General features: G+C 41.7%; 4 protein-coding genes and 1 long non-coding RNA gene across 8 annotated transcripts in view; 4 read left to right on the top strand and 1 right to left on the bottom strand.

The window, feature by feature from the left end:
• The window catches only part of LOC122558477 (agouti-related protein-like), a 9707-nt gene extending 2363 nt beyond the window's left edge, over positions 1-7344 (top strand). Inside the window, exons 1-4 of one of the 3 annotated variants that reach the window (XM_043707105.1) lie at positions 5163-5258; positions 5477-5655; positions 6444-6529; positions 7029-7344. In XM_043707105.1, the coding sequence (XP_043563040.1) occupies positions 5481-5655; positions 6444-6529; positions 7029-7217 (450 nt within the window). In that variant the 5' untranslated portion in view covers positions 5163-5258; positions 5477-5480 and the 3' untranslated portion in view covers positions 7218-7344. Of the gene's footprint in view, positions 1-5162; positions 5320-5476; positions 5656-6443; positions 6530-7028 lie in introns of those variants that run through there. The other 2 variants (XM_043707104.1, XM_043707103.1) reach the window with 2 other exon arrangements.
• Positions 7345-20996: 13652 nt separating this feature from the next.
• On the bottom strand, positions 20997-46827 carry LOC122558474. 2 transcript variants are annotated; one of them, XR_006314154.1, is made up of 4 exons: positions 46692-46827; positions 25207-25332; positions 24855-24883; positions 20997-22104 (listed from the first exon to the last, which is right to left on the bottom strand). It is a non-coding gene; the product is annotated as an uncharacterized LOC122558474 (long non-coding RNA). The 2 variants fall into 2 exon arrangements; XR_006314153.1 differs by lacking the exon at positions 20997-22104 and adding an exon at positions 24258-24344.
• On the top strand, positions 25052-34211 carry LOC122558473 (chymotrypsinogen A-like). The gene is made up of 7 exons (XM_043707101.1): positions 25052-25103; positions 25218-25321; positions 27109-27188; positions 27470-27551; positions 30681-30861; positions 33829-33962; positions 34050-34211. The coding sequence occupies exons 1-7, from the start codon at positions 25052-25054 to the stop codon at positions 34209-34211; spliced, it is 795 nt and encodes a 264-aa protein (XP_043563036.1).
• Positions 43752-48582, top strand: LOC122558472 (chymotrypsinogen A-like). The gene is made up of 7 exons (XM_043707100.1): positions 43752-43809; positions 43904-44007; positions 44455-44534; positions 44619-44697; positions 45970-46150; positions 48205-48338; positions 48421-48582. The coding sequence occupies exons 1-7, from the start codon at positions 43752-43754 to the stop codon at positions 48580-48582; spliced, it is 798 nt and encodes a 265-aa protein (XP_043563035.1).
• Positions 48583-62391: 13809 nt separating this feature from the next.
• Positions 62392-63537, top strand: part of LOC122558685 (chymotrypsinogen 2-like) — a 9254-nt gene continuing 8108 nt past the window's right edge. The window contains exons 1-2 of the mRNA XM_043707475.1: positions 62392-62449; positions 62537-62640. Coding sequence (XP_043563410.1) covers positions 62392-62449; positions 62537-62640 — 162 coding nt within the window. The remainder of the gene's footprint in view (positions 62450-62536; positions 62641-63537) is intronic.

Here is a 63537-nt window from a genome sequence, read left to right as displayed (position 1 = left end):
TCCACCCCTCCTCTCATTTATCTCTCCACCCTTCAGGATCTCTGCCTGTATTCCTGATGAAGGGCTTTTTCCCGAAACATTGATTTTACTGTTCCTCGGATGCTGCCTGAACTGCTGTGCTTTTCCAGCACCACTCTAATCTAGACTCTGGTTTCCAGCATCTGCAGTCATTGTTTTTACCTTTTTTACTTTTTGTAAATATGTCTTCACTTGTACTGCCTTAATATCTATTGTGATCTTGTTGTCCCAACAGGACTAGAGAAAGTTCTCCAAAGTGGAAGATGTGGAGGATTTTCAACCAGCAAAACCAATGTGTTTAATGCTGATTGCCACACTGTTGAATTCTTTCATAATCAGGAAAATGGTCAACTAAATATCACTCATCCGTCAGGAAAGCACACAGCTATAAATCTCTATGCTCTTTAACTCACTGACATAGTGCTAACTCACTCTGAGCCTGTCTGGAGTCTCACAGCATTCCTACTAAAGCATTGCCTTGCCCTTTGGCCTTTGGTCCCTTAGCCAGATGTACCAGGCTCAAGTTACTGCTGTCGTGCCTTGCTGTTTTATGCATGGAGCCAGGAAGATTGTCATAGTTATCAGCAGTCCTCAATCAAGTAAATGGTTAGCCTTTGCTCTGGATGTCCTGGCTCAGTAAGTCAAGGGTGGCTTCCAGACAAAGTGCTACTCAGGCAGGTCAGAGTCCTCATAAGGGATCACAAACTGAAAGATTGTGAGCCCACCATTTGTCTTGACTCTTTCTGCCCTACTAGAGCTGTTTTCCTCATAGGATGAGGGAGAGGCTCATATTACAGGAGATGAAAGTGGATGGCACAGCTATTACTGTTGGTGCAGGTGGGGATGTGTCCCGAGTGAGTAAGTAGAGAGCGCAGAGTGCATGCAGTAATGTCAGGGATTGGGGTGGGTGAGAATGGTAGAATATTAGCCTTGGTGGGAGGTGTGTGCAGTAGTAAACATAGAGGATGAGGTAATGGAAAGAGGATGGTGGATCTTATGCTGCTGGAATGGAGAAGGTCAGGTGGCTGAGTCTGCTTTAACTTGGGCAGCAACGTCACACTTGGCTGCCATAGTCTAGTGTTTTGGCTTCAACTCTTGGTCCTCAGGAAAGAGGAATTCCAATTTGGTGTCCAGATCTCCAGACCCTGCCGCAAAGTTGGGCACCAACTTTGTCACATCTGGGCCGAGTGTAAGGAGCCGTGCTGACCAACTTAGAGTGAAGTTGCTTGTCTGGGTGCACAATGGGCTTTTAAAGATGGTGCCGGTGCAAGGGCTGCCAGTGAATTCTGGGATATATACTAGATTGGAGATGTGTTCCAGGAACTGTGCATGTAAGATCGGGTGGATGTTGGATGTGGCAAGAGGTTAACGAGGCGAGTTTAATAAGATACCACAAAATCCCTCACTAATGGCAATGCTAGCCATGTAAATGTTTTAAAATCCTGTTTAATATTTGCCCATTTTGAATTCTAAATCAACCATATGACAGTAGTAACCAAAAATTGTACGTTGTAACTGACTGAAATGGTCTGGAAAATAAATGTTATTGCAAGGATGCTGCCATTATTCCTGACACAAAGCACAATGTGTATATGGTGTGTGATAGAGAAATAAATAGAAACAGGCAAGATATACGTTATCATAGGATCAGACCCTCAACATTTTGCTTAATGGCTTTCAAAATGACTTTTTCTAAAAGCAACAAAGTACCTTACAGGAATATTTGTGATAAACAACCATTTAAATATCCATGTTGATTTGTAATAACTACTTCAGTCGCATGCTGGAGAAAACAAATTCCTTTTTCTGTTCTAAATGGATTTTTGATCATTTTCAATTTAGATGGTTTGGTCAAGCTATTTTGTTCAGAAAACAGTGAACTTTTCATTTACCGACTTTTCAAAAACCTATTAGTCTTTGACTTCAATAAGGTACACTTATACTGCCATTAGTTCTCTCTGGTAAAGCAGTACAGGTAATTGCTGTTTTTTTGCAATGTCAACTGTGTAGCAGTAGTGAAGAAGCATTACCCGTATCCATGAGAGTAATATGGAGCAAAAGGGGATTTTGTTTAAACAGCAATCTTGCAGTGGGCATGTAGAACTCTCATTATCTGACCAGAGGGATTCAATTTAAATCTCTGCACAAAACAACAACAAATTGTATTTATATAGCACATTTTATATAATGTAATATCTTGTAACACTTCATAAGTTTGTGCGAAGATTTGTAGCTCGGGTGCTCATTGGTATGGTTCTGATCACCGAGCTGGAAGTTTTTGTTGCAAACGTTTCGTCCCCTGGCTAGGCGACATCATCAGTGCTTGGGAGCCTCCTGCAAAGCGCTTCTTTGATGTTTCCTCCGGTGTTTATAGTGGTCTGTCCCTGCCACTTCCGGTTGTGGCCCTTTTGAATAGTGTCCTGATGCAGCTTCGTTTGTGTGTGTTGGGGTGGTTACTTTCATAGTTTAGGACTTGGTCTGTGTGTGTGGCTTTCCTGTATACCCTTGTAGTGAATTCTCCGTTCGGTGTTCTCTGTACCATCACATCTAGGAATGGGAGTTGGCTATCCTTTTCTTCTTCTCTCGTGAATCGGACACTATTCAAAAGGGCCACAACACACTGCAGTACACCAGAACTGCAAAAGGAAGAAGAGGAACACCTATACAAGGTATTCGCCAAAAACGGATACCCGCGCAACTTCATCAATAGATGCTTAAGAGAAAGACCACGGAACGAGGACATACCACAACCAAAAGGACTAGCCACACTACTATACATCTCTTTCCCTGCCGCTTCCGGTTGTCAGTTTCAGCTGTCCGCTGTAGTGGTTGGTATATTGGGTCCAGGTCGATGTGTTTGTTGATGGAGTTTGTGGATGAATGCCATTCACATGGCATGGCATTCATCCACAAACTCCATCAACAAACACATCGACCTGGACCCAATATACCAACCACTACAGTGGACAGCTGAAACTGACAACCGGAAGCGGCAGGGACAGACCACTATAAACACCGGAGGAAACATCAAAGAAGCGCTTCGCAGGAGGCTCCCAAGCACTAATGATGTCGCCTAGCCAGGGGGTGAAACGTTTGCAACAAAAACTTCCAGCTTGGCGAACAGAACCACAACAACACTTCATAAAGTGTTACAAAACAAAAGTGAACAGCAAGCCATATTCCAACTACCCATTTAGTGTAGCTGGCTAAAAGATTCATCAAAGAGGTGGATTTTATGCAAAAAAAAAGCCAAAGCTTTGGGCCTTGGCAACTGAAGGCATGGCTACTACTAGTGAAGCCATTAGAGTTAGGGATGTGCAAGAGGCCAGAATCAAAAGAGGACACCTTTAGCTGCATCAAAGGGTAAAGGGTATCACAAATAGGGAAGGCCAAGGCCATGGAAGGTCTTGAAATCAAGCATGAGAATTTTAAATTTTAAGTATTGCTAGACTGTGAGCCAGTGTAAGTCAGTTGGTATAGAGATGGTGAGTAAATGAACTTGGCACAATTAGGAACAGATCAACAGATATTTGACTCATGTTTACAGAGAGTAGAATGTGGGAGGCCAGTGTTGGTATTGTTAAGATTAGCAAAGGTATGCGTGATGGTTTCAGCAAGAGATGAGTTGAGGTGGGGGGTAAAGTATAATTATTTTACAGAGATGGCAATTAGTAATTATGCATTATGTGGTTGGGAATTCACTTCAAGAGTCAAGTGACACCAAGCTGCAAACAATTGGTTCAACCTCAGATAGTTGTCATGGAGAAGAATGGACTCAGTTTCTCGGAATGGAGGATTATGGGAAGCCAAAGCCTTTCAGTTAAGCAAATCAACTGATAATAGTACTGAGAAAATTCTCTACCTATTATATGCTGAGATGCCTCAATCTCCTCTTGCCTTATTTTTACTGACGATTTCCAGGAAACCTGGCTAACCTGTCTACACGGAGTCAAATTCCAAAAATCCAGTTAAAATGGCTGCTAATTACATTCTAACACATTTATTTGGCAACCCATCTCACTCAGAGGAGTTACTTGTATGCACCCAAACACACTTAATGTATTGGAGTTGACATTGGTGCATTGCTGCTATTTGCTGATGCTTGTCAATTCCAAGCTTTTTAACCAGCTGCTTGTTCCTAAATCCACATTTTTAAGTCAAAAAGCCTCTTTTACAAATGGATGCACATTAATTAAAGTAGAAAAAGGTCAATTCCAAATCCAGTGTTCATTATTTTATGCCAAAATTATAATTTCTTCAAAACAATATGTATTTCTCAGCAAAAAGTCCCCAAACCATTGTGATAGATCTATCAATTAACTTACTGTTATGGCATCAAAGATAAGATACAATTAATATGAAACAACAGTCACTGAATTGAGTTGGAATAATAAGCCAAATGGATGTCACAAGTTATCCCCGAATAGTTTCAAAATACCTTAGGATGAAGTTGAAAAAGATCCATATGTATTGTATCTGATCAGATACATTTTTGTCCTTTTGGGGAAGTGGTGATAGGATATTCTGGCTGATTATCAACCCCTTGAAACAGGCCATAAACTCTGGCCAACAAGTCTCTATGGAATTTCAACCTGGGGTTTCTGGCCCAAAGGTACATGCTCGTAGTGTGACAAATCTTTCTTCAGAAGCGCTGATAGACCTTTTGGTTGTTTAGTAAAGATTAACAAGGCAAACAAATTGTCAAACTATATATTTCAACAATAAATGATCTATTTTTCCTCCCAAAATGCACAATCTCAGTCTTTTTGAGATTAAAATGAATTACGGTATAAGCTGTTTTAGTTGGTAGAAGGATAAATATTACACCGAATGACAGAGGATGCTTTTCAAATAGTGTCATGCTTGTTAAATAATGCTGCTCTTACAGCTCATCAGGCCACAGCTGGAGATTTGTTTTAATGTCTTATGGGAAAGATGATGCTTCCTATTGTATAGCATTCCCTCAGAAGTGGACTGACTGTCAATCCGGATGTTGTGCTCTCGTCTCTGAAGTGGTGCTTGAATGTGCAGCATTTTGCCTCCAAGACCAGCACTGAGTCAAGGCTGCCATGAATAGTCTATTATTGATTGTTAAAGAAACCTTAAGTGAGGTGGTTATAAATACTTCTCCGCCTTCATTACTGCAAGCGTCATTTGTGACGCTAAAGTACATCAAAGGATATAAAACCTAGGCTTTCTGCACTGTTTTCCAAGCCAGAAGCACTGTACATCAACTAGAGGTTGGACCAAAAGTTTGTTTTCATTTCTGACAGGGTTTTTTGCTAACTAAACATTGTTAATGTGAGTTACTCCCTTAGATCAAATCTTAGTAAGTGCTTATATACTTATGAAAAGACCAATCATCTTTATGAAGAGTGCATTGTTAATAAATGCAAGCAGACGTATGGCCAGAAATTGAATGCTTCTTCCAGTTAACTGTTATGTGTTTACCTCTTAGGATCATGTTTAAAACACTGTTACTGTGCTACTGGATTCTTCAGATGGTTCCGATCGTTCTCGCCTCTGTTCCCAGCAGAATAGTAGAGCATGCACAGGATTCCAGCTCAGTGCAGGATGTGGTCTCCCACACTGACCTCGCTGTTTTGAGCAGGATCAAGACCCTACTGTCTGCCTCAGGTGTGTTTTAATAATATGTCTTAATGCTCCACTGACTCGGGTTGACTTTGAGGTAGATTGTTCAAGTGAGTAAATATCTGGCAGTTAGACCACAACTGAGCTGTCATAGTGGAATTACCTGTAATATAAGGAACCCAGAATAGTGATTGTATTCCTGGCTCCAGTGGGGGACTGGAAGGTGGCCCAAGTATTGACTTTTGGTGATATGAAGCATGGTTTTTAAACAGAAGAAAATGAACATAAAGCCCTATGTGTTTGTAATTTCACAGACCTCCTCATGGCTTGCAGGTGGGGAGACAGTTGCAATATACAATATGCTTGGATCTCTAACTTTACAATCTGTTTTCAACATTAAATCTGTATTACTTTGAACAGTATTAACTTCATAATATGAACTGATAACCAGCCCATAATTTAACAGTTGGTGAATCATCTAGGTTTTTACTCTCAGTTGGATATTTGTCTCTTCCCCTCTCTCTTTTTTTCTGATTTTGTAAAGTATTTTTGATTCTATGATTTTTCTCTGGCTCTCTCTCAGTTTGGGTTTATGCTTTCCCAATTATTCTTCTTAATCGCTCCTCCCAATATTCTGTTGGGAAGATGATGATCCAAAGACTCTTCTGTGATCTAGCTCTTGTTATTTTATTTATACCTGTTCAGCTAAAGAAAAAAAAAGATTTGTAAGAGTCATCATTGTTAGTAAGAGTCTTTCTAATTTAGCAAATCAAAGTTGAATGTTTCAATACCTCGCCTTGTGTTAACAGTTTTACAAATGATTCTATCACCAGGTTCACTGGTCAGACCTGCACTCAACAAAGCAATGGACATGGTTAAGGAGGATGATATATCAAACAAAATCATGCTGGATCCTGAGGTAACTGTAATTTTCATGTATCAAGCAGAATATATGACTTACTACTGTACAGTATGGTAGTTCAAAAATTATTACAGATAAGTTTAGACATTTCATAATTCCAAGAGAGTAAGAGGGAGGTGTCAAGAAATTCTTCTGTTATGCTAACCAACGAATCATAATGATATTGGTTCAATCCCATTTCAGGATTGAGCCTAAAATCAAGGCTTAACACTCCAGTGCAGGAATGAGGGAGTGCTGCATTGTTGGAGGTGCTTTCTTAAACTGAGGATTTTTCTGCCTGTCTTCGTAGATCCTGTCCCAATTCTGAAGAAGAGTCAAACTGGACTAGAAATGTTAACCCTGTTCCTGTCTCCACAGATGCTACCAGACCTGTTGCGTTCTATGGGCTGTATATTGTATGTGTTGAACTGTTAAATGTAATCAGTTGCTTCAGTATTGCAATGTAAAAAATTGGTATGCAGCTGGGCTTTCCTAATCTTTGTATTTAATCTTGCAGGCAATATCCAGTGCTGTGGAGAAGGACAGAGCAGAACGTTCACCCAGGAGATGTGTCCGGCAATTGGAGTCCTGTTTTGGTCATGCACTACCTTGCTGTGATCCATGTGCTATTTGCTACTGCAGGTTTTTCAACGCAATTTGTTACTGCAGAACAATTGGTAACAGCTGTCACCAGGGCAAGATTTAGTTCTGTGCACTAGTGCCGTTTGCTAGAATATGTTTCTGTAAAGTGTATATGCACAAATTTATGTTGTATTCTCTTTAGAGTGTAACTTGTTGTACAGTTAAAATAAACTTACTGGATATATTTCAGAGAGGACCTTGTTTCTCGAGTATCACCTAGAATTTTATTTGGGACCAATAGATGTCACCGATTTGAATAGATACTGTAGGACGTGTAACCCTTTGGGGAGATTTAAAATTCCACCTTTAAATCTGACTAAGAAAAGTCACTCCTCATAGAGTTTATTACAAGTAGGTATTAATCTCAGGATTTATTACACTTCAGGATACTGTGCAAAAATCTTTAAGACATAGAATCAAATTCTTTCCTCTTCTATTTTAATGGAATTTTTTATGCAAATCAGCAAATGGAGGAATTTCACATGAAGGCTTTTAGTATTTCCATGGTAGGATCATAACATCAAGGTGTTAATTTCTTACATTTTTCTAACTTATTTAATTTTCTTACAGCCTCTTTGAAGCTGTTCCCATATTGATAACAGTTATGATTTTTATTTAAGCAGAAAGCACAAGCAAGGTGCAATACATACAGTACTTCAGCAGCAGTTTGCAAGGAACAGTTGCTGTTATGTTATCCTACTGGTCCTTGGTTAGGGTTGGGACATTATGGCAGGCACTTTCCATCCTCTGAACCTCTACTCTTTTAAAATAAATGTCAAACAGGTCAGACAGTCCCTGATCAGGCACCTGATCTGGACCTCCCCACTGAGAGTGGTCCAAGTTTTCACAGTTAGTCCCCAAATCAAAGTGCATCCAAATTACTCCAATCATGTATATTCCATAGATGTAATTATGGGTTCAGTATGCACATATCCAAACACAGGCAATGCCTCATTAATCTCTGAACTGGAGGGAGAACCAATATCTTGGCAGCCAGCTGTGCTAGTGCTACAAGGAAGGGTTTAAACTGGATTGGTGGTGGTGGTGGGATCCTCAACAGCAGGGAGGCAAATGTGAGACTGGAAGGAGACACAGTAATCAGAAATAATGAAGCGAAGAGACAGGTCAGGCTAGAACACGACAGGGAGCAAGGAATGCCTGTTGGATTAAACTACTTATATTTCAATGCAAGATGGCTGACAGGTGAGGCTGATGAACTCTTGGCATGGATAGATATGTGGGACTGGGATATTATAGCCATTACAGAAACATGGCTAATGGAGGGAGAGGACAGGCAACTTAATGTACTAGGGTACAGGTGCTTTAGGTGGGACAGAGGTGGTGGAAAGAAGGGAGGGGGGAGTTGCGTTTTAATTAAGGCAAATATCACAGCAGTAATCAGAGATGAAATAACTGAAGAATATTCCAGTGAGGCTTTGTAGGTGGAGCTAAAAAATAAGAAGGGGATGGTGACATTATTGGGGTTGTATTATAGGCCCCCAAATATCGAGGGGAATTAGTGGAACAAATATACAAGGTTAAAAATCACACAACACCAAGTTATAGTCCAACAGGTTTATTTGGGCGCACCAGCTTTTGGACCCTGCTTCTTCATCAGGTCGTTATGGAGTATTAGATTGTAAGACGCAGATTTTAAACTTTGTACACCCCAATCCAACACCAAATCAAATATACAGGGAGATTGGGGACACTTGCAGGAACAATAGGGTTGTCATAGTGGGGGATTTCAAAGTTCCAACATAGACTGGGACTGCCGTCGTTAAGGTGGAATTTTCTCAGTGCGTTCAGGAAAGTTTCCTCAAACAGTACATAGAGGGTCTAACTCGGGGGAAGGGGCAAACCTCGACTTACTCTTGGGAAATAGGGCAGGACACGTGATGGAGGTGACAGTGGGAGAGCATTTTGGGACCAGTGACCATAGTTATATTCATTTTAAAATAGTTATGGAGAGGGACAAAACTAACCCATGGGTTCAAGTTCTAAATTGAGGCAAGGCGAAATTTGATGGAATTAGGCAGGAGCTTTAAGGGTTGATTGGAGTAGTTTGTTTGCAGGTAAAGGGACCTCTGGCAAGTGGGAGGCCTTTTAAAGTGAGATAGCTAGAGTTCAAGGTCGATATGTTGTGAATGTTTTGCCCTCATTCAAGAAGGGCTGCAAAGATAAACTTGGGACTCACTACAGACCAGTAAGCCCAACATTTGTGGTGGGTAAGTTACTTGAGAAGATTCTGAGGGATAAGATATACATGCATTTGGAAAGACAGGGTTTGATTAGGAATAGTCAGCTTTGTGCATGGGAGATCATACCTCACAAATTTGTTAGAATTCTTTGATGATGTGACCAGGAAGGTTGACGGGGTGGGTGGGGTGAGGGCAGGGTGGTAGATGTACTCTGTATGTATTTCAGTAAGGCCTTTGATAAGGTTCTACATGGTAGGCTGCTCTGGAAGGTTAGATAGCATGGAATCCAGGGCGAGCTGGCAAATTGGATATACAATTGGCTTGATGGTAGGAAGCAGAGGGTAATAGTGGAAGGATGCTTGTCGGACTAGTGGAGTGCCTCAGGGTCGGTGCTGGGCCCATTGCTGTTTGCTATCTATATCAATGATTTGGATGAGAATATACAAGGCATAATTAGTAAGTTTGCAGATGACACTAAAATAGGTGGTGTCATGGATAGTGGGGAAGGTTATCATAAATTGCAGCAGGACCTTGATCAGCTGGGGAAGTGGGCCAAGAAATGGCAAATGGAGTTTAATATAGTTAAGTATGAGGTCTTTCATTTTGGAAAGTCAAATCAAGGTAGGAGTTTCATGGTGAATGGTAGGGCCTTAAGGAGTGTAGTGGAAGAGAGGGACCTTGGAGTTCAGATGTACGGTTCCCTGAAAGTGGAGTCACAAGTAGACAGGGCAGTGAAGAAGGCTTTTGAAACATTGGCCTTCATCAGCCAGGGCATTGAGGATAGAAGTTGGGAAGTTATGTTGAAGTTGTACAGGACGTTGGTGAGGCTGCACTTGGAGTATTATCTTCAGTTTTGGTCACCTTGTTATAGGAATAATGTTATTAAACTGGAAAGAGTGCAGAAGAAATTTACAAGGATGTTGCCAGATCTCAACAGTCCGAGTTATAGGGAGAGGTTGGACAAGCTAGAACTTGCTTTTTAAGAGGTTAGGAGTCTAAGGGGGCATTGTGTAGAGTGTATAAGATCATTAGAGGCATGGATAAGGTGAATGCACTCAATTTTCTTTCCCAGGGTTGGGGAATCGAGGACCAGAGGGCATCAGTTTAAGGTGAGAGGGGAAAAATAAAAGGGAACCTGAGGGCAACTTTTTTACACAGAGGATAGTATGCATATGGAATGAACTGCCAGTGAAAGTGGTTGAAGCGGATATGTTAACAACATTTAAAAGGCATTTGAACAAAAACATGGATAGGAAAGGTTTAGAAGGATATGGGCCAAGTACAAGGAATTGGGGTTAATATTGATGGGCATTTTGGTCAGCAAGGCCCTGTCTCCATGCTGTAGGATTCTATGACTCTGTAACCCATATCTTTGCTTTTAAACCTTTCTGTAAATCTTCCCTTGTTTTCGTGTTTCATGAAGACCTCAAAACTAATAACCATTCTAACCGTAAATAAATATAAATATATTTCTCTCTACTAATTCTAGTAGAGGAGAAAGAAAAACACAGTTTCTACTACAATACTGAAACCTACCAAACACTGAAAAATAACACAAGAGGATGAAATTTAATTATGTTCAATGAGGAACAGGATTTCCTCAAACCATGTAACTTTAGCTAGATGGAGTAAGATGTAGTGACATAGATAGCTTTATGTCTCAAACCGATCCTCTCTCTGTTAATCTGCAATAAGGAACTACTCGTAAACATCAGACATCCTCCACTTGTAAATGATTGATTTGAAAACCTAAATGTGGTTCCTTTTTGCACAACTGCAATTCCAGACAAAGCATTTGTTATGTAATCCCCTTCAAGCTTATATCTTAATAAATGCCATCAGGTTTTGACATGAATTTCTAAAGGTTGTCTTAAACTTAATTGAAAGCAATGTCTTGATTCTGCACCACGAACATTCATTATGTTTTTATTCAGCGAGAATGTAGCAGTGAGGTCACAGTTTCCCAGATGTACGAAAAGCTCATTTTCAACGGCAGTCTTTTTATCTGCATTAAAGTGCATACAGTGGACTATGCAGTCAGTGGGGCTTCTCCTGGAACTGGAACAGATGGGGAGGCAAGCAGCTTGAGAAGGTATCCCAGCAGTTGAGATGTCTGGGGTGCCATTTCCTAGGGTTGCTGTGTTTTTGTGCCAGCTGCATTTGTGCACAGCAGGTTCAAGCATGGTGTGTAAGGCTTATTGTGTGCCTCAGAGAGGCGAAGGGGTCAGCTTCAGAAGACTATCTTGAGTATTGGCAACATCAACATCATCCCTTCCCATGGCAGCACTTTCACATTCTGCCTGCTCAAGTGCACATCCCTGGCAGGTGAGAACACCCGCTTGAAGAATCCACCCATCCATATGCCAGCACTATAACAAACAAGATTCTGATCTATAATCTGTGCATCCCCTTGGCGAATTGCCATTAGAGTGATCGCTCTTAAAATCTGGAGCTTATTCATGAGTGTATCTGGCACATTGTAATGCTCATACCACGGATGGACCCCTCTGATTTTTGCACAGGGGATGTCACTGTCTCTGATAGAAATCAGTTGCTGCTGCACAAGCCTCCACAATGCAGAGGGTCCCTGAGGTTCTGTCTCTCCAGCTAAATCACTACAGCTGGAGCTGCGTTAAAACCTCCTATGGAGGTGCCACATAGCATTACTCCATTACCTGTTCCTTCATGTGTGCCATGCTCTTCACCTTGTGTCACCTGTACAAACATTACCTGAAGCCCCATGGGTTTTTGTGCTGTTGGAATGGGCAGATGAATCCCGTCAGCATGATTTCTCTGTGAGGTAGCCAGAGCCTCTACACTCAGCTGATGCTAATCCTCTAGCCTCAGCCCTGGGTAAGAGAGAAAACATTAGGTGCTCCCTTCATCAGATGTTTGTCAGCATACCAAGTGGCATCTACTGAAAACAATGTTAAAAGGTTGGAACTGCTTCAAGGAATATTCATGAAGCATTCAATAACCTGGCACTCATCATCTCCAACAGCCTGTGCAGTGGTCTCCCTGCCAAAGTAAAGGACTTCCTCCTCCTCCATAACTGCTAGTATTGTCAGGATGGCCAGTCCTGCTCGCAATGTGATAACTAGCCTGGGAAAATCCAGCCCAAAATGTCTATGGCTCAAAAATGGTTGAGGATCAGAAATTGAAAAAAGGGCAGAGAGACAGAGTGCAAATGCCCAATATTTATAAGTCACTCATAGCGTCATAGAGTCATACAGCATGGAAACAGACCCTTCGGTCTAAACACTGAGGAAGCAAATGTGGCTGTAGTAGCGGGTTTGTTTCAGGACATGGTTGAAGAGCTTCAGGGCAGAGGAAATGACCTGGGAGTTGCAGTGGGAGAGAGACTCCCTGAGATTCTTGTAGAGAGAGGAGGAAAACTTCTTCAAGGCAGGCATCCTTGCAAGAGGATTCGCAGTAGGGTTAAAATCAACAAGGTAAAAACAATGACTGCAGATGCTGGAAACCAGATTCTGGATCAGTGGTGCTGGAAGAGCACAGCAATTCAGGCAGCATCCGAGGACAGGCAAAATCGACGTTTCGGGCAAAAGCCCTTCATCAGGAATCATTGTTACCTTGTTTTTACCTTTTTACCTTAGGTCTAAACAGTCCAATGCCACCATAATCTCAAACTAAACTAGTCCTACTTGCCTGCTCCTGGCCCATATCCCTCCAGATAATTTCTTATTCATGTACTTCCCAAAACGTTTTTTAAATGTTGTAACTGTACCCACATTGACCAATTCCTTTGGAAGTTCATTCCACATACAAACCACTCTCTGTGTAAATATGTTACCCCTCACGTATTTTTTCAATCTTTCCCTCTCAGCTTAAAAATATATTCTTTCATCTTGAAATCCACAAACCTGGGGAAAAGACACATGCCAATCACCTTATATTAGATTCCCTAAAGTATGGAAACAGGCCCTTCGGCCCAACCAGTCCACACCGACCCTCCAAAGAGCAACCCACCCAGACCCATTTCCCTTTGACTAATACACCTAACACTATGGGCAATTTAGCATGGCCAATTCACCTGACCTGCACATCTTTGGACTGTGGGAGGAAACTGGAGCACCCAGAGGAAGCCCAGGAAGAATGCGCAAACTCCACACAGACAGTCACCTGAGGCTGGAATCAAAGCTGGGACCCTGGTCTTGTGAGGCAGCAGTGCTAACCACTGAGCCACCGTGACGTGCCACCTTATCCATACCTCTAATCATTTTATAAACCGCTATAAGGTTGCTCCTCAACCTCTTATGCTCCAATGAAATAAGTCCCAGCCTATCAAGTCTCTGCTTATAACTCAAACCATCCATTCCTGGAAACATGCTGGTAAATCTTTTCAGAGCCTTCTTCAGCTTAATAATATCCTTTCTATAACTGGGCAACCAGAACTGGAGACAATACTGCAGGAGAGGCCTCACCAATGTCCTGTACAACCTCAACATGATGTCCCAATTCCTATCCTTCTTCATTGTCCACTATACCACCAATTTTGGTGTCATACTTAAACTTACTAACCATGCCTTCTATATTCATATATAAATGACAAACAAAAGTGGACTGTACTGATCCCTGTGGAACACTGCTGGTAACAGGCCACCAATCCAAAAAATAAGCTTCCATCACCACTCTCTGTCTCCTGCCATTAAGCCAATATTGTATCCAATTGGCAAGCTCACCCAGAATCCAATCTGATCAAACTTTACTAATTAGACTAACATGCAGAACCTTGTCAAAGGCTTTACTAAAGTCCAAGTTAAAAAATGTCCATTGCTCTGCCCTCATTAATCTTCTTGGTTACTTCCTCAAAAAACTCAATCAAGTTTGTGTGACATGAGTTCCCTCACACACAGCCGTGCTGACTATATCTAATCAATCCTTGCCTCTTCAAATGTACGTAAATTCTATCTTTCAGAATCACTTCTAACAACTTACTCACAGATCTACAGTTCCCAGGCTTCTCCTTACATCCTTTCTTGAATAAAGGCACAACAGCAGCCACTCTACAGTCATCCAGCACCTCACCTGTAGTTATATATGACACAAATATTTCTGCAAGGGGCCTCACAATTTCCTCGGTAGCATCTCACAACGTCCTAGGGCTGAAGCACAAGTCTTCAGCAGTACCATCAAGACCTTGTCAGTGTTCCTAATATTTCCTGCATTTAGTGCCTTCAGCCATTTTTTGATGTCACATGGAGCGGACTGGAATCTCTGATTCAAAATTCCAGGCTCATGTTCTGATGGACTACTGCATTTTAACAGATGCCGTCTTTTGCTAATCTGCGATTCAGTCCACAGTGGATATAAATGATCTCCTGATCAGAATTCATCTCTCAAGCACACCACAAAAACAGATCATTAGATCATGATCACACTGCTGTCTTCAGGAGCTTCTGTGCACAGCTGGCTGCTGTGTTTCCTATGTTTCTAGTTTGATGATGTAGTTTATTAATTATAATATGCCTCATCAGGCAGTAAAAGATACAATATGAGTTTATTTTACTATGAATTTGTGCAAGTTGCCCAAATACATGGTATTTAACCACAGCTGCCACCAGATGGCGCCTTAAAACAATTTAACATAAGTTGTTCAGGTCATCCTTGAGGAGAAAGCAAGGACTGCGTCTGTTGCTCCTGATGGTCACCTCTTCATTGGGGAGACAGGGCACACACTTGCAGAATGTTTTGGAGAACATCTCTGGGACACACGCATTAAACAACCCCACCACCTTGTGACCAAACACTTCAACTCCCCCTCCCACTCCGCCAAGGACAAGCAAATCCTGGGCCTCCACATCGTCAAATCCTAGCCATCCGACGACTGGAGGAAGAATACCTCACCTTCCACCTTGGCAGTCTCCAACCACACAGCATCAATGTTGATTTCACTAGTTTTCCACATCTCCCCTCCCTCCATCTTATCCCAGATCCAACCCTTCAACTCAGCACTGCCTTCTTGAACTGTCCATAAGACCATAAGACAATAAGACATAGGAGTGGAAGTAAGGCCATTCGGCCATCGAGTCCGCTCTGCCATTTAATCATGGCTGATGGGCATTTCAATTTCACTTAACTGCACTCTCTCCATAGCCCTTAATTCCTTGCGAGATGAAGAATTTATCAATCTCTGCCTTGAAGATATTTAACGTCCCAGCCTCCACTGTGCTCTGTGGCAATGAATTCCACCGGCCCACCACTCTCTGGCTGAAGAAATGTCTCCTCATTTCCATTCTAAATTGACCCCCTCTAATTCTAAGGTTGTGCCCACAGGTCCTAGTATCCCTGGCTAATGGAAACAACTTCCCAGCGTCCACCCTTTCTAAGCCATACATTATCTTGTAAACTTCAATTAGATCGCCCCTCACCCTTCTAAACTCTAATGAATACAATCTCAGGATCCTCAGCCGTTCATCATATGTTAGGCCTACTATTCCAGGGATCATCTGTGTGAATCTCCACTGGACACGCTCCAGTGCCAGTATGTCCTTCCTGAAGTGTGAAGCCCAAAACTGGACACAGTATTCTAAATGGGGCCTAATTAGAGCTTTCTAAAGTCTCACAAGCACATCACTGTGGGCGGCACGGTGGCACAGTGGTTAGCACTGCTGCCTCACAGCGCCAGAGACCCGGGTTCAATTCCCGCCTCAGGCGACTGACTGTGTGGAGTTTGCACGTTCTCCCCGTGTCTGCGTGGGTTTCCTCCGGGTGCTCCGGTTTCCTCCCACCATCCAAAGATGTGCAGGGTCAGGTGAATTGGCCATACTAAATTGCCCGTAGTGTTAGGTAAGGGGTAAATGTAGGGGTATGGGTGGGTTTCGCTTCGGCGGGTCGGTGTGGACTTGTTGGGCCGAAGGGCCTGTTTCCACACTGTAATCTAATCTAAATCTAAATCACTGCTTTTATATTCTAACCATCTTGAGATAAATGACAACATTCTTAATCATAAACTCAATCTGCAAGTTAACCTTTAGAGAATCTTGGAGTAGCCCTTCCAGATTCCTTTGTACTTTGGCTTTATGAATTTTCTCAACATTTAGAAAAGAGTCCATGCCTGTATTCTTTTTTCCAAAGTTCATTACAAAAGAGAAAGTGCTAGAAAGCTAGAAGGTCTAAAAATTGATAAATCTCCTGGCCCCAATGGGCTGCATCCTAGAGTTCTGAGGGAGATCACTGATGAAATAGCGGAGGAGTTAGTTGTGATCTTTCAAAAATCACTGGAGTCAGGGAAAGTCCCAGATGATTGGAAAGTCACAAAGGATCAAGACAAAAGATATAAAATTATAGATCGATTAGCCTAACCTCGGTTGTTGGTAAAATTCTAGAATCCTTCGTTAAAGATGAGATTTCTAAATTCTTGGAAGTGCAGAGTCAGATTAGAACAAGTCAGCTTGGATTTAATAAGGGAAGGTCATGCCTGACAAACTTTTTAGAATTCTTTGAAGAGGTAACATGTAAGTTAGACCAGGGAAACCCAGTGGATGTTGTCTATCTAGACTTCAAAAAGGCTTTTGATAAGATGCCTCATAGGAGGCTGCTGAGTAAGGTGAGGGCCCATGATGTTCAAGTTGAGCTACTGGCATGGATTGAGGATTGGCTGTCTGACAGCAGGCAGAGAGTTGGGATAAAAGGTTCTTTTTCAGAATGGCAGCCGGTCACAAGTGGTGTCCCGCAGGGTTCAGTGTTAGGGCCGCAGCTATTCACTCTCTACATTAATGATCTGGATGAAGGGACTGAGGGCATTCAAGTAAAGTTTGCCAATGATACAAAGTTAGGTGGACAGGCAGGTAGTACTGTGGAGATGGGGGGTGCTGCAGAAAGATTCAGACAGTTTAGGAGAGTGGTCCAGGAAATGGCTGATGAAATTCAATGTAACCAAATGTGAGTTCTTCAGCTATTTCCTTATCTCCCAGCACTAGTCTTTCTGCATCAATTTGGAGTGGCCTAATATCTACTTTGCCTCTCGTTTGTTTCTTATGTATTGAAAGAAACTTTTACTATCTGTTCAAAATTACTGGCCAGCCTACCTTCATATTTGATCCTCTCCTTCCTTATTTCTCTCTTTGGTATCCTCTATTTGTTTTTGTAGTCTTCCCAATCTTCTGATTTCCCTGTGCTCTCGGCCACTTTATAGGCTCTCTCTTTTTCTATGATACATTTCCTGACTTCCGTTGTCAGCCATGGCTGTCTAATCCCCCCCGCCCCCCACCCTCGGATATTCTTTCTTTTCTTTGGGATGAACCTCTGTACTGTGTCCTCAATTACAGCCAAAAACTCCTGCCATTTTTGCTCTACTGTCTTCCCCGCAGGCTCTGCTTCAAGCCGATTTTCGTCAGTTCCTCTGTTATGTCCCTGTAATTACCTTTATTGAACAATAACAACATTGCATCTGATTTTGCCTTCTCTCTTTCAAACTGCAGACTGAACTCTACCACATTATGATCGCTGCCTCTGAAGTGTTCCCTTACTTTAAGATCTTTTATAAAGTCTGGATCATCACATAGAACTAAGTTCAGAATAGCCTGCTCCCTTGTGGGCTCCATAAGACCATAAGACATAAGAGTGGAAGTAAGGACATTTGGCCCATCAAGTCCACTTCACTATTCAATTATGGCTGATGGGCATTTCAGTACCACTTACCTGTACTCTCCCCGTAGTCCTTAATTCCTTGTGAGATCAAGAATTTATCAATCTTTGCCTTGAAGACATTTAATGTGCTGGCCTCCACTGCACTCCATGGCAATGAATTCCACAGGTCCACTATTCTCTGGCTGAAGAAATGTCTCCTCATTTCCATTCTAAATTGATCCCCACGGGTCCTAGTATCCCTGCCTAATGGAAACAAATTCCCAGTGTCCACCATTTCTAAGCCATGCATTATCTTGTAAGTTTCTAGATCTCCCCTCAACCTTCTAAACTCTAATGAATACAATCCCAGGATCCTCAGCCATTCATTGTATGCTAGGCCTACCATTCCAGGGATCATCCGCGTGAATCTCCACTGGACACGCTCCAGTGCCAGTATGTCCTTCCTGAGGTGTGAGGCCCAGAATTGGACACAATATTCTAAATGAGGCCTAACTAGAGCTTTATAAAGTCTCAGTAGCACATCGCTGCTTTTTCATTCCAACCTTCTTGAGACATTACATTTGCTTTCTTAACCACAGGTTCAACCTGCAAGTCATCCTTTACAGAATCCTGAACTAGCTAGAATCTAGAATCCCAGATTTCTTTGTACTTTGGCTTTATGAAGTTTCTCACCGTTTAGAAAATAGTCCATGCCTGTATTCTTTTTTTCCCCAAAGTGCAAGACCTCGCACTTGCTCACGTTGATTTTCTTCAGCTATTTCTTGGACCACTCTCCTAAACCGTCTAAATCTTTCTGCAGCCTCCCCACTTCCTCAGTACTACCTGCCTGTTCACTTAACTTCGTATCATCGGCGAACTTCGCCAGAATGCCCCCGGTCTCCTCATCCAGATCACTACTATATAAAGTGAACAGCAGCGGCCCCAATACTGAACCCTGCAGGACACCACTTGTCACTAACTGCCATTCTGAAAAAGGCTCCCTCACAAACTGTTCCAAAAAGCCATCCTGTAAGCATTCCATGAATTCTCTTTCTTTGGATGCATCCACAACATTATTCATCCAGTCCACCTGCATATTGAAGTCCCCCATGATCACTGTGACCCTACCTTTCTGACATGCCCTATCAATTTCCCAGTACATATTGCATCCCGGTCCTGACCAGTGTTAGGAGGTCTGTACCTAACTTCCATTATGGTTGTTTTTGCCTTTGTGGTTCCTTAACTCCACCCATTCTGTCCTACCTGTCCACCTTCCTTCCCACCTATCTGCTCCACCCTCCACTCTGACTTATCACCATCACCCCCCACCTTCATCTACCTATTGCATTCCTAGCTACCTTGCCCCCAGACCTACCCCTCCATTTATCTCTCAGCCTTCTTGGGCATCGCCTCATCCACATTCCTATTGAAGAGCTTATGCTTGAAATGTTGACTCTCCTGCTCCTCGGATGCTGCCTGATCAGTTGCGCTTTTCCAGCACCACACTTTTGACCTCTGATCTCCAGCATCTGCAGTCCTCACTCTCTCGTGGAGCTTTGTGGACAGGTTTTGAGGAGCTGGGAAGTGAATTACTCACTCCAGAATTCTAGCCTCTGATCTGCTATTGTAGCCATTGTATTTATATGGCTGGTCCAGTTCAGCTTCTGGTCAATGGTAAACCCCAGGATGTTGAAAGTGGGGGATTTAACAATGAAAGTAAGCCCTCCCAAACTAAGCTAATCCAAAGTGTGTAAGAAAGAACATATGGTACCCAGTTCTACTTAATTAAAATGTGCAAGAGAAATGCTTTATCATTTACGAGAGACAAGGTCACACTTATCAATGTGTCTACAAAGTTGTAGATAAACAATTTCTTTCTGCAGCTCTTTGGGAACCAGCCAGATGTGCAGAATATCTACTACATTAATGAATCAATGATTAATTTATTTCTCTTCCTTCTGAAAAAGAGCAAGATTCTATCCACTTTATACCTTATCTAACTGATTTCTTAATTTGTTTCATTTTTCAAAACATAATGAAGGTTTATTCTGACATTTCCATTACATAAAAGCTGGCACTCTCTACTAGATATAGAAAATTGGAAGTTTAGAGTTCTCCAGGATGTTTACTGTGATTTCTGGGTAAGGCTGGATATGGTAATAACAGTCACTTCCTTGCTGGCTCCAGCAGTCTCTAACTGAAGAAATGGCAGGAAAGAAGTTCTTCAATGGCTATTGAATTTTAGGACCACAACCAAACTACTGTCAGATCAAAATGATGTGCTGTATCAGTGGATGTCAGTCAGAGAAATTGTAAAACCCTGAGGAGGGGTTTTTAAAAGTCAACTGTTGTTTCTATCCAGTGACTCTCTTTCTGGAAAGGATGCAGGTGACGATGTTAGATTCAAACATGATATGAGCCAGCTGTAAAATATAGTTTATCGTGAGCAAAGTTGGGAGAGATTGTGCCCCTCCTGAAAAAATCTGCCATCAACTGCATTGCATTTTGTATTTTAACCAATTTCCTCCAAGCTCACATTTCTGTTGTAAATACTAGTTAACAAAATTGAGATGCAACATCATAGGAATTTTAAATGCCATTCAACTTTCTCAATAAACATCAAGAGTCATACTTACGAGAGATATGTCATTCAGCTATGTCTTCAGAAGAACATCTGACATACTACATAAGTTTAAAAGGAAGTTTCAAAGAATGCTTTTATTCCTTATGCTTTTTAGGTTTTTTGCTCAACTTGTTCTATTCCTAAAGAACACCTATCAAAAAAGATAAAGACAGTGTGGTGGAGTTTATATTTAAGTGTAATTTGGAAATTCTGTTGTTTGACGTTATGAAGATTAGGTCAGCTCAACTGTCTGCAAAAAATCATTTACATAATCATACATAAAAAACCTTCCATGAGGTGCCAGTGCAATCAAGCAGGATGATAAATTTAGTAGTTTCAACTATTTTATTGGATCTGTTTTGTGTTCATTGATGCAAGAACAGATGTTTTGAATTATTACACCAGAAAAGCTAATTTTGCAGCAAAAAGTACAGCAAAGATCAAAACAAGTCAAATGAAACATTATAGATAGTAATAACATTTCAGTTCATTGAAGTATTTACTTAAAGTGGTTCTAATTTAATTTACTGGCTCTTGAAAGAAATTGGATTACCAACACTTGCCATCACTCCTCATAACTTCAATCAATTGTCTTTTTTTATTGCCTGATTGGATAACTCTTGAACATAAAACTTGGCTTAAAGATATACTTGTAATCATTTATTATAATAAGAATTTAGTTCATTCCTGTAAATCATACACTTTGTATCCAACACATTAACTTACATTCTTATTGTGCCAAACACTCTAATTTACACTGTTCCTATTTAACTCTTTAATAGCAATTCTATAAGTTTATAAACTGTCTCCTGTTTAGATAAGATACCATAAGGAGAATAAAATCTGTCTGCATGTTTCCACAACAATCAATTTAATATTTACAAACTGATTGGTAATAGTTCCCCTTTCCAATCTGAGGAATTTTATTGCTGCACAATATCTTTCTCTTTAATCTTTGACACAATTCTTCAATTAAGGTCGAACTGCCTGTGAGCTGAGGGGAGAGGGGAGTATTCTATTACTCTCCTGATTTGTGCTTTGCACTTGGTGGACAGGCTTTTAGAAGTCAGGAGGTGGGTTAGTCACCACAGAATTTTAGTCTCTGATTGGCTCTTGTAGACATGTATTTATGTATCACATTATGGTGTGATATGAATATTATTGCATTACCAAACCATCTGACTGTGGTATCATTCACAGCAATGTACAGTTCCTCTTACATAAGCCATTACACATTTGATTTTGTTGAAGAAAGACCAAACATCTCATGGTCTTTAATATGCATGACAGAAATGCAGATGAAGTTATTCAGATTAAGGCAATTTTGAGGTAATATACATACTTTACTGTTTTATTTTCATAGAGGTCTCCAACTGGGATTTTGTTCAGATTCTAAACTCTGGACCAAGTGAGATTGAACCACAAGATGGACTCTCTTAAATTGTGATGTGGGTTGCAATCAAATATGAATGATTTGTTGGCACATACAAAGATAGTTTCTTGCTGTACATCCTGTGACAGTTGGAGCATTTCTTGTTCTGTAGAATAATATTACCAATATGATGATTAATTAATGAAAGATGATTGAAACTGCAGACTCTGTTAATAATAAGTAACTAAAGTTAGAATGGAAAGAGGTGACATCAGATACAAAAAAGGGGGTACAAGAATGTGTGAGAGAGCTGCTTTTGTCAATATACTCTGCAAAAAGAAAGTCTATATTTCTTGGTTTCTGTTTAAAAATTCTGGCTAGAATCCAATAACTACTCAGGAGAGAATGTCAAATATACAAAGTGTATGGTATTTCTATTCTCTATATTGTCAACCCTTGGTATCTTCTTCTTGCCTGAGGTCCTCACTCATCCTGGCGAGAACTGGAATCAATGAAAATTAACTTAAATTGACTGGAACTCTTATTCCGAGCTGTCTCCTCCAAAGCCATGTGTTGTCCATTGGCCTACTTGACACAACCAATTATTTCCTAGAGTACACAGAGTGTGGTACATTAGGATGCGACAGGACCTGCTACAATAATTAAAACTTATAAAGAGAATGACTTGTGCAGTACCTTTCACAACTTAAGGATGCCCCAAAGCACTTTACAACCAATGGAGTACTTCTGAAATGTTGCACTGTTATAATGTAGGAAATGTGGCAGTTATTTGTACACAACTAAATCCTGCAATCAACAATGAAATAAATGACTCTATCACTTTTTTAGTTTTAGTTGAAGATGCACATGGTACTGGACAAATACCGCTCCTCTTCAATTAATAGTATTGTGGGAACTTAAGCTACACGTGAGGGAACAGGTGGATCATCAGTTTGGCATCTCACCCAGAAGATGTCACATTAGATAGTTCAGCACTGACTTGGTATGCATTGAATTTGGGAAAGAGTTCCAGAAACACACAATCCTCTGAGAGAAATAAAATTCCTCATCTTCATCTCACATGGAAGACCGCTTATTTTTAAGCTGTATTAAACTCCTTAGTTCTAGTCTCTCCCATAAGGGTAACATCCCTTCGTGCCCACTCTGTCAGGTCCCCTAGGATCTTGTAGGTCTCAGCAAGGTCACCTTTTCCTTCAAAGCTCCAGTGGAAACAAGCTCTGTCTGTCCAATCATTATGTTCTCATCCAGCGCTTTCCTCCCACAATCCAAAGATATGCAGGTTAGGTGAATTGGCCGTGCTAAACTGCCCATCAGGGATGTTAGATGCATTAGTCATGGTAAATGTAGAGTAATAGGGTACGTGAATAGGTCTAGGTGAGTTACTCTTTGGAGTATCGGTGTGAAACAGGCTGAAGGGCCTGTTTCTACACTGTCGTGATTCTATAATTCTATGATTCTGTATCAGTTGAGAGAAATTTCTTCTAATATATTTATATAGTTTCTTAAAAAAAGACAAAACCTGTTTACAGAAATGCAGATATCTCACCAATGCCCTGCATAACTGTAGCAAAACATCCCTACTTTAATATTCAACCTCCCTTTTAATAAATGACAAGATTCCATTTGCCCTTCTAATCACTTGTTGCACTTTCATATGAACATTTTGTGATTCATTCAATAGGATGCCTAATCCCTCTGGACCACAATGCTCTGCAATCTCACTGTTTAAGAAATATGCCCCCCTTGCTATTCTTCTTTGCCAAAGTGGACAGTTACATTTTCTTACATTACATTCCAACAACCAAATTTTTGCTCACTTATTTAACTTAACTGTAGCCCTTTGCAGACACTTTATGACCTCTTCATAATTCATGTTCCTATCTATCTTTGTGCCATCAGCAAATTTAGTAACCATATCCTTTGTCCCTTCATTTGAGTTATTTATATAAATTGTAAATAATTGTAGCTTGTGAAACTTGTACATTGATCCCTGTGGCACTTATGCAAAACTGAAAATGACTTATTTATGACTACTCTCTACTTCCTGTTGTTTAACTATTGTCCAAGGAATAGCCATTGACCTGTATCATGCTTTGTGGATGTTCACAGACTAGCAATGCATTGTTAGAAATGGATTTTACCAGCACGTTGGGACTGAGCTAATAGCAGAGGGTGGTTATAAATGGCAAGATAAGGATTGCCTAACACCTTCCCATTGCTGCGGCAATCAAGACAGAGGTGGGCCTTCTTGATGAGAAGCTAATTGTGCTACTTACATAGCCAGAGTAAGGCTGGTTCCTGTTGCTGCTGATTTTTTACCAGCAGTGGGTGGGTCCTGTTCCTGTTGGGAGACTGCCTGGTGAATCATGGTCTTCTCCATGTGGACTAGGAAGAGAGAAATCCTCTCATTATCGGTGTCTATAGCCTAACTCTGTTTGACTGGCCCAATGACACTAGCTCCAGTTCACCTTGTTCTGAGGGTGACACGAGCACTGTGCTCATCCGGGAGGTGTCGTCCTATCAGTCACTACTGAACCCATTGGAAGTACAGTGACAAAACTGCTGCTGTCCCTCTGAGGTGGAGATGGGGGGATCCTGTCTTTTAAAGGAATGGAAACACTGATAACTGCTAACTGACAACCAAATGCGCATAAACACGCAGGAGTGGGTGCTCCAAACCGACCAACAGTCCAACTCTCCAGTCCATTGACTAGGCTCCCACAGCCTTGGCAAAACCCACCCCAATCAGTGATAACTCACCTCTTCCAATAAATACTTGACAATTTTATACAGGAGCTCAGAGAGCTGCATGTACAAAATCAATGGTAGTCTTTATCTGGGAAAATACAAATATTCTAGATGCTTGGCAACATATCTTTTCAAATGTTCACTCACCTTGTAATCTTCCTAATGCATTTGTTTACCTGGAAAGAAATCAGAAGCATGTGCACTCATTAATGAATTTAATGGTGCTTTTTAATCTTTTTAGATACTATTTGTTATTCATTTTGACATTCCTACTGTATGCTACCTAAGGTTCATTGGGATATAAAAGTCATATTGTTTTCTTGAATCTCCCAGTAAGACACACAATGGCGTTCTTCTGGTTTCTCTCCTGCTTTGCTTTCATAGGAGCCAGTTATGGTAATCCTGTTTTAAACCAATTTCTCGAAATGGTCATTGGCATTAAAGATATTGGTTTGGATACAGTCGATAATGCAAAATTGTAATAACTGCTTGTTTCTACCTGGATTTTAGGCTGTGGCACTCCTGCTATCTCCCCTGTTGTCACAGGCTATGCTCGAATTGTCAATGGTGAAGAAGCTGTTCCAGGATCCTGGCCTTGGCAGGTGTCCTTACAGGTGAGTTAAAGCTGTTAAAAGATACATAACAGAAATGATTTATTATTGTTCTATTGAAATTGAAGCAATTATCACCATTTTAACTTGCATGTGTCCAACATGTCCTCTATACTTTGAGTGAAGTTTGTCAAAGAATAAAAAAAGTAGACTAGGAATGGTAAGGAGAAATATTAAAGGACCACTCACCTTTTTTTTCACACGAGAGAGATATAGATGAAGGGCCGCATGACATTCTGGTTCATCCAGATAAAAGGGGCTGCTGCACATTCAATTATTCAATTGATTTTATAAAATAATTACAGGATTTTCATTTCCATTGTTCGAGTAAAAGACCATTCCTCTGCATAGAATATAGAACAGTAAAGCACAGTGCAGGCCTTCGGCCCTCGATGTTGCACTGACCTGTGGAACCAATCTGAAGCCCATCTAACCTACACTATTGTATTTTCGTCCATATATCTATCCAATGACCATTAAATGTCCTTAAAGTTGGTGAATATACTACTCTGTAGTCACATTTCTGCCATCATATAAATAGATAATCAAGTATTCAATTAATTTCCTGCCACACCTTTATCCTCACAGTTTATCTCTGTCCTTCATTCATGAGGGGTCCTAGCCTACTTTTAAATACAAATAGAAGTTCATATGTCTCTAAAAGCCATTATCATTTCTTTTTATATTATTTCATACTGTTTTTCACATTTCCTGTTAGTTTTTTTGGATTAACTCCCCATCACCTTTTCTGTATTCCTCTTAATTTTCTTTAGTCCATCCTAATGTTAAATGATTTCCTTGTAAAGTTTTAAAGATGCTTTTTCTTTCTCTGTATATCCTTGGAGCTCTCCCCTGCAATATATTCCTTTTTTGTCAGATATGTTCAAATTTCCCATCGCTGAGCTGTTGACATACTTGCTAGCATCCTTGTTTAGTTAATGAGAACCAAGTCCCTTCTTACAGAGAAATAGTTTGCAATACAGACCTTCATCATACACATTCTAGTAAAATTGGGCCCAGTCCCTATTGTTAAGTAAATTAACAGTCTTCTATACACCCTTGAGAAGCTGAAATGCCATTTTATCTCACCTGATGATGTTATAACTATTCATCCATCCTGTATTGGAATATGGAACAGATATGTAGTCAAGTAGAATCATAAACAGAGCAATGAAAAGCTATTGAGAGTGTCCAGAAAAGGATTTGCAAAGTCATTCTTTGCCCTAATTAATGTAGTTCCCCAAATGCCTTACTCCACTGAGGTTTGAAGACATTTAAAAGGCAATCAACTCTGCTTTACTTTCATGAGATTGCTGCTGATCTCCAAATTTGGTTACTTGTTACTTACAAACAAATCTCACAGTAGCTACAGAACCCAAACAATTAACTGAATTAAAACATAAAAAGACGAGATTTAAGGATTCTCATGTGCCACATCTCATCGACACGATGAGCTAACTCCGAAGATTGTTAGACTTTGAATCTTGATCATGTACTGTAATCTGATGATCAACACATTACTCTGTTCTCTATACCAAAACAGAAATTGCTGGAAAAGCTCAGCAGGTCTGGCAGTATCTGTGGAGAGAAATCGGAGTTAATGTTTCGGGTCCAGTGACCCTTCCTTTATTTCGTATGTTGGTTGGAATGATTGATTATAAAGCTTGCCTCAATTTGGCCTTCTGGATGAGACAATTTTGATTTTTAAATAAACCTTTGAATTGAAATTTAGAATGAGAAGGTAGATGATAGCATGGTGTTACTACATATCTTATTTCTTCACATTACAGTCTGACTCTGGCTGGCATTTCTGTGGTGGCTCTTTGATCAATGAAAACTGGGTTGTCACTGCTGCACATTGTGGTGTAAGGTAAGTCATACTGAGAGCTGTCAAAAAAAAGAGATGGAATTGTTAATATTTTTGATCAAAAAAGCCGATTGCAAATCGTAAACTGTGGATCAGGGGAAACCTTGATCTGAACAATATCAAGATCCTTTCCAGAAGAGAGTTAGGGAAGTCAGAGGGTTACTGGCAAGTGACTATGACAAGAAAGTAGTTTTCAATTTGAAATACTGATGCTATGAAGCCGAGAGTTGCTGACATTTTGCAGTGAATGTACTCACTGTAACCTTCTCTTTTGTCTGGAACAGTACTGCAGATTTTGTCATTGTTGGTGCCTTTGACAAAAGTTTAACAACAGAAATGAGCCAAAAATCCATGTCCATTGCTAAGGTACGTATGAGTCCTTCTGTAAGCCAAGGATTTTATTTAAATCAGCTCACATTTGACTGAAATCACTGTTAAAATCCAAAACAATTTTGGGGGTTGGGTATTGCTGCCTCAGAGGATAACCACACTTGGAGGCGTCTCCAAAGTACAAGTTTTCCATTCCAGTGTTGATGTTCCTCACATATTTGGTCATTAAATGTCATAATTCTGACAATTGCATCATTATCCACATTGAAACTCATTGGAAGCAAAAGTTACTCTTTACTGCTCACTGATGTAAGAAAGAAACAATAGCAGACACTTAATTGTTATATTTATTGTTATAATTATTGTAATAATTCCACATGCCCCTAAACTTTGGACCCTTGTTTCAATCCACCTTTCCAATATTCCAGGACTCTAAGTCTGTGACCAGCAGTATTGATGATCTGATGAACTGTTAACAAAATTATTGACATTATTGTGATTGAGAAGACAAACTCTAGCATACATACATACATGCCTGAAAGAGAATTGACAGGTCAAAGAAGTTGAAACTCTAAGTAGTTAAAATTGGTTTCAATAGGTATAATTTACCAAGAATATAATGAATTCTATTAATGACCTGAATATTCTATTAAGAAATAAAATTATTTTAACGTAATATGAAATTTAAGATATATTTCAGATAATAGTGAGACATCAGGAGGATCAGTCTATTACTTTTAATTTTGCACATCTATTTAGAGTCATATAGTCATAGAGAGGGAAATCAGGAGGGCAAAAATGGGACATGAGATAGCTACGACAAATAGGGTTAAGGCGAATCCAAAGGGCTTTTACAAATATATTAAGGATAAAAGGGTAACTAGGGAGAGAATAGGGCACCTCAAAGATCAGCAAGGTGGCCGTTGTGTGGAGCTGCAGGAGATGGGGGAGATATTAAACGAGTATTTTGCATCAGTGTTTACTGTGGAAGAGGACATGGAAGATATAGAATGTAGGGAAATAGATGGTGACATCTTGAAAAATGTCCATATTACAGGGGAGAAATAACTGGATGTCTTGAAATGCATAAAAGTGGATAAATCCCCAGGACCTGATTAGCTGTATCCTAGAACTCTGTGAGAAGTTAGGGAAGTGATTGCTGGGCTCCTTGCTGAGATATTTGTATCATCGATAGTAACAGGTGAGGTGCCGGAAGACTGGAGGTTGGCTAACATGGTACCACTATTTAAGAAAGATGGTAAGAACAAGTCAGGGAACTACAGACCAGTGAGTCTGATGTCAGTTCTTGCCTAATACCATCAAAATTGGCCTTTCTCCAAGTTAGAACTTCAACTTTTCATCCAGTCTATCCTTTTCCATCACTACTTTAAAACTAAGAGAATTATGGTGGCTGGCCCAAAGTGCTCTCCCACTGATACTTCAGTCACCTACACTGCCTTATTTCCCAAGAGTAGGTCAAGTTTTGCACTTTCTCTAGTCGGAACATCTACATCTGAACCAGAAAATGTTCTTGTACACACTTAACAAATCTAAACCCTTAATGCAATGACAGTCCCACTCTATGTTTGGAAAGTTAAAAGCCCCCTACCATAACCACCCTATTATTCTTATAGATAATTGAAATATTCTTACAAATTTGTTTCTCAATTTCCTGCTGACTATTAGGGGGTCTATAATACAATCCCAATAAGGTGATCATCCCTTTCTTATTTCTCAGTTCCACCTAAATAATTTTATCAAAAACACCACTCCCCCTCCTCATTTGCCTCCCTTTCTTTCCTTCCTGTAGCATTTGTATCCTGGAACATTAAGCTGCCAGTCCTGTCCATTCCTGAGCCACGTTTCTGTAATTGCTATGATATCCCAGTCCCATGTTCCTAACCATCCCTGAGTTCATCTACCATCCCTGTTAGGCCTCTGGCATTGAAATAAATGCAGTTTAATTTATCAGTCCTACCTTGTTCTCTGCTTTGTCCCTGCCTGCCCTGACTGTTTGATTCACTTCTTTTCTCAACTGTACCAGTCTCAGATAGATTTCTTTCCTCACTATCTCCCTGGGTCTCACCCACCCCCCCCCCGCCACCTTATTGTTTAATTCCTCCCAAGAAGCTCTAGCAAATCTTCCTGCCACTGTATTAGTCCTCTTCCAATTCAGGTGCAATCCATCCTACGTGTTCAGGTCACTTCTACCCCTGAAGAGATTGCAATGATCCAAAAATGTGAATCCTTCTCCCATACACCAGCTCCTCAGCCTCACATTCATCTGCTCTATCCTCCTATTCCTACTCTCACTAGCTCATAGCAGTGGGAGTAATCCAGATATTACTAATCTTGAGGACCTACTTTTTAAATTTCTGCCTAACTTTCTATATTCTCCCTTCAGAATCTCATTCTGTTCCCTTCCTGTGTCGTTGGTTCCAATGTACAATGGCTTCCTGCTGGTCTCTCTCCCTTTTAAGAACATTCTGCACCCTCTCTGAGACATCCTTGATCCTGACACCAGGAAGGCAACACACCATTCTGAGTTTTCGCTGCTGGTTGCAGAAATGTCTGTCTGTGCCCCTGACTAGAGAGTCCCCGAACACAATCGATTGCTTGGAACCCGAAATACATCTCATTACATTAGAGCCAGTCTCAGTACCAGAAACTTGGCTGTCTGTGCTATATTTCCCTGAGAATCCATCACCCCCTACATTTTCCAAAACAGCATACTTGTTTGAAATGTGGATAGTTACAGAAAACTCATGCACTACTTGCCTACCTCTCTTACATTTCCTGAAGGTAATCCATCTACGTATCTGTATCTGTGGCTTTTCTCCCTTCCTATAACTGCCATCCACCACACCCTCTAGCTCTTGTAAATTCCTCATTGGCTCTAACTGTTGCTCCAACCAATCCATTCCATCTGATAGGATTCGGACCCAAAGGTTGCTTTCTGTTAACTTGCTGCCCACTCGCTTTTGTCCAGTGTTTGTATTTTAACTAGCATTATCAATGAACATTGCACCTTCCATAGGAATGTGCACATGAGCTTTTGTTCGGGAAACAACTTCTCCTCTGAAATCTGCAGCTGAATTAATTGCATACCTGTACAGTCATACAAGAGTAATGAGGCCAGCACTAATCCTGCTCCTTCCCTCGCAGGTCGTTACTCATCCCAAGTGGAATTCCTTTAACATTAACTATGACGTTGCTGTGGTGAAGCTTGCATCCCCTGCTCAGTTCAATCGACAGGTATCCCCAGTCTGTCTCGCCGCTGCAGCAGATAACTTCCCAGCTGGCATGAAGTGTGTCACAACCGGATGGGGAAGGACCCAGGCATACCGTACGTCACATCCAAACTTTAGCAAGTGCTCTCACACAATACAGTTGAGTCTTCCTCTGTATTCGTTATCGGTTTTGTACCTTCACTCTGATTCCTTTCAAATGGCTTAAATAAGACAGTGATTGATAGGCTGTCTGACAGTCTGACAGATCTGTCTGGAATCATTGCTGGAGCAGCTGATAGGATGGTCATTCCTAAACAATGGAAAGATTCATGGGCTCTCACAATTCAGACTCATGTGAATGGACAGCCCACACTCACCAGACACAAGTGGCCTCCACTTGCTGGAGTAGGATTTGAACCTTGGATCTTCTAACTCATTAGTGTGATTTATTAACCAGAAAGCCAATGATTACAATAACTAAATGTCTCTTTTAATTTGCTCATATTGAATTTTCCAAACAGGATTTGCAGAAATAAACAAGGTATTGACAGGTGAGGGCTTAGTTCCTACTGGTTGTTGGAGAGGTTGTTCCTCCAACCCTGTAGAGGAGACCGCATCGGGAGCAACGGATACCCCTAAAGCGCTCTGCTCATCAAAGTTTTACCTGCAGCCTTCCACATCCATCAAAGTTTTACCTGCAGCCTTCCGCATCCATCAAAGTTTTACCTGCACATCCACTAATATCATTTATTGTATCCGTTGCTCCCGATGCGGTCTCCTCTACATTGGGGAGACTGGGCGCCTCCTAGCAGAGTGCTTTAGGGAACATCTCCGAAACACGCGCACCAATCAACCACACCGCCCCGTGGCCCAACATTTCAACTCCCCCTCCCACTCTGCCGAGGACATGGAGGTCCTGGGCCTCCTTCACCGCCGCTCCCTCACCACCAGACACCTGGAGGAAGAATGCCTCATCTTCTGCCTCGGAACACTTCAACCCCAGGGCATCAATGTGGACTTCAACAGCTTCCTCATTTCCCCTTCCCCCACATCATCCTAGTTTCAAACTTCCAGCTCCACACTGTCCCCTTGACCTGTCCGGACTTGTCCGACCTGCCTAGCTCCTTTTCCACCTATCCACTCCACCCTCTCCTCCCTGACCTATCACCTTCATCTCCTCCCCCATTCACCTATTGTACTCTATGCTACTTTCTCCCCACCCCCACCCTCCTCTAGCTTATCTCTCCACGCTTCAGGCTCTCTGCCTTTATTCCTGATGAAGTGCTTTTGCCCGAAACGTCGATTTTGCTGCTCGTCGGATGCTGCCTGAATTGCTGTGCTCTTCCAGCACCACTGATCCAGAATAGTGTAGGTTAGATGGGCTTCAGATTGGTTTCACAGGTCGGCCCAACATTAAGGGGCCAAAGAGCCTGTACTGTACTGTAATGTAAAACAAAAGAGTTCCCAGAAGAAGGTTAATTAACAAAATAGATTTTTATAACAATCAATGGTAGCTTCATAGTCAAAATTAGTGAAATTTAATTCCACTAGCTACTGCGGTGGGAATTAAACTCATATGCCAAGTAGCAGGAAGATCGACATTTCAGGCAAAAGTCCTTCTTCAGGAATTCCTGATGAAGGGCTTTTGCCCGAAACATCGATTTTCCTGCTCCTCAGATGCTGCCTGACCTGCTGTGCTTTTCCAGCACCACTCTAATCTTGACTTTGATCTCCAGCATCTGCAGTCCTCATTTTCGCCTCATATTCTCAGTGCACTAGTCTGGGCCAATATATTATTAGTTCGGGGTCACTACTACCATATCATTATCTCCCTCTAGTATTACAATAATATTGTGGTATCACAGGAAATTGTTATTCAAATTGGTCTAATAGAGTCATAGAGATGTACAGCAGACCCTTCAGTCCAACTCATCCATGCCAACCAGATATCCCAATCTAATCTAGTCCCAATTGCCAGTACCTGGCCCATATCCCTCCAAACCCTTCCTATTCATATACCCATCCAGATGCATTTTAAATGTTGCAATTGTACTAACTTCCATCACTTCCTTTGTCAGCTCATTCCGTACATATACCACTCCCTACCCCTTAGGTCTTTTTTATATAATTAGATTAGATTAGATTACTTACAGTGTGGAAACAGGCCCTTCGGCCCAACAAGTCCACACCGACCCGCCAAAGTGTAACCCACCCATACCGCTACATTTACCCCTTTACCTAACACTACGGGCAATTTAGCATGGCCAATTCACCTGACTTGCACATCTTTGGACTGTGGGAGGAAACCGGTGCCCCCGGAGGAAACCCACGCAGACACGGGGAGAACGTGCAAACTCCACACAGTCAGTCGCCTGAGTCGGGAATTGAACCCGGGTCTCTGGCGTTGCGAGGCAGCAGTGCTAACCACTGTGCCACCGTGCCGCCCATCTTTCCCTTCTCACCCTAAAGTTATGCCCTCTAGTTCTGGACTTCCCCACCCCAGGGAAAAGACTTTGTCCATTTATCCTATCCATGCCCCTCATAATTTTATAAACCCCTCAGCCTCCAACGCTCCAGGGAAAACAGCCCTAGCCTATTCAACCTCTCCCTATAGCTCAAATCCTCCAACCCTGGCAACACTGTTATAAATCTTTTCTGAACCTTTTCAAGTTTCACAACATCTTTCCGTTAGGAAAGAGACCAGAATTGCCTGCAATATTCCAAAAGTGGCCTAACCAATGTCCTGTACAGCTGCAACGTGATTTGTTATAATGAGTAAGTTATGCTCAGGAAGCCAAATATGGAGATAAGCAAACCCTGTTGCTAGGAGAACCCAGGAACAAATTGCAAATCATTCTATTCAGCCTCAATCGTCTGAAAACAAATATGCTTTACACCCCAACTTTTATCAGTTCTGAAGAAGCCATGCTAACTCGAAATGTTGACGCTCCTTCTCCCTCCACAGATTTCTCCACCATTCTCCGTGCTTTGTACTTCTTACAACCATTGTAACCATTAAAGGATTAAAGCATAGACAAATTATAACAAACGATTGAATCATATATCACCTTATTTACTTGCAGCTCCTGAGCGCCCAGATACACTACAGCAAGCAATGCTCCCTCTCCTTACCAATGCTCAGTGTAAACAGTACTGGGGTAACAAGATCACAGACATCATGATTTGTGCTGGTGCCTCAGGTGCATCGTCTTGCATGGTATGTACCTCCTGCAAGGTATTTTAAGCTTGCTTCAATTATAAAATAAAACTAAAACTAAAAGCGCTAACTTCATCTCATTTACAGGGTGACTCTGGTGGGCCTCTTGTCTGTCAGAAGGATAATGCCTGGAATCTGGTTGGTATTGTTTCTTGGGGCAGTAGCTCCTGCTCCACCTCCATACCTGGGGTCTACGCCCGTGTAACTGAACTCAGAGGATGGATTGATGAGACCATTGCCACTAACTGATTGTGTAACAGAAACATATGGTGAAAGATAAAATAAATGGATTCATTCAAAATGCAAACTGACCTTGTCTATTTCTTAAATGATTCTGAAGTGTGTGGGGAATGTCTAAATTATTAAGTTTTGGCTATTGGTGCTGCTGATAAGGAGGCCTTTAACCTATTGCAGTTGTCCTTGTAGTGATGAAGCATTGCAGTTTGTGTGTGAAGGTGCTTTCACAATTTGTTAGGGTGGGAGTGCTAGGATTTTACTTTAGCAATGATACTGCAATGCAGTTCCAAGTCAGAATTGTGTGTAACTTGGAGAGGAACTTGTAGCTGCTGGTGCATCCATGCTGCATAGTATTTCTCGGTGATAGCGATCATGAGTTTGTGAGGTGCTAAGTCAATGAAGTTTGTTGTCTAATGCAGAACTGTGGAAAAGATGCAGTACAGGAAGAGTCCATTCAGCCTATCCTTTCTGTGCTGATTGAATAAACTAGCCGCTCATTCTAATCCTACTCTCCAGCACTTCGACTGTAACCTTGCAGGTTCCAGCACTTCAGGTATGGATTCAGGCTCTTTTTAAATGAGTTGAGAGTTTCTGAGGCAAATACCAGACTCACACCCTCTGGGTGGAAAAGATTTTCTTCATGTCACCTCTAATCTTTCCAGAAATCTCTTTTAAATCTATGACTTTTCCACTAGGAGAAACAAGTCATCCCTGTCCACTGTGTCTCATCATTTTGTACACCTCAATTAAGTCACTCCTTACACCCTCTGTTTGAAGGAAAAATAACCCTAGTGTATCCAATCTTTCGTCACTGCTGCAGTTTTCAAGACCTGATAACATTCTTGCAAATCTCTTCTGCACTCTCTCAAGAGCAATTCTGTCATAGAACATAGAAACGTACAGCACAGAACAGGCCTTTAGGCCCACGATGTTGTGCCGAGGTTTAATCCTAATGTAAAATATAATAACTTAATCTACGCACCCCTCAACTCACTGCTATCCATGTGCATGTCTAGCAGTTGCATAAATGTCCCTAATGACTCTGCTTCCACCACTACCGCATTCATTCCATGCATTCACAACTCTCTGCGTAAAGAACATACCTCTGATGTCTCCTCTATACCTTTCTCCCAATATCTTAAAACCACGACCCCTTGTACCAGTCAATCCTGTCCTGGGGAAAAGTCGCTGGCTATTGACTCTATCTATTCCTCTCATTACCTTGTATAATTCGATCAGGTCTCCTCTCTTCCTCCTTCTTTCCAGAGAGAAAAGTCCAAGCTTATTCAGCCTTTCTGCATTAGGCAAGCCCCCCAGTCCAGGCAGCATCCTGGTAAACCTTCTTTGCACCCTTCCAAAGCCTCGGTATCTTTCCTATAGTATGCCCTTCCTGTAACACCACCAAAACTGTACACAGTTCTGTGGCCTAGCCAGTGTTTTACATTGTTCCAGCATTACATTTTTACTGTTGTAGTCAAACACTCCAAGGTCTCCCACTTCCTACATCCCTCTCAATACCCTCCATTTATTGTGTATTTCCTTGTTCTGTGTGCCATCCCCAAGATATAACCTCAGACCTCTCTGGATTTTATTTCATTGCCACTTTTCAGTCTACTCAACCAAACCATTGATTTCATCCTGCAATCAACGGCTGTTATTTCACTACAAGCTACATGGCCAATTTTTATGTCATGTGCAAAGTTCCCAATTATGCCAACAAAAACAGAAATTGCTGGAAAAACTCAGCAGGGTCTGGTAGCATCTGTGAAGAGAAATCAGAGTTAACTTTTCCAGTCTGGTGACCGTTCCTCAGGGGGAGGGGTTAAGGAGTAAACGGTCGGTGGGGCTAAAGCCCAAAGAATGAGAAGAACTGTTAGACAGACAAGGAGTGCATAACAACCAGCCCAGGAGGGTGAATAGCTGTTAATGGAGACTGTTAGAGGCTAACAATGGGTTGTGTGTAATCGTGGACTATGTGATCACTAGGTTTGATATGCGGGGGTGGAGGCTAGGATATAGGAGAGCGCAAACCCTAAAGTTATTGAACTCGACATTGAGTCCAGAAGGCTACAGTCTCCAAGTGGAAAGTGAGGTGTTGTTCTTCCAGCTTACACTAAGCTTCACTGGAACACTGCAGCAAGCCTGAGATAGAGATGTTGGCCAGGGAACAGGATGGTAGTCAACTAGAAGCTTAGCGTCATTTTTGCAGACAGAATGTAGATGTTCTGCAAAGCGCTCACCCAGTCTACACTTCATTTCCCCAATGTCAAGGAGACCATACTGTGAGCAGCAAATGCAGTAGACTCAACTGTATGACATGCTGCTTCACCTGCAAGGTATGTTTGGGCCCTTGGTTACAGAAGAGGGAGAAGGGAGGAGGTTAATGGGCAGGTATTACACCTAAGATGGTTGCAGGAGAAGGTGCTGTGGGGCTGTGTGTGGAGAGAGTGGGGGGGGGGGGGGGGGGGGGGGTGCGGCCGTGTTGGGAGTGAAGGAGGAATGGACCAGGGTGTCCCAGAGGGAATGGTCCCTTGGAAGGCGGACAAGATGGGGAGGGGAATATGAGTCTGGTGGTGGCATCTCATTGGACCATGATGAGAGCCCTGTCAACAATGGTGCTGGGGAATCTTTGGTTCAGGAACAAGGTGAACATTTCGCAGGCTCCCTTGTCGAAGTTGGCATAATTGGAACATATGTGGTGGAGACAGAGAAACTGGGAGAATGGAATAGAGTCTTTACAGGAAGCAGGCTGCAAAGATCTATAGTTCAGGCGACTGTGGGAGTCGATGGGTTTATAGTAGATAGTAGTGGCCAGTTCCATCCCCAGAAACAGAAACACTCTCCTATGTCCTATGCCCCCACCTTGGTTTGCTATTGCATAAAAGCCATTGTTAGCCACTAAGAGTCTCTATTAACAGCTATTCACCCTCCTACCCAGATCGTTATCCACTCCTTTGTCTGTCTAACTGTTCTTCTCTCTCTTTAAGCTCTATACCCACTTATCTTTTATTCCTTAACCACTCCCCCTCACCCTATCTTCTACACAAAAAAAACCTTTTCCTAGCTACCATCAGTTCTGAGGAGGGGTCACAGGACCGAAAATGTTCTTGAATGCAGTTCAAGAATTTGTGCCCTTTGTGCCTTTCACACAGTTTCACACATCAGTTGATATCTGCATCATTGAAGTCACAAACTATTACTGCCCTATTGAGTTTGCACTCAGAAATTTGCCAACATGTGCCCTTCCTCATTCTGCTCGACAGCTTTATTTTCAGGGTCATGGATCTGTCATCTTTATGATTCTTTAAATCAAGTTTCTCTTATAGCAATAATATCATTGTGCCATTGTGGCTATCTGTGCCCTCAGCTCACTGGCTTTATTTGCTCTTTTTTTATCTTTTATATTGTGAAATAAGATATTTGCATGAAATGTAGCATTTCTCCCATTGGTTGTTGTAAGACTGTAATTAGTACATCAAATGCTGGTGTTCTGCTAAGTTTCTTTCTGGCTGGGCAGGCCTCCAAGGTCTGAACACGTGATTAGATTAGATTGGATTAAATTAGATTAGATTCCCTACAGTATGGAAACAGGCCCTTCGACCCAATAAGTCCACACCGACCCTCCGAAGAGTAACCCACCCAGACTCATTCCCCTATATTTATCCCTGACTAATGCATCTAACACTATGGGCAATTTAGCATGGCCAGTTCACCCAACCTGCACATCTTTGGATTATGGGAGGAAACCGGAGCACCTGGAGGAAACTCATGCAGACACAGGGAGAACGTGCAAACTCCACACAGACAGTCGCCCAAGGTTGGAATCAAACCCAGGTTCCTGGTGCTGTGAGGCAACAGTGCTAACCACTGAGCCACCGTGCTGATTGACAGAACATTTCCAATCACCTTGTGCCTCTAGTAAAGAAATGAAAGCATCTGGAGAAAGGGATTTGAAGAACAGAAACCTTGGGAAGCAAAAGGAATTTAGATTCATTTTGCCATGGAGATATATAGCACAGAAACAGACCCTTTTAGTCCAACTTGTCCATGCTGATCAGATATCCTAACCTAATCTAGTCCCTTTTGCCATCATTTGGCCCATATCCCTCTAAACCCTTCCTATGCATATACCCATCCAGATGCCTTTTAAATGTTGTAATTATACCAGCATCCACCACTTCCTCTGGCAGCTCATTCCATACATGCACCATGCTCTGCATGAAAAAGTTACCTCTTAGGTCCCTTTAAATCTTTCCCTTCTCACCTTAAACTTATGCCCTCTAGCTTTGGATTCCCTCAACCCAGTGCAAAGGCCTTGTCTATTTACCCTAACCATGCCCCTCATGATTTTATAAACCTCTATGAAGTCACCCCTGAGCCTCTGATACTCCAGGGAAAACAGCCCCAGCTTATTCAGCCTCTCCCTATAAATCCACCCCTCCAACACTGGCAACATCCTTGTAAATATTTTCTGAACACTTTCAGCACCACAGCACCAGGAACCTGGGTTTGATTCCAACCTCGGGCGACTGTCTGTGTGGAGTTTGCACGTTCTCCTTGTGTCTGCATGGGTTTCCTCTGGGTGCTCCAGTTTCCTCCCATATTTCAAGTAACATCCTTTCTATAACAGGGAGGCCAGAATTGCATACAGTATTCCAATAGTGGTCTAACAAATGTCCTGTGCAGCATCAAACTGTGCAAACTGGTGCTATTGAACTGTGTTAACAATATGTTTCCCTCCACCCATAAGACCAAAGTTTCTCTTATTTGTCTCTGTCTGTCTGTATATATGTGTAGGACCATTGTCTCCAACACACAGATTGTGATCAGATTTAGTCTCTGATAGTTAGTCTCACCATCCGCTTGTCATAGAGTCATAGAGATGCACAGCATGGAAACAGACCCTTCAATCCAACCTTTGTTTAGATCAGAGTGGTGCTGGAAAAGCACAGAAGGCAGGCAGCATCCGAGGAGCAGGAAAATCGACATTTCGGACAAAAGCCCTTCAACCTGTCCATGCCGACCAAATGTCCCAACACAATCTAGTCCCACCTGCCAGCACCCTGCCCCGATCCCTCCAAATCCTTCCTATTCATATATCCATTCAAATGCCTTTTAACTGTTGCAATTGTACCAGCCTCCACCACTTCCTCTGGCAGCTCATTCCATACATGTACTACCCTCTGTGTGAAAAAGTTTCCCCATGGGTCTCTTTTATATCTTTCCCCTCTCACCCTAAACCTATGCCCTCTAATTCTGGACTCCCCAATCCCAGGGAAAAGACTTTGTCTATTTATCCTATCCATGCCCCTCATAATTCTGTAAACCTCTATAAGGTCGGCCCCCAGACTCCGATGCTCCAGGGAAAACAGCCCCAGCCTGCTCAGCCTCTCCCTATAGCTCAAATCGTCCACCTGGCGAAATCCTTGTAAATCTTTTCTGAACCCTTTCAAGTTTCACAACATCTTTCTGACAGAAAGGAGATCAGAATTGCACGCAACATTCCAACAGTGGCCCAACCAATGTCCTGTACAGCTGCAACATGACCTCCCAACCCCTGTACTCAATACTCTGACTGATAAAAGAAAGCATACCAAACGCCTTCTTCACTATCCTAGCTACCTGCGACTTCACTTTCAAGAAGCTATGAACCTGTACTTCAAGTGTCTTTGTTCAGCATTACTCACTAGGACCTTACCATTAAGTGTATAAGTCCTGCTAAGATTTGCTTTCCCAAAATGCAGCACCTCGCATTTATCTGAATTAAACTCCATCTGCCACTTCTTGGCCCATTGGCCCATCTGATCAAGATTCTGTTGTAATCTGAGGTAACCGTCTTCGCTGTCCATTACACCTCCAAATTTGGTGTCATCTGCAAACTTACTAACTATACCTCTTATGCTCACATCCAAATCATTTATATAAATGACAAAAAGTAGAGGACCCAGCACCAATCCTTATGGCACTCCACTGGTCACAGGCCTCCAGTGTGAAAAACAGCTCTCCACCACCACCCTCTGTCTTCTACTTTTGAGCTAGTTCTGTATCCAAATGGCTAGTTCTCCCTGTGAGATCTAAATCTTGCTAACCAGTCTCCCATGGGGAACCTCTTGCCACACCCACATGGATTGTCATATCGCTACATTACCCGTGTTGCATGAAGCCTCGCAGCAAGGGAAAACTGCATCCCTTTAACAAGCTTTGCCAACTTGTTTCAGATTGGTAAAATGGACCATCATTTCAGGGTAAAATAGGTTTTGTGGTAACAATGCAAACAAGTTAATCAGAAATAAAGATGAATCACCTATCATCAATATCTTGATATTTCCATTGATTAAAATCTTTACTGAACCTCGCCACATAAACAGTGAGAGTACAAGGCCAGTTTAGAGCCTTGGTACTTTATGATGAATGAATGACCTCTTAACACCCCAGTAGCTAGCCATAATCTATAAGGCACAGGTCTGAAACATAATGAAAACTTTCTACTTGCCTTGATGAATGCAGCTCCAACAACACTCAGGAGAAGCTGAACGTCACCCAGCACAAATCAATCTGTTTTATCAGCATGCCATCAACCACAGTAAACATTCATTCACTGCACCATCAGAATAACATGGTTGTTGAGTGTACCTTATGTCTAACCCCTCAGTAAGCATTTTGCCAGCACTTTCTAAATGTGAAACTCTACCACCTAGACAAACAGGACTTGCAGGCTTATGGCAACACCACATACTCTAAGATGCAAACTATCCTGATTGGAACTATATTGTTGTTATTATATTACAGTGGGAGTACCTTAAGCATAGAGACTGCAGCGTTCACGTAGGTGGTTCATCAACTAACAGGGGCTTGACCAGAAATGTTAACACAATACAATGAACGCTTGATGAAACTTCTCTACAAAATTATAAACATACTGTGGAGCCAATAGAACAACAGCTCAAGTAACCAGGCAAAAGCCACAGGAACCTGCAATGACAAAAATCTGAACCGTCTCCGAGTTGTAGTGAGAAAGAACACGATGTGCAAAAGTAAAAGAGATAGAATATAAAACATAGAACAGTATAGCACAGCACAGGCCCCCCCACCGGCCCTCGATGTTGTGCTGACCCCCACCCCCCACCCCCACTTCCCTCTCCAATATCAGACAAATCAATATCATCTATGTGCTTATCCAAGAGTTACTTAAATGTCCCTAATGTACTTGACTCTATTACCACTACTGGCAGTGCATTCCAGACACCCACCTCACTATGTGTAGAGCCGACCTCTGACCTCTCCTGCAAATCTTCCTCCAATCACCTTAAAATTGTGCCCCTTTGTGATAGCCATTTCTGCCCTGGGGAAAAGTCTCTGACTATTCACGTTATCTGTGCGTCTTCTTATTTTGTACACCTCCAACAAGTTGCCTCTCATCCTCCTTTGCTCCAATGAGAAATGCCTTAGCTCCCTCAACCTTTCTTCATAAGATATACCCCCCAGTCTAGGCAGCATTCTGGTAAATCTCCTCTGCAACTTCTCTAAATCTTCCACATCCTTCCTATAATGAGGCAACCAGAACTGAACACAAGATTTCAAGTGTGGTCTAACCAGGGTTTTATAGAGATGCAACATTACACCCCCAGCTCTTAAACTCAATTCCCATGTTAAAGAAAGCCAACACACCATATGCCTTTTTAACAACCCTATCAATTTGGGTGGCAACTTTGAGGAATCTATGGACATACACCCCAATATCCCTCTATTCCTCCACACTGCCAAGCATCCTGCCTTTAACCCTGTATCCTGCATTCAAATTCAACTTTCCAAACTGAATCATTTCACACTTTAGATTAGAGTGGTGCTGGAAAAGCACAGCAGTTCAGGCAGCATCCGAGGAGCAGCAAAGTCAACGTTTCGGGCAAAAGTCCTTCATCAAGAATACCTTTCACTTCACACTTTTCCAGGTTGAACCCCTTCTGCCACTTATCAGCTCAGCTCTGCATCCTGTCAATTTCCCATTGCAACCTACAACAGACGTCCACACTATCCACCACGCCATCACATTTGTGTCATTGGCAAACTTACTAAGCCATCTTTTCACTTCCTCGTCCAAGTCATTTATAAAAATCACAAAGAGCAAAGGTCCCAGAACAGATCCTTGCAGAACACCACTGGTCACCGAGTTCCAGGCTGAATATTTTCCATCTACTACCACCCTCTGTCTTCTATGGGCCAACCAATTCTGTATCCAGACAGCAGAATTTCCATGCATCCCCTGCCTCCTTACTTTCTGAATGATCCTACCATGGGGAACCTTATCAAACACCTTGCTAAAATCCATGTACACCATATCTACTGCCATACCATCATTAATAGATGACTATTATTTACAGTACAAATTGAACAGTTTGCTCCAATTCCCCATTGCACAGATCACTGAAGATCAGATTAATCTTCTGCTGAATTTCATGAAGATCTCATTCAAAACCATTCCTGCAATAACAGTGAAGCTCATATCCACAGATTGCTCACTTGCTGATCCTGACCAGGCTGTGAGTTAACAACTGAAAAAGTGAGGAGCCATTCATTCACATTAAAGGCAGGAAGTCAGCATCATCTACATTTATGAGCAGTTGCAGAGCTGTGTAGACAAAAAAGGGCTTGGGCAATACAATCACAGAGATTTAAAAGCATAAAAGTCATGTATCATTCTTACCATTTTAATGTTATAATTGTTATTATCCGTTACCAGTATGAATCTGTGTAACACTGACCTATGATTTAGAAACTTGGGGATTTAAGCCTATAGACATTTTTATTTTGGAAATTTAGATGAAGGGAAGAGATTAAACTGCACCATTTAAAGACAAACATTTTGCCTTTCATAACAACAAAATGGTCAGCATTAACATTGTTTGTGGGATCTTGCTGCGTACAACTAGTTTTGCCTAAATAACAAAAGTGATGAGGCTAATAATTCAGAAGGCTAATAATTCATTTACTACAAACATTTTTCAAAAGACTGAAGATATTTATATCAACAATCTAGGTCATTCTCTTTCCTAATGCATTTTTCATAATCAATTCCCTTTTGTATGTTCTTTTGTCTTTCTTTCTGCATTCAGTAAATTAACGAGTTTGTGGTAATCATTATTACTTTGTGTAACAACTTGAAATGTTACCGAACATTTTGAAATATGTGAGGTTATTAATCAGTTACTTTCATAATATTCCTGTAAAAAAAATCTATTACTTGAATTTCTTTCCTGGACAGTATAATGGAAACTTTTTCAAGGTTCTGTGATTGCATATCTGTTTGGGTATCTATTATATCTCAGTTGTGCATTTGACTTTAAATCAATCATCAATATTTTATTCATTGAACAGCTGAAAGTACCCAAGGTTCTTTGTAATTTAGAGATATTTTTGGTTATTTATTTATAAACCTTGCAATTAATTAGTTTACGTTGGAAGAAATTCAACTGCACGTAATTTGGTGAAAACTCAGACTTTTATCTGTCAACTATATAAAGTCATAACCGTAGCCTTCAAATACTAACTAGAACCATGGCATTCCTTTGGATTTTCTTTTGCCTGGCCATCCTCGGCACAGCTTATGGACGGAGTAAGTTAATATCTACACAGTATTGTCTATTTCTATTTTATATGCAATTGTGCTGGATAAATTGATTCTATTTGTACATTGACTTCCAACATAGGTTGTGGAGTCCCAGCCATCACTCCAGTCATCACGGGCTATTCAAGAATTGTGAATGGTGAAAATGCTGTTCCAGGATCTTGGCCATGGCAGGTCTCCCTGCAGGTTAGTAGCTAAGGTCTAAGTAATTCCTAGTCAGGTAACTGTTAAATTACGTACACAATTAAAAAAGCCATCATTCTATAAAAAGGTCAAACCTTAACCGTGTTCATTTCATTCAGCATTGAATTTCTGCCTATATTTTCATCGAGGAATGTATTCTAGGGAAACAAATAATGTTTTGCATAAAGTTGATAATACAAATGGTGCATCATCAATAGGAAAATGCTGCCAGGAACCAAAGGTCTTGTGCATGACTTGATCAAAACAGGTATATACCTGTGAAAGCTAAACTCTGAACCAATGATAGAACACTTCTATTGTACTGCTGACTCATATTTTGAGCATTGTTAAAACTACAAAGATTAATGCTTGCAAGGCAGATAATCATAACTATAATGGTTCAAATATTAGATTTTCTTTGAGTGATTCAAACTTTCTTTTCTATATTAGCAAAACACTGGCTTTCATTTCTGTGGTGGCTCCTTGATTAACGAAAACTGGGTTGTCACTGCTGCCCATTGCAGTGTGAGGTAAGGTTAGAACGTCAACATCTCCAGAGACTACATTAAATATATAAAGCAACATGTACTGAATAATCTGACATTCTTTTGTAGCACAAGACACCTTGTCATTATTGGAGATTACAACAAATGCACAGCTGATCAAAATTCTCAGGCCATTTCAGTTGCTAAGGTAGGAATGCTCTGACTCAAAATTGTAGGAGAAGGTGAGGACTGCAGATGCTGGAGATCAGAGTCCAAAAGTGCGGTACTGGAAAAGCACAGCCAGTCAGGCAGCATCCAAGGAGCAGGAGAATCGACGTTATGAGCATAAGCTCTTCATCAGGAATGATGAAGAGCTTATGCTCATAACGTTGAATCTCCTGATTCTTGGATGCTGCCTGACCAACTGTGCTTCTCCAGCACTACATTCGTTGACTCATTCAAGATTGTGTTGATTCAATTTAAAAGTAAGAAACTGAAATCAGTAACTGTTTTTAAAATAATCTAAAACAGTAAAAGAATATTCTTGATATTGTTATTATTCTTTGTGCCAGTTTTACACTGTCCCTCTTCGAATCCTGTCTCAATAGAATTTACTTTGATTATTTTCCCAATCTCAAATATCCAATTATGTTTAAGAAAACAAGAAATCTAGGCTGTCTTAGTATGAGTTTGTATGTTCAGATAAGTTCAAGCTAGATGTCAAGGTGATTCTTTAAACAGTGGGTGTATTAACACAATGTACACAATGATGTGGAGGAGCTGGTGTTGGACTGAGGTTGTCAAAGTTAAAAATCACACAAAACCAGGTTATAGTCCAATAGGTTTATTTGGAAGCATTAGCTTTTGGAGGGCCGCTCCTTCATCAGGTGGTTGATGAACCGCTGAAAGCTAGTGCTTCCAAATAAACCTGTTGGACTATAACCTGGTGTTGTGTGAATTTTAACAAAGTACACAATGGTCTTGCTCTGTCCGAGGCTCCTCTTATTACAGCCTTCAAACAGAGTCTCTCTCACATGGCTACTGGTCACTGATAGATCACAGCCCAAAGGCTCATGTGTATAGTCCTTAAGACCTATCCCTACATAGGCCACAGGCTCACAATGCAGGATACCACCACGGAAAGTCTGATGTTCATACTACTTGGACATTGCTGTGGTAAGAGCTGTAATTCATGGTAAGATACCAGCTAGGAAGGTTTGTGGCCTATGATGTAGTATAACACAGAGAAGGGACTCAACTCCTAACATAGAACATCACCAGGATGTGCGACCAATGAGCAGCACACCAAGGTACAACTAACACTAATAATGCATTTTCAGGGATAGGGCCAGGATGAAGAAAATTGCCACAGAAAAATCTAAGGACCTAATTCAGACCATCACTGATTGAAAGCAATAGCCAAGAGCAGAAAAGTCAAGAAATGGTTGGCAGGAACTAACCTTAGTCTTGTGTCTTACAGACCATTACTCACCCAGACTGGAATCCGAATACCATTAACTACGACATCACTCTTGTGAAACTCGCAACACCTGTCAAATTCAATCAGTTTGTGTCCCCTGTGTGTCTCGCTAGTGCAAATGATAATTTTGCTGCGGGCAAGCTGTGCGTCACTACAGGATGGGGGTTGACTAACTCAAATGGTATGGCATCTCCATTGCTTTGGATTGAACAAAGTTATGTTGACCTCTCTAGCTGGGTCTGAGGGGATTAGAAATAGTTGGATATGGAGGGTTGGGTGTAATGCTTCTCTGGCCACAGGAGACAGAGCTGCCATGGCCCTTTAGTCAGTCTCCCAGTGGACTCTGCCTCAGTCAGAGTGTGGAAGGGGCTGTCACACGGTTGCTGGCTGGTGTCATCAGGATGACAGTAAGGCTCATTAATGAGCTGGCTGACTCTGACTTTGCCTGAGTTCAGTGCTGGCTTAGGGTTTAAAAGGGGCATGATATACCTTTCCCTCATCGTTGGAAGATCACTCAGCAAACTCTAAAGGTTTTCAAACATCCTCCCAGCGGTGTGACTCATTATAGGTCACTCCATGCCTTATTGAGTGACTCAACAGCCACACAGGATAACCATTGATATTCAATTCCCTTGCCTTAATCTCAAATCTTTTGTTCCCCCCCCCCTCCCCCTCCCCCTCTCCCACTGCGCTCTCAAAAGCCCCATTTTTCCTTTACTCACCTTTGGTCCAAGACTCCCTGAGCTTCTGTTGGTTGCACTGCTGCTAGTTACCACTGCTCCCACCTGCTAGCAGTGTGAGGTCTCTGATGGACTGACAGCTCTCAGCAAACAAGACCTACACTGCTGTGGACCTTGATTCTGGGTAAGGCCTGAAGGTGTCCACTTAAGTGCCTGTCTAACATGCACCCTTTAAACAAAAGTGGGTCTCCAATGATTCTCCATCACCGCCTTGTCAAACTAACAGAATCAAGACTGAAGTCTTTTTTTTTGTATCTATCAGTTAAAAAGCTCCACATGGTAAAGCATAAAACATTATTACAAAAAAAAATCTTATGAAGAAAGGTTAAGTAGGTGGGAGTTTAAAAGAATGAGAGGCTATTGATACATAAAGGATTCTGAAGGGATTTGACTGGATGGATGTTGAGAGAATGTGTGATAGGGTGAATGGTCTAGACTAGGGGGCACTATTGTAAAATAATGAATCTCTCAAATAAGATGGGGAAGAGAAGGGATACCTTCTGTGAAGGGTTATTGAACTTTAAAATTCTCCACCTTAGAGAGCAGTGAAAGCTGGGCCAGTGAACATGGTCAAGCATTGTTTAATTGTCCAGGAAAGTGACAAGATGGGACTTGAACCTGACGTTCAAGCTCAGTGGTAGGGACATTACTAATGCACCACAAGAGCCGCAATGAACATAGTGAAGGCTGGATTAAACAGATTCTTCATCCAGAAGGGAATCAGAAGTTAAAGGGGAAGAGGAGTGGGAGGCTGTCAAATAGAATTAAGGCCACAATCAGATCAACCATGATCTTATTGAGTGAGGAAGCAGACATGAGAGACCAAATGGCCGATTCCTGCTCCATTTATTGTGTTCCTATGTTCTCCTAGAGATCTGACCAGTAACTAGTTACAGGTCACCATTGTTTCTTTGAAAATGTAACCTCACTGAGTTCAATTGTTGCCCTAACAAAGATTTATCTGGTGAAGAAGCATTTAATCACGATCTTACAAAGATACATCAGATAGTAAAGGGGCTGGAAAAGGAACATCCAATATACTACTTTAAAACATACTGTGGGAGAAGGAAAAGAAGACAGTGACTTGACCTAGTTGACAATAGAAGATGGTTCTGCCTGCAGAGAATGATCAGCACTTGGATTGGAGCTGTAAACAGTGTAGTAAGGGAGAAAGTTCTATAATTTCTGTAGGGCAGTCTAGATGCAGCACAGGAGGAGTGCAGTGTTATTCCAGAGGGGAGCATTTAAGATCAGCTAAATAGCCTTCTCCATCACGGAGTAGTTTCCACCTCTTCAAAATAATGGAACATGATAAACACTCTACCCATTCCATTTATCGATAATTCGAGAAAAAACTCATCAAAGCATTTAAAAGCAGATTTGTCTGCCTAAGAATGAACCTAATTCTGTTTTTGCACAGAGATTGCAGCAAAGGTTCCACATCTTATGAGAGCTAGTGCTGGAAGATCTAACAATGCTTTCCTCTCCCTTTCAGCCTTCTTCACACCGTGCGTTCTGCAGCAGACATCTCTCCCCATCTTGAGCAACATTGACTGCCAGAGATACTGGGGCAACATGGTCTCTGATGTGATGGTCTGTGCCGGTGCTGCTGGTGCTTCCTCCTGCATGGTATGTAACCAGCTACAACAGGAAAGACAACACTTCACTTCATTCCGTGCTGCTTATTCATCCCTGATCTGTTTGTTTGCAGGGTGACTCAGGTGGACCGCTTGTCTGCCAGGAGGGAGGAGCCTGGTATCTAGTGGGTATCGTTTCCTGGGGCAGTGGCAATTGCTCCCCAAATAGTCCTGGAGTTTATGCCCGTGTATCTGAATTCCGCAACTGGGTCGATCAGACACTTGCTATGAATTAAACGAGTATCTATATCGCAGAATTCAATAAAAATTCATCAGCATCTTTTTATAATTTGTCTGACTTTTTCATATAGCGTGCTTCAATTGCAAGTGTGATTAAGAACATTCTGAACAGATAACTTAAATACCTAACAGGGAAAGAGATTTAAAATGGGAGTAGTTACATAGCAATGTCACTTCACTGGTAGTATGAATAGGGAAGATAGTATGCTCCATCCACAATCAGAACCCCAAGCCTGAGTTCTCGTTGACAATCACTCACCATGGAAAGAGTTGAGTTGCAGAGAGGAACTTCCACACAGAGACAGGGGTAACAATCAGAGGCAGAATCAATTACAGACAAAGGATAAAAGCAGACTATTCATTTACATGAGACATATCCACCATTCAATGAGATCATGTCAATCAGATTTTCCATCCCTGTATCTGTTTTGGTTCCATATCCCTTAGTACCCTTGCACATCTGATGATCTTAGTTTTGGAAGTTGCATTTTGCCTATCCGCTCAGTGATTTGTAGAAGTGAGTTCCCAATTTCTATTCCCCTATTTGTGAAGTTTTCCTGACCTCACCCCTTAATTGTTCTGGCTCTGATTTTAATGTGATGACACATTGGTTATGAGACACATTGGTTCTTCTGCCAGAGGAAATAGCTTCCTTCCATGTGCTGATAAAGTCCTTCAATCATCCACAGCACCAGAATGAGAAACCCTTTAATCTTCTACATGTGAGGCAATACCAGCTTGTTCTTTCTGTAGTTCCTCCAATGGTCAGGACTGAGTTCAATCAGCCAGATACAAATTAAACAGGTCATCATACAACTGCAGCATAACTATAACGAAGAGGATTGATAAGGGCAGAGCCGTGGACATGATCTATATGGACTTGTGTACGGTGTTTGACAAGGTTCCTCATGGTAGACTGGATGGCAAAGTTAGATCTCATGGAATACAGGGAGAACTAGCCAGGATACAGAACTGGCTCGAAGGTAGAAGACAGAGGGTGGTGATGGAAGGTTGCTTTCCAGACTGAAGGCCTGTGACCAGTGGTGCACCACAAGGATCGGTGCTGGTCCACTGTTTTTCATCATTTATATAAATAATTTGGATGTTAACACAGGAGGTACAGCTAATAAGTTTTTAACTGAATTGAATTTATTGTCATGTGTACTGAGGCACAGTGAAAAGCTTTGTCTTGCGAGCAATACAGGCAGATCACAGAGTTACATAGCATAGATAAATAAATAATAGGTAAACAGCAGCAAAAACAAAAACACAGGTAAAGGTGAATGTTAAGAGCTTGTGAGTGCATTCAGTATTCTAACAACAGTAGGGTAGAAACTGTTACGAAACCGGCTGGTGCGTGTGTTCTGGCTTCTGTACCTTCTCCCTGATGGTAGAGGTTGTAGAAAAACATTGCCAGGATGGGATGGATCTTTGAGAATGCTGGCGGCCTTTCCTTGACAGCGAGCCTGGTAGATGGATTCTATAGATGGGAGGTTGGCCTTTGTGATTGTCCCGGCTGAGTTCACCACTCTCTGTAACCACCTCCAATATTAAAGGGTACAGTTGCCATACCAGATAGTGATACATCCAGACAGAATTCTCTCGATGGCGCAGCTATAAAAGTTGACAAGTGTATTCACCGTCATGTCAAATTTCCTCAGCTGCCTGAGGAAGAAGAGACGTTGTTGGGCCTTTGTAAACAATGCGTCCACATGAAGAAAAGATTTACAAACCTCAGCAGGGTTTGAGCTGTAGGGAGAAGTTGAACAGGCTAGGGCTTTTTTCCCTGGAGCTTCGGAGGCTGAGGGGTGACCTTATAGAGGTTTATAAAATCATGAGGGGCATGGATAGGATAAATAGACAAAGTCTTTTCCCTGGGATGGGGGAGTCCAGAACCAGAGGAAATAGGTTTAGGGTGAGAGGGGAAAGGTTTAAAAGGGACCTAAGGGGCTACCTTTTCACGCAGAGAATGGTGTCTGTATGGAATGAGCTACCAAAGGAAGTGGTGGAGGCTAGTACAATTACAACATCGCATAGGCATCTGGATGGGTATTTGAATAGGAAAGGTTTAGAGGGATATGAGCCGAGTGCTGGCAAATGGTACTATATTAGTTTGGGATATCTGGTCGGCATGGAGACCAGAACTGACCACAATATTCCAAAAGTAGCCTAATCAATGTCCTGTACTGCTACAACATGCCCTCCCAACTCCTATATTCAATGCTCTGACCAATAAAGGGAAAGCATACCAAACGCCTTCATCACTATCCTATCTACCTGCGACACTACTTTCAAGGAGCTGCACTCCAATGTCTCTTTGTCCACCAACACTCCCTAGGACCTTGCCATTAAATGTATAACTCCTGCTAAGATTTGCTTTTTCAAAATGCAGCACCTTGCATCTATCTAAATTAAACTCCATCTACCACTCCTCAGCCCCTCGACTGATCAGGATCCCATTGTAATCTGAGGTAACCTTCTTTGCTGTCCATTTTGGTGTCATCTGTAAATTTACTAACTGCACCTCCTATGTTCACACCCAAATAATTTGTGTAAAGGATGAAACGTAGTGGATCCAGCACCAATCTTTATTTCCCAAGAGTAGGTCAAGTTTTGCACCTTCTCTAGTAGGTACATCCACATACTGAATCAGAAAATTGTCTTGTACACACTTAAGAAATTCCTCTCCATCTAAACCATTAATACTGTGAGAAACAAAAGCCCACTCACATCAATAATTTCAGTCCGAGACCAAATTTCTGAACAGCAACTGCAGGTGGGTGCTTTGTCTAATTGCCAGGTAAGGCAATGACAAAATGCACAGTATGCATCTATTTCTATCCAGAGGCCACTTTGACCTCTTTGATTAGGGTTTGTTCCTGTGTCTCCGTGTAAGCGGGAGAAACAGATGTTTTCCTGTTTGCCCATATATCCATCATTGTTCTGTATTCACGTCTCATGCTAACAAATCCTTTCTTTTTGCTGAATATGTATGTTCTCATTCCTGTTCTGTATCAGAATTTATACTTGCAAAAATAACATTAATTCATTTATATCCCATAATACTATGGCAGTCCCAGTCTATGTTTGGAAAGTTGAAATCCCCTACCATAACTACCCTCTTACTCTTACAGATAACTGAAATCTCCTTACAAATTTGTTTCTCAATTTCCCGCTGACTATTAGGGGTCTATACTACAATGCCAATAAGGTGATCATCCCTTTCTTATTTCTCAGTTCCATCCAAATAACTTCCCTGGATGTATTTCTGGGAATATCCTCCCTCAGTACAGCTGTAATGCTATCCCTTATCAAAAACACCACTCCCCCTCCTCTCTTGCCTTCCTTCCTGTCCTTCCTGTAGCATTTGTATCCTAGAACATTAAGTTGTCAGTCCTGCCCATCCCTGAGCCACGTTTCTGTAATTGCTATGTAATTGCTAATTCCCAGTCCCATGTTCCTAACCATGCCCCGAGTTCATCTGCCTTCCCCATTAGTCCTCTTGCATTGAAATAAATGCAGTTTAGTTTATCAGTGCTACCTTGTTCTCTGCTTTGTCTCTGCCTGCCCTGACTATTTTCTTTTCTCAACTGTACCAGTCTCAGATTGATCTCTTTCTTCACTATCTCCCTGTGTCCCACCCCACCCCCCAACCACTCCCCCCCGCCCATATTTCCGAGCAGCTCTTGCAAATCTCCTGGCCAGTATATTAGTCTCCTTCCAATTCAGGTGCAATCCATCCTTCTTGCACAGGTCACTTCTACTCAAAAGCGATTCCACTGATCCAAAAATGCGAATCCTTCTCCCACATACGAACTCCTCAGCCATGCATTCATCTGCTTTATCCTTCAATTCCTACCCTCACTAGCTCGTAGCACCGGGAGTAATCCAGATATTACTACTCTCGAGGACTTCCTTTTTAAATTCCTGCCTAACTTTCTATACTCTCCCTTCAGAATCTTATCCTTTTCCCTTCCTACGTCGTTGGTTCTAATGAGTACAATGACCTCCTGTTAGTCCCTCTCCCCTTTGAGAACATTCTGCACCTTCTCTGAGACATCCTTGATCCTGGCAGAGAATGACTGGAGTTACACCGTGCACAGGGATTGTTATACAGGTACAAGCAAGTAATTAAAAAAGCTATTGTAATGCTTTGTGAGAGGAATTGAATACAAAGGTAAGAATGTTATGATTCAGCTAATTACAGCTTTAGTGAGACCATACCACAAATACTTTACATTGTCTTGTTCTCCTTATTTAAGGAAGAACGTAAACGCATTGGTTACACTTCAGAGAAGGTTAGTGATAACCCCTACAAGGCCCATGGCAAGCCATTAACTGATCGCCCCACCTGAATCCCTTACAAAGCAGACTCAGGGGGCCCTCTTGTGGCACAGTGGTAGTGTCCCTATCCTGCACTGGAAGGCCCGGTTTCAAATCGAACCTGTTCCGAATTGTGCAAGAACATCTCTGAGCAGGTTGATTAGAAAAATAGGTTAAATTAGAAAGAGCAGACTCAGGCTAATTTCAGGCACAGAGATAGAGTCCCTACCCCTGGACTGGGAGACTTGGGTTCAAGTCCCGCCTGGTCCAGAAATGTGTCGCAACATCTCCGAACAGATTGATTAGGAAAAAATAAGTTACATTAAAAAAAATAGAAAAAAGTGGATCAGGGCCCTCTTGTGGTGCATGGGTAGCGTCGCTACTTCGGGACCAAGAGACTCAGATTTCAGTCCCACCTCAAAAGGTGTGTAATACATCTCTGAACAGGTTGATTAGAAAAATAAGTGAATAAAAAAGCACAGATTGATAACATCTCTGAACAGGTTGATTCGATAAATTGATTACATTTTTTAAAAAGCAGACTCAGGGGACTCTTGGGGTGCAGTGGTAGTGACACTAGGCCTGGACTAGAGACCCGGGTTTAAGTTGAAATCGCTCCAGAGGAGTGGAATAACATCTCCCAATTGGATAAAGCAGACTCAGGGTTTGGTCTACAGAACTGTCTCTTCCAGGCTGGGATTAGCCTGTGTATGCCACAGACTATTTTGTGTTCAACAATAAATGATGCTCCTTTCCAGACAGGCTTCCTAAATTATTACATAGTTTACTACCTGAAATGAGAGGACTGTTTTAGATTGGACACATTGAGCTCATTTTTTCTGGAGTTTGGAAGAGTGGGGTTAATTTTAGTAAAGTGGTTAAAATGCTGACTGGCCTTAACAAAGGTGGACTTGGAAAGGATGTCTCCTGTGGTGGATGAACCCAGAGTTAGGGGCTGTTTTAAAAATTAGGTCTCTCCTTCTAGGAGAGAGGGGCAATCCTTTTTTCTCTTAGTGGTTGGAGTGACTTTGGACCGCTCTGCCTTTCTGGAAGCAGAATCATCGGATATGTTTGAGACAGGGGTGAATAGATTCTTGGGAGACAATGGGAATCTAAGGTAATCAGGCGGAGATGAGCATGTGGTATTCAAAACACAAATAGATCAGGTACAATCTTATTGAGTAATGGAGCAGGCTTGATGGGTGAAATGGGCTATTTCTGCTCCTAATATGTATGTTTGTACGTTCTGTTTTTGCTAATACTTAAACCAAACATCTCCACAAAGACTGTCAGGTCAATGCGTCCTATAACACCCTTTACCTTTGTTGTACAGAAAGCTGTCTCTAATCAAAATTCTCAGTCTTCTATCTCTGAACAACCTGTCAATGTGTAAGTTCAACAGTCTCAAGGACTTTCCAGTTACAGCAGGGAATGTAGGATTGTCCAACCTTCAGATGCAAGGAACATATGTAACACTCCCATAGCCCTTGCTGAGTCCACCATTAACATTTGGGCTTCTATGCTACGTCTGCAACCAAAAGTATTTTACTGAACACATCAGAATATCTACAAAAACTGTCAAATTTCTCTGGGGACATTTCTGTAAAATGTCATCAAGCTTCTCAGGAAATTCGGCTCAGAAGGAAGCATTCAATCAAATAGGAAATTTTTACATGTTACTTGTCAGTGACAAAGATTTACATTTAATGAAAATCATTAACAATAATTATTGATGATTTGATGTTCTATGTGCTTCTGTCAGGAATATAAAATAGGTCGTGCTTTAACTCTTAGGTTACACAAAATTACTTGTATCTATACATCATCCTCCACAACTTCACAGTATTTCACAATGATTTGTGGCTAAGTACATATTTTTGAAATATAATTTGAAGTTTTACCACCTTAGACCCCACCAGAATAGTGGGATCATTTTCAGACTGAGAACATATATCTCTAATTTGTGTACTTTTTCCATAGTGAAGCAATTAGCAGCCTGTTTCAATATTCCCCAACACATGAGAGAAGGATGGGAGGATGACATATGTTTCCATAGTGGTAAATATGGACAAGCAACTTTTAACTTCCATCATCTTATTGTTATACTTGAGACTTCTCAAAAAACATTACTGAAATTGCATGATCAGTGATCATCATATTGAATGGTGGAGTCGGTTCGAGGGGCCAAATGGCCTACTCCTGCTCATATTTCCTATGTTCCTACATTTATCAAATAGGTTCTGGAAGTCTATAAAACCGATAGTAGAAAGAACCTTGACAATTTGCAACTCCATTGACCTCTTTCTTCCTGAGGGTTGCATCTGATTGGCTGCTGCCCATGGGCACTTGGCTCAGGGGAAATTTCCCAGGGAGCATGAGGGAATTGAAAGGATGAATACATCAAATAATTTTTATAAGGCTGACAAAATGTGCACCTTTATTTCATTGGGAAGGCCAGGCAAAGAGTTTTTGTCACCCTTGGCCAACTGTGACTTTTGGACAGGTAGAAACTCTGCTCCAGTTGTTCTGGTTAGACATCAACAGTAGGAACAATATTCAGTTGAGGGACAGACCTCAGGAGTATCCTGCAGATTTGTAACAACAATACTGAGTTTGAAAGGGTTCAATTATGAGGACAGGATCCACAGGCAAGCTTTGTGTCGAAGATTAGGGGAAGATCTAATTGTGGTGATTAAGATGATTAAAAGATTTGACAGGGTGATGGAGAGAAACTATGTCCTCTGTTGGGGAATTGTGGCATTGTTTTATACTTTAATGGGATGTAGGTTTCATTGAGTAAGGCCAGCATTTAGAGTCTTAGAGTTATTACAGCATGGAAACAGACCCTTTGGTTCAACCAGTCCACGCTGACCATGTCCCTAAACTAAACTAGTCTCACCTGCCTGCATTTGTCCCATATCCCTCAAAGCCTTTTGTATTCATACACTTGCCTAAGTGTCTTTGTTGCCTCATCCCTAATTGCCTATTGAACGGAGTGTCTCCTTTGACCATTTCAGAGGGTAGTTAAGAGTCAACCATATTGCGGTCAGCCTTGGAGTCCCATAATAACCAGACCAGGTAAGGATAGTAGATTTCCTTTCCTAAAGGACATTATGACCCAGATGGGTGGAGGCAGCTAATAGCAAGAGTTTCATAGATATCAATACTGAAACTAGTTTTCAATTCCAGCATTAATTTATTAAATTTGAAATTTTGTCAGTTCTTGTGGTGGGATTTGAATGCATTTATCCAGGGCACCACCCCCTACAAGTTCCCCTCCAAGTCATTCACCATCCCAACTTGGAAATATATCGCCTTCCCTTCAGTATCACTGGATTAAAATCCTGGAATTCCCTCCCAACAGCATTGGGGATCCCTACATCATATGGACTGCAGTGGTTCAAGGAGACAGCTCACCACCTTCTCAAGGGGCAATTAAGGATGGGCAATAAATGCTGACAGAGACATAGAGTCATAGAGGTGTACAGCGCAGAAACACACCCTTTGGTCCAATTCATCCATGCCGACCAGATATCCTAGATTAATCTAGTCCCATTTGCCAACATTTGACCCATATCCCTCTCGACCCTTCCTATTCATGCACCCATCCAGATGCCTTTTAAATGCTGTAATTGTACCAGCCTCCACCACTTCCTCTAGTAGCTCATTCCATACACACACCACCCTCTTTGTGAAAACGTTGCCCCTTAGGTCGCTTTTAAATCTTTCCCTCTCAGCAATGTCCACAAACAATGAATGTATAGCAAAAAAAGAAATACTTGGGTTTCTAGCCCAGTGACATTGCCACTACACCATTGTCTCCCTGAAAGGGATAGGATGAACAAAGGAATGGGTCATAGTCATAATATTACAGCCAAGCCATCCCGGGGAGATTTCCAAATGGGAGGCTACAGCTGAAGCTGAGTACAAGTTTCCTTTCATTGGAGACAGTTCAGAGAAGGCTCACTAGGATGATCCCTAGTGGGATGGAGGGAAGGTCATATGAGCAAAGGGTAAACAGTTTGGACTCTGGAGTTTAGAAGAATGAGAGTTGATCTCATTGAGACCTTTTGGATTCTCCAGGGGTTTGTCAGGGTCAATGCTGAGAGGATGCTCCTCCTCATGGGAAGGTCTTAGACCAGAGGGCACAGTCTCAGAATAAAGGGGCACCAATTTCAGACTGAGATGAGGAGGAATTTCTTCTCTCAGGGGGTTGTTAGTCTTTGGAACTCATTGTCACTGGGGGCAGAATCCATGTGTACATTTAAGGCTGAGAGAGATTCATGATTAGTTGGGGGAATCAAGGGTTACGGGGAAAGTCAATGTGAGGAATGTAGGATCAGCCATGATCCTATTGAATGGGGGAGCAAGCTCAAGGGGCTGAGCAGCCTTCTCCTGCTCCTATCTCTTATGATCTTATCAAACTGCTGAGGCTTAGACTTAATAGAAAGTGCATCCCCATTAAGACTGATTGATCTTTGTTGGGTCAATGTACTATGGTGTGTAAAACCGAGGCAGCGAAAGGGATTTAAATATCTAACTAGCCCTGTCTTGTTCGAGTGATGGAACAGGGGTGAATGGCCTCCTCCTGGCCCAATATCATGATTGTACAGGAAGGGCTTGTGGAGGGCCTTAAGAGGCTCCATCTATTGGTGGATCTGTGCAGCTGCAGGCACGACTGTGCACGGCAAGGCTTGGAATGAAGGAGCGACACCTGCATTTCTATAGAGCCTTTCTGCCAAAGACATGCTTTCTCGTTAGATTTTCATGGACATTTAGAAGAATGAAGAGGCATCTTAGAGAATCCTATAAATTTCTAGCAGATCTGGACAGAATGAAGTGCAGGAAGGGTGTTCCTGATGACTGGGGAGTCCAGAACCAGGGGGCCATAGTCTAAGGATACAGGGTAGGCCATTTAGGACTGAGATGAGGAAAAATGTCTTCACCCAAAGAGTGGGGGAGCATGTGGAATACTGCTGCCTCACAGCACCAGAGACCCAGGTTTGATTCCTGCCGCAGGCGACTGTCTGTGTGGAGTTTGCACGTTCTCCCCGTGTCTGCGTGGGTTTCCTCCGGTGCTCCGGTTTTCTCCCACAATCCAAAGATATGTAGGTCAGGTGAATTGGTCATGCTAAATTGCCCATGGTGTTAGGTGCATTAGTCAGGGGTAAATATAGGGCAGGGGAATAGGTCTGGATGGGTTACTCTTTGGAGGGTCAATGTGGACTTGTTGGGCCAAAGGGTCTGTTTCCATACTGTAGGGAATCTAATCTAATACAGGGCAGTGAAGAAAGCTTTTGGCACACTGGTCTTCATCAGTCAGAACATTGAGTATAGAAGTTCGGAAGTTATGTTGCAGTTGTATACGACGTTGGTGAGCCCGCATTTGGAGCATTGTGTTCAGTTTTAGTCACCTTATTATAGGAAGGATGTTATTAAACTGGAAAGCAGAAGAAATTTACAAGGGTGTTGCAGGTCACAATAGTCTGAGTGAAAGGAAGAGGTTGGACAAGGTAGAGATTTTTTCTTCAGAGCATAGGAGACATTAAGGGGGAATCTTATAGAAGTGTATAAGATCATGAGAGGCATGGATAGGGTGAATGCACTCAGTCTTTTTCCCTGGGTTGGGGAAATGCGGACTAGAGGGCATCAGTTCAAGATTAGAGGAGCAAGAATATAACGGAATCTGAGAGGCAACATTTTTACACAGAGGGTGGTGCGCATATGGAATGAGCTGCCAGTGGAAATCATTGAGGCAGGTGCATGAACATTTAAATAGCACTTGGACAAATATATGGATAGGAAAGGTTTAGAAGGATAAGGGCCAAGTGCAGGGAAATGGAGTTAGCATGGATCGACATTTTGGTCGGCATGGACCAGTTTGGGCTGAAGGGCCTGTCTCCTTGCTGTAGGACTCTGTGTCTGTAAGTGTGGTTCCAGCATAGTTAAGCACTGAACAAAGACAGTAATAGTTGAACTTTTATCTTTATTTCTTTATTTTTTACTAAGAAGGACTGTAATGTTAAACTTTTAACATTTTTTACACTATACTAAGAGCAACTGTAATATTTAACTTGGTTCCTTATTTCTTTCTACCTTGTTCTTAAGTTTTTGTACCTAGATACTTGTATCTAAGATGGCACCATGTGTGGCGACATTGAAAACTTTTCACTGTATTCCTGTACTTTTGTACTTGAGTACACGTAACAATAAAGTCTAAATCTAATAATCTAAACCTAATTCATGTCTTTCACTTCCCTCAGGTACATTAATGGTGCTGACTGAGGAGATGAGCCCAGTATGGCTACTGTGCATCCACTACCAGCATAGATACACACACCTCAGTGGGTCGGCAGCACAGAGAAAGATAGAGGAGCACATGGTGAGGGGAACATATCATACGAGGCCAGGATCCAGAGCTGGAGGCATGGTCAGGAATGGAGAGTCCATGTCAAAGGGTGAAGAACACTCTCCTCAGCAATTTACAGGCAGTGCTATAATGGTCTGAGCCACACATTGTCCCAATAGTGAGTCTGTCCCTGCACAGGTCAGGATAGTGCAGTATTTGGCAGGGACCTTATAGGTTCCAAAACCAAGACGATATCTACCAGAAGCAGCTCATGTGTCAGAGCATAGGAAAGCACTCTGCTGAAGTGAAAGGGGCATGAAAAAATAAACAGAAAGGGTATGAGGAGAAACATCTTGGCTGTGCAGAAGGAATCATGGATACTTCCTTCATTGTTATTGTTACAGTGATGCTGTTGAGTGATAGAAGGGTGTTTTGGGAAATATATTTGTAGTATGTATCTTTTTTGCTTTCCTGTTGACCCTGGTCTGTAAAATGCCAATGAATGGGATGAGGCCAATTATATGAGGAGATAATCTGTCAAGGTGATTAGTAGCTGGGTGACTGTACAGAGGAGGGTTGGCAATGGCTGGTTGGGGGCTTTTGCACAGTGACCTTGATGGGAAGGTTTCAATGCTGCTGACACACTACTCAAGCAAGGGGTGTCAGGGTAAGGACATCACAGGCTTCTCTGGCAGGCAGGTCCTGTACCAAAGGGACCAGTAGAACTTCAGGATCTTCCTGCTCAATCTCCACATCTTCCTCCACTTTTGAGGGGAAGGTTGGCCACTCTCCACCTTACTCCTCTCTGTAATATTATGTTGTGAAGGGCACAAGGAAAGAACAACCACCACTCTTGCTGGGATATATTGAAGGACACCTCTATATCTGACCAGACAGTGAAACTTCATTTTAAACAAACCAACGCCTTGTTCTATTGTCACCCTTGTAGTGTTATAATACCTTTTGCACCTCTGGAGTGTCTCTGAGGTAGGTCATCAACCATCTCGTCAATGGGTATTCTTGTGAATGCAAGACCTGTTATGTCAGTTGCTTTAAACTGTCTCCTTTAATTTGAGGTGAATGGACTGAAGTGAAGATGAGTTGTTGATATTAATTCTGCCTGAATACAGAGAGACACACAGAGATAGAGATGTGGAGAGGGAAACAGAAACAGCTCCTGCTGTGGGAAGCAAAGAAATACAAATTGAGGGTTTTTTTGTTATAGTCACCAAGCAGAATGCTGGTGAGAACTGGTTTTGTTTACAAACAGACAGGATTTGTGGAAAAGTCAGGTCCAAAGAGTTGCTGAAGTGGGCCTTACTGCCAGGAACCAGTTCAGACACACTGAGAAGATCGAGTAGCTTGGCTTTCACAGGATACTGGAAAACCTGTGTTGGTACGGCAGGGAAAGGGAACCCCTGAAAATCCAGAGGAATTTGGAAGTCAATCCACATGGCCATCTGGGAGGATGGAGTAAAGTAATATTGAATCGAATCATAGAATCCCTTCAGTATGGAATCAGGCCATTCAACCCATCAAGTCCTCACCGACTATCCAAAGAGCATCCCAAACAGAAAGACTTCCCTACCCTATATTTCTCTTGGCTAATCTGCCTAACCTGCACATCCCTATGGAAAGCTAGGAATCCTTGGGTTTGACTGGCCTCATCTATCTCAATTGATCTAGAGAAAATAAAGGATTGGTGATTTGAGTAATACAGACATGGGTGGAAAGGGTGAGTTAGCTTAGTTGGCTGGACAGCAGGTTTGCAATGCAGAGTGATATCCACATGTTCAGTTCCCACACCAGCTGAGGTCATTGTGAAGGACTCCCTTTGCCTGAGGTGTGTTGATCCTCAGGTTAAGCCACCAACAGTTGTCCCTCTCTCTCTCTGAGGGAGCAGCTCTTTGATCTGGTAAGCCAATGATGACTTTATTTATAGGCTGAAGATTGCAATACCCTACCTACATTAACAACATGTGTAAAGAGGCAGGAGGCTGTGACCTCCTTAACAGATGACAGATTTGCTGGACACTTCCAATATTTCAGATTCCCAAAGCATTATTTTATCATCCCCACTTCTTTTTTAATCTCTCTGGCCAATACAGATTGGTTTGATCACAAATTTAGGAAGTTTAATGTTATCTAATCAATGAGATATAAGTTGGAGAGCTGTTCACATCACAAGCTATTGCATGAAGTGATTAAATCCACCTCCAATGAAAGTAAAGGCTCCCACACCACAATCGACTTTGCAAACATATCGGCCAATCTTCTGCCAGTCTAGCACTAAATGAATTTACAGTAGTGCCTCGATATACGAACGACCCCGTTCACGTACAAATCGATTTACGAATAGGATTGTATGTAAAATTTTGCTTCAACGTACGTACGAAATTCAAGGTACGAACGCAAACAGCCCGTGTGCGACCACGTCGTTTCATTGTTCTGCTTTGCTACGCGCTTGTTGAACGCAAAATTTCTCGGGCCCCGCGTGATCTCATTCAGTTTGTCTTTGGCGCGTGCGCTGTGAACAGCGGTCCAAGCATTCTTACGCTCTCCGAACAATGGGAAAAATTGATTCAGTTCGCAAACTTTTCGGTTCGCAAACCGGGTCCCGGAATGGATTAAGTTCGTAAGTCGAGGCGCTACTGTATATATATATATATATATATATTTATCTCAACAGATGTCGTTATTAAACAACATCAATTAAACCCTTTATTCTGAGGTCAGTTTGAACAATTTTAAAATCTCTAGCAGCGGCTGGTATTTCTCAGGGTGAGATGGTTTAATAGACATTTCCTCATTTTGTCACAGTTTTCAAATTAAATCGAGTCATTAGTGGGCATGTCCCTGATTGGCAACATCATCGATGTGCAGAAAGCTTCACCTGTGTTCAGTATTTCCATACACAGAAATTAAATTTATCAGGAGGCAGTCATTTACATTCCCTGTTTCAACAATGGGTGCCCTTTTCACATCATCAATTCACTTGGGAAAGAAATGCTGTCAGGTCCACATGCTTATAAAGCTCAGACTTTTATCTATTCGATAGCTTGCATTACATTGAGGTTATATAATGACTTAAAATATAATTCTGAGACTCAAACTGACAAACAAAATAACAGTGATGGCTTTCCTCTGGCTTGTATCCTGCCTTGCCCTCCTTGGCACAGCTTATGGACGGAGTAAGTTGCTTTTTTGGAGACACTATGATAGCTTTACTGAGAGACATGTTGTTTAATCTAATTCTTAATTGTGCACCAACTGTCCAGGCTGTGGGGTCCCAGCTATCACGCCTGTCGTTACTGGCTATGCACGGATTGTAAACGGTGAAAATGCTGTCCCAGGCTCTTGGCCCTGGCAGGTCTCCATGCAGGTATGTTTACAATTGGATATCATCACAACTCCCAATGAGCCAGATATATACTATCTTTAATGACAGATTTCATACATAAAATGGCTGTCAACATATATCATCCCTGATGGTTTCAGCCTGCTTCTGGTCACAGGCTCAGTAATGGGCACTCCAACAATGATCAACATTATTAATTAATTCCCTGCAGTATCTGAGCCCCATTGATAGCAATAATTATTTTTAAAAACAACATACAAACTTCCAATTAATAGCTGATTTCATACAAGATTTCATGCTTCAAGATTTTTACTGTAACAAAAGACTAAGATCAGTTTTGCCTAAGCAAAATTTTTATGGACAACTTACCCTTTAAATCACAGAATAGAACTTTCTAACTTCTAGCAAAATTGAACATCTCTCTATAGTGTATACTTTACACTATCCTTTAAGTAAGTATTCAGTTCGCCCAGAATCAGTCTGAAATGATTCTTTGTTCCTGATATTCTACTTCTGTTCTTTTTCTTTCTCAACTTTCAAAACTGTCTCTCACAATGAGTCATTCTTCCCAATGAAGATTCACTCCCTAACCAGACCACGTAATCAGGCTTACAATTCTTTTTAGCAATATTATCAGCCTCTTTGTTGATCTATTCCTATCTTAAATGCCTCATTAGCCAAAGTTCAATTACTTTCTTTGTGGGGTTTATGTACCTTAAAGGTATGTATATTTGCTGCAAATGATATATTATTTATTTAAATGATAGCTATTGTTTGTCTCTCATGATATTCTTAGAATGTAGTTTCCTGATATATCTTGGCCATTACATTACATTACAGTGTGGAAACAGGCCCTTCGGCCCAACAAGTCCACACCGACCCGCCGAAGCACAACCCACCCATACCCCTACATTTACCCCT

Source organism: Chiloscyllium plagiosum, chromosome 17, assembly GCF_004010195.1.
Source record: "Chiloscyllium plagiosum isolate BGI_BamShark_2017 chromosome 17, ASM401019v2, whole genome shotgun sequence".
Lineage (NCBI taxonomy): Eukaryota > Metazoa > Chordata > Chondrichthyes > Orectolobiformes > Hemiscylliidae > Chiloscyllium > Chiloscyllium plagiosum.
Note: the sequence above shows the minus strand (reverse complement) of the source record. Positions and strands in the feature narration are given on the sequence as shown.

What these genes read in the sequence shown, in the direction of transcription:
- LOC122558472 (XM_043707100.1), top strand. Translation starts at nt 43,752, where the DNA reads ATGGCATTCCTTTGGATTTTCTTTTGCCTGGCCATCCTCGGCACAGCT. An exon ending in GCTGCCCATTGCAGTGTGAG is followed by an intron (nt 44,535 to 44,618) that starts GTAAGGTTAGAA and finishes ATTCTTTTGTAG; the next exon opens with CACAAGACACCTTGTCATTA. An exon ending in CTGGTGCTTCCTCCTGCATG is followed by an intron (nt 48,339 to 48,420) that starts GTATGTAACCAG and finishes GTTTGTTTGCAG; the next exon opens with GGTGACTCAGGTGGACCGCT.
- LOC122558473 (XM_043707101.1), top strand. Translation starts at nt 25,052, where the DNA reads ATGGCGTTCTTCTGGTTTCTCTCCTGCTTTGCTTTCATAGGAGCCAGT. An exon ending in CTTGGCAGGTGTCCTTACAG is followed by an intron (nt 25,322 to 27,108) that starts GTGAGTTAAAGC and finishes TTCACATTACAG; the next exon opens with TCTGACTCTGGCTGGCATTT. An exon ending in CAGGTGCATCGTCTTGCATG is followed by an intron (nt 33,963 to 34,049) that starts GTATGTACCTCC and finishes TCTCATTTACAG; the next exon opens with GGTGACTCTGGTGGGCCTCT.